General features: G+C 32.3%; 4 protein-coding genes and 2 non-coding genes across 11 annotated transcripts in view; 5 read left to right on the top strand and 1 right to left on the bottom strand.

Moving 5' to 3' along the window:
• LOC132628367 (uncharacterized) overlaps window positions 1-779 on the top strand; it is a 3,367-nt gene extending 2,588 nt beyond the window's left edge. The window contains exon 2 of the mRNA XM_060344152.1: window positions 1-779. This exon is cut by the window's left edge and continues 439 nt beyond it. Coding sequence (XP_060200135.1) covers window positions 1-779 — 779 coding nt within the window.
• A 12,083-nt stretch (window positions 780-12,862) lies between these two features.
• Window positions 12,863-47,043, top strand: LOC132626207 (photosynthetic NDH subunit of lumenal location 5, chloroplastic-like). Of its 4 annotated transcripts, none has more exons than XM_060340992.1 (7): window positions 12,863-13,041; window positions 13,996-14,184; window positions 44,508-44,658; window positions 44,869-44,957; window positions 45,711-45,765; window positions 45,884-45,969; window positions 46,613-47,043. In XM_060340992.1, exons 1-7 carry the CDS (start codon window positions 13,018-13,020, stop codon window positions 46,763-46,765), a joined length of 747 nt encoding a protein of 248 aa, XP_060196975.1. In that variant the 5' UTR covers window positions 12,863-13,017; the 3' UTR covers window positions 46,766-47,043. The 4 variants fall into 4 exon arrangements, with proteins under 4 accessions (XP_060196975.1, XP_060196974.1, XP_060196973.1 ...); XM_060340991.1 differs by lacking the exons at window positions 44,508-44,658; window positions 44,869-44,957; window positions 45,711-45,765; window positions 45,884-45,969; window positions 46,613-47,043 and adding exons at window positions 15,069-15,219; window positions 15,430-15,518; window positions 16,269-16,323; window positions 16,442-16,527; window positions 17,171-17,587 and having other exon boundaries at window positions 12,881-13,041; XM_060340990.1 differs by lacking the exons at window positions 44,508-44,658; window positions 44,869-44,957; window positions 45,711-45,765; window positions 45,884-45,969; window positions 46,613-47,043 and adding exons at window positions 15,057-15,219; window positions 15,430-15,518; window positions 16,269-16,323; window positions 16,442-16,527; window positions 17,171-17,587 and having other exon boundaries at window positions 12,881-13,041.
• On the top strand, window positions 37,403-37,476 carry TRNAV-AAC (transfer RNA valine (anticodon AAC)). The gene has a single exon. It is a non-coding gene; the product is annotated as a tRNA-Val (tRNA).
• Window positions 47,044-48,359: 1,316 nt separating the features above from the next.
• LOC132626205 (uncharacterized) lies at window positions 48,360-57,701 on the bottom strand. Of its 3 annotated transcripts, none has more exons than XM_060340988.1 (3): window positions 57,408-57,701; window positions 56,819-56,897; window positions 48,360-48,584 (listed from the first exon to the last, which is right to left on the bottom strand). In XM_060340988.1, exons 1-3 carry the CDS (start codon window positions 57,627-57,629, stop codon window positions 48,535-48,537), a joined length of 351 nt encoding a protein of 116 aa, XP_060196971.1. In that variant the 5' UTR covers window positions 57,630-57,701; the 3' UTR covers window positions 48,360-48,534. The 3 variants fall into 3 exon arrangements, with proteins under 3 accessions (XP_060196971.1, XP_060196972.1, XP_060196970.1); XM_060340989.1 differs by lacking the exon at window positions 48,360-48,584 and adding an exon at window positions 51,368-51,623 and having other exon boundaries at window positions 56,826-56,897; window positions 57,408-57,695; XM_060340987.1 differs by lacking the exon at window positions 48,360-48,584 and adding an exon at window positions 51,368-51,623 and having other exon boundaries at window positions 57,408-57,692.
• Window positions 57,702-57,736: 35 nt separating this feature from the next.
• Window positions 57,737-57,810, top strand: TRNAV-AAC (transfer RNA valine (anticodon AAC)). Its single transcript has one exon. It is a non-coding gene; the product is annotated as a tRNA-Val (tRNA).
• Window positions 57,811-60,606: 2,796 nt separating this feature from the next.
• LOC132626204 (photosynthetic NDH subunit of lumenal location 5, chloroplastic-like) lies at window positions 60,607-64,804 on the top strand. Its single transcript, XM_060340986.1, has 6 exons — window positions 60,607-60,756; window positions 62,281-62,431; window positions 62,642-62,730; window positions 63,484-63,538; window positions 63,657-63,742; window positions 64,375-64,804. The coding sequence occupies exons 1-6, from the start codon at window positions 60,733-60,735 to the stop codon at window positions 64,525-64,527; spliced, it is 558 nt and encodes a 185-aa protein (XP_060196969.1). The 5' UTR covers window positions 60,607-60,732; the 3' UTR covers window positions 64,528-64,804.
• Window positions 64,805-72,089: the final 7,285 nt, after the last annotated feature.

The raw sequence follows: 72,089 nt of genomic DNA, 5'->3' as shown, positions 1-72,089 counted from the left end.
ATTATTTCACAAAGTGGGTGGAAGCATCTTCACATAAGTCGGTAACAAAGAAGGTGGTAGCGGATTTCGTTCGGAGCAACATTATTTGCCGATTCGGAGTCCCGGAGTCAATCATAACGGATAACGGCGCTAACCTTAACAGTGGTCTAATGCAGGAGATTTGCGATACCTTCAAGATTACTCATCGCAATTCCACTCCTTATCGCCCTCAGATGAATGGGGCAGTTGAAGCAGCCAATAAAAACATCAAGAGAATACTGAGGAAGATGATCGATAATTACAAGCATTGGCACGAGAAACTGCCGTTAGCTCTTCTCGGGTATCGCACTACCGTGAGAACTTCAACAGGGGCAACACCCTATCTTTTGGTCTACGGGACAGAAGCGGTGTTACCTGCTGAGGTAGAAATACCCTCTTTGAGAATCATCCAAGAAGCTGAGTTAAGTGACGCTAAGTGGACGCAGAATCGATACGAACAATTGATGCTCATTGATGGAAAGAGATTGAATGCCGTTTGTCATGGACAACTTTATCAGAATAGAATGGCCAGAGCTTTCAACAAGAAAGTAAGACCGAGGCAATTCAAAACGGGGCAATTGGTACTGAAACGCATATTCCCATGTCAAGATGAAGCTAAAGGCAAATTTGCACCTAACTGGCAGGGACCTTATATGGTTCATCGAGTATTGACTGGAGGAGCGTTAATCCTAGCAGAAATGGATGGCGAAATTTGGCCGAAAGCTATCAACGCAGATGCCGTCAAGAGATATTATATTTAGAAGCCTTCTTTATTTGTATGTAATATCCCGCAACACTTATTCATGTAATGACACTACTCCCCGTGGCGGGATGCATGACAAACCTATATCAGTTTAGGTCTTTTGGGAATAATTCCAATCAATATCCTTTCGTTTGTAATATGAACTACGCCTGACCTGATTCCCATGGGGGATACGTAGGCGGCCCGCATAGGCCTCGGTCACATCACTTCAAAATTCCAATTTTATTTTGCTTGTAATATGAACTACGCCTGACCTGATTCCCATGGGGGATACGTAGGCGGCCCGCATAGGCCTCGGTCACATCACTTCAAAATTCCAATTTTATTTCCGCTTGTAATATGAACTACGCCTGACCTGATTCCCATGGGGGATACGTAGGCGGCCCGCATAGGCCTCGGTCACATCACTTCAAAATTCCAATTTTATTTCCGCTTGTAATATGAACTACGCCTGACCTGATTCCCATGGGGGATACGTAGGCGGCCCGCATAGGCCTCGGTCACATCACTTCAAAATTCCAATTTTATTTCCGCTTGTAATATGAACTACGCTTGGCCTGATTCCCATGGGGGATACGTAGGCGGCCCGCATAGGCCTCGGTCACATCACTTCAAAATTCTCTCAATTTTATTTCTGCTTGTAATTATGAACTACGCTTGGCCTGATTCCCATGGGGGATACGTAGGCGGCCCGCATAGGCCTCGGTCACATCACTTCAAAATTCTCTCAATTTTATTTCCGCTTGTAATTATGAACTACGCTTGACCTGATTCCGCTAGTGGGATACGTAGGCAGCCTACGTAGGCTCGGTCTCGCCATTTTAAAAGCTCAACATCCCTTGCACCAGAAACTGGGACAATTTTTTTTTAAAGGGATCGCCGCAAGATAGCATCGACAAACTCGGGAGAATATTGTTCAACAGAGTCGTCGGGCAGAAGAAACTCCGGAAAAAGGGCATTCGCTTTGTTTCGCAATGTGTCACAGTTCCGAGTTCAGCAAAAATTATTTATCACCATACATATCTTTTACTATGCCTATTTTTCAAAATAATGTGATTGTAATCAGACTGTTTACTAGTTTGCCAAGACTTAAAATGAGCGGAGGTTACAAGTTCAGACGAAGTTTGAAGGCATGAAGCGCCAAGAGCCGGATTCCCCAAGTCAACGCGAATCAACCCCCTCCCCAAACTTACAAAATTTTCTTTGGATGCAGGTTTCCAAGTTGCAGAAGCTAAAACATGTACAACCTTGTAAGGATGGCGCGTCAAACGGTTTGAGCATTCTTCTATCAATTATGCCTTCAAGTATCAATAACTTTCGACAATCACAATAAGCTAATCTTGCAAATTATTTTTTTCAAATGTATATCAAACGCACAAATATTTTCTATTGCTTTCGAATACATTGCTTTTATTTACTTTCAAATGCCCCTGCATATGCTCGCGGCCGCATTGCACTGCACCTGCATTACTCACCGTTTTCATATGATGCATGGGCTGCGCACCGCCCGTTGCATCGCTTTTATACATTACATGGGCCATGCACCGCCCTTTTAAATTTCTGCATGGGCTGCGCACCGCCCTTCGCATCGCTTTCATATATTACATGGGCCATGCACCGCCCTTTTAAATTTCTGCATAAGGCCATGCACCGCCTTTCATATGATGCATGGGCTGCGCACCGCCCTTTGCATCGTTTTCATATATTGCTTGGGCCATGCACCGCCCTTTTAAATTTTTGCATAAGGCCATGCACCGCCTTTCATATGATGCATCGGCTGCGCACCGCCCTTTGCATCGTTTTCATATATTGCTTGGGCCATGCACCGCCCTTTTAAATTTCTGCATAAAGCCATGCACCGCTTTTCATATGATGCATGGGCTGCGCACCGCCTTTTGCATCGTTTTCATATATTTACTGGGCCATGCACCGCCCTTTTAAATTTCTGCATAAGGCCATGCACCGCCTTTCATATGATGTATGGGCTGCGCACCGCCCTTTGCATCGTTTTCATATATTTACTGGGCCATGCACCGCCCTTTTAAATTTCTGCATAAGGCCATGCACCGCCTTTTCATATGATGCATGGGTTGCGCACCGCCCTTTGCATCGTTTTCATATATTGCTTGGGCCATGCACCGCCCTTTTAAATTTCTGCATAAAGCCATACACCGCTTTTCATATGATGCATGGGCTGCGCACCGCCCTTTGCATCGTTTTCATATATTTACTGGGCCATGCACCGCCCTTTTAAATTTCTGCATAAGGCCATGCACCGCCTTTTCATATGATGTATGGGCTGCGCACCGCCCTTTGCATCGTTTTCATATATTGCTTGGGCCATGCACCGCCCTTTTTAAAATTTCTGCATAAGGCCATGCACCGCCTTTCATATGATGCATGGGCTGCGTACCGCCCTTCGCAGCACTTTCATATATTGCCTGGGCCATGCACCGCCCTTTTAAATTTCTGCATAAGGCCATGCACCGCCTTTCATATGATGCATCGGCTGCGCACTGCCCTTTGCATCGTTTTCATATATTGCCTGGGCCATGCACCGCCCTTTTAAATTTCTGCAGAAGGCCATGCACCGCCTTTCATATGATGCATCGGCTGCGCACTGCCCTTTGCATCGTTTTCATATATTTCCTGGGCCATGCACCGCCCTTTTAAATTTCTGCATAAGGCCATGCACCGCCTTTCATATGATACATAGGCTGCGCACCGCCCTTTGCATCGTTTTCACATATTGCTTGGGCCATGCACCGCCCTTTTAAATTTCTGCATAAGGCTGTGCACCGCCTTTCATATGATGTATGGGCTGCGCACAGCCCTTTGCATCGCTTTCATATATTACACGGGCCATGCACCGCCCTTTTTAAATTTTCGCATAAAGACATTGCACCGCACTTGCCTTGTTTTATTATTATTTTATTAATACGCTGCATATGCTCGCAGCCACATTGCACCACACTTGCATCGCTGTATTTCAATATTTATTCGAACTGACTATTTTCATCTAGTTTTTAGTTTCGCAGGAGCTTTAGCGCAACGTGGAACTATTTCTTCGGCAGCGAACTGGGGCAATGCGTCGGGAAGGACAAGCAGACTTCTCGACAAGGGCAAAGATCTACCTCGAACACTCGACTCCAAATTCAAATTTCCCGTTCACATTCCAGCACAATCAATTTTCAGGTTTCTAGCACAATATCCAGTGTCATCATAATTCGACACTGGGACAATATTTTTTTTGCGAAGATTCACATCAAATCGTGAGTTGCCGGTCACAGGTGTCGTAGTCTTCCTAGAACTACACACGGCCTGATTCTCGTGCAACCCGAGATATGTAGGCGATTCAGAGACCAGAGTTCGGCCGTAATTTTCTTTACCCTTAGTCCTCCACAATCCTTTAGCCGGGACAAAATAGGCTACTAAGTCAACGTCTTTGCCCGAAAATTCTTTCATCATTGTCAGGCAAAGAGGGACAAGTTGTTGACACCCAATTTTGTCCCGCCTCTCCCCCGAAATACCTATTAATACTTCTGGTATTTTGAGAAATTAAAAAATACGCATTTTAATTTTACTATAATTATTAGTCTTTTATTAACACCCACATTTTATTATTCCACTGCAGTTATTATTATTATTATTATTATTATCTTTATTATTATTCTTAAATTATCATTTTCATTACTAATTGTCATTAATTATTATTTCTTGTTATTTCCATTATAATCATTATCATTATTATTATTAATTACTAATCATTATTATCAGCGTTATTTGTTATCAATTATTAATCATCATTATCATCGTTATTTTTTATTATTAATTATTATCATTATTTTATCAATCATCGTTATTTATTATTATTATTATTATCATCATTATTATTTATTATTATTATTATCATTATTATTATTACCCCTATTATTGTTATTATTATTAATTTATTATCATTTTTTTTATTATCAATAATTGTTATTTATTGTTATTACTTTTATTATTAATTTACTATCATCTTTATTATTATTATTAATTACTATCATTTTTAATTATCAATATTTGTTATTTACTATTATTATTATATCTATTATTATTTTTATCACCATTATCATCAACCTTATCATTATTACCATTATCATTATTGTTATTAGCAGTATTATTACCGCTATTTATTTGCTGCTATCATTTAGTATTATTGAAACTTGCATTTCTCGACGTTTCTACCAACTTCCGCACACACATCGCATTTATTTCGCACATTTAAATGATAGCGTTTGTTATTAAATATTATTGCACGGTCATTTGCGACATCATATAATTTTACCCGGGTCTTTTACAATTACACATTTTTTCGTACCAGGTGATATTCTGGCACCCTTGGTACATCGTAAATCAAAATAGGACTTTTATTCAAATTTAGAAGCCAAACTATTTCTTGCACTCAGTCCGTATTTTTGACTTACCGGACCCCAAATCAAAGTCCGATTAACTCTTAATATTTTTTTGGACTAGACCATGTTTTTATCTCAATTTTTAGACCAGTACATGTTTTAATTCACTAGTCCATCCTTTTAAAAACCCAGTCTAAAATTGACCCGGTCCACAAATGGACCGGGTCCGATATATTTTTATCAAAATAAGGAAACCCTAAAAAGGGTTCCCTCATTTTTTCCGCCTTCCGCCTCCTCTTCCTCCTTTCTCTCCATCTCTTTCTCTCCCTTTCCCTAATTCTCGCCTCCTCCATCCCTCGCCGCCGCTCCCACTTCCCCCTTTTCCTCCTTCTTCTCCGCTCCCCACTCACCCTTGTCCCCCACTCTTCTCTCTCTCCCGCTCCTCCTTCCCTTTTTCAGTTCAAAAAACAACAAAAAAACAAACCTATAAAGGAGGAGAACAAAAACGGAAAAAAAAAAAAAGGGGAAAGGGAGTTACACACAAGAACATAGATCAGAAAAACCCAAAAATCCCCTAGAAAATATTAAGTTCGTAGCAGTTGAATATTCTTGATATCGATTTAACATACTAAATCAGTTTTGTTTTAATTTTATTTCGCTCCCCTGGTATTGCATTGAATCTGAGATACGCAAGCTCAGATTCGGTAAGTTCGAGTGTAGATCGGAGACCCGAACCCCACTTCGCTGCACTTGAAGAAGGTCAGTAATCCTCCTTCTCTTTTTGCTTCAGTTCTGTTCTATGTAAATTTACGTGGTTAGATTAGTTTAGTTTAGTTTGGTTCTAACTTGGCACGTTTAGATTGCTGGTTTGTGTTCCTTCAATGTAACGTTCCTTCTTGTCTCAGTATTCTTATTTTTCTTTAGTTCTGTGTTTCAAGTAAATTAGTTTAAGTTCCATTTTCGTTTTAGGTGTTTAGATTCCTCTTAAATGTTTATTTCATATGGTGCAGATGTTTAGGTTCCCTTTCAATCCTATTTTCCAGTTCTGTTGTTTTTTTTTTAACTCACATAGGTTAGCTTAGTTTGTTTTCATTTGATTTAGACTGTAATTCTCTTCCTCATTTTAGTTGCCTTTTCAGTTCTGTGTGTTTTAAATCCAATAGTTAGATTAGTTTAAATCTGTCTATTAGGCTACTGGTTGTGTAGTATAATTTTCCCCTCTTAGTTCTTTCATTATTTCCTCTTGATTTTGGTATTTAGCTTAAATCTCAGTTTTTGTTCGTTGCTGGCTAAAAACACGATATGAACTTGGCGTGATTAGATTTCGTGAATAAGTATATTTATTGTCTTTAATCCATGATAAAAAGCAGGTCCTAGTATGGAGATTTCTTACTTTTTTTTTTTTTTTTTTTTTTACCTGTTGAGTTGCAATAAAGGTATGGAAAAATATGAATTTAGTTTCAGTGGTTTGTTTGCATTTCCCTTAATTCTTGCATTTCATTTAGACTAACTGGTTTGTTTGCATTTCACTGTTTCTCATATCTTCCCTGTGAGACTTGTATGAGTGTGGTTTGTTTTAATCCCCCCATTTATTTTTTGTTTCTATTGCTTTAATGTTTCATTATAGTTATAGTTTTTTTTTTTTTTTTCTTTCCAGATTAATTTGTCTCATAAGCTTGTTTTTTTTTAAGTTTCACACACACACACACACACACACACATATACATATATATATATATATATATATATATATATATATATTTATAAAGGGGTCTGATTCAGCTTAGTTAAAGTGTTCTGCCCAAAATGTAAATGCTCATGTTTTGTTGTTATCTTCCTGGAAGTATTTCCTTCTTTCTGTTTTTTTTCCTTTTAGATTCCTTTTTTCTAAACAAGCTTGTGTTCAAACAAACTTTCAAACTTGCATGACTGTGTGTACCTTGGGTCTCTTCAATAATGAGATATTTAACTTTTTCGGGTTGGTTCATGAAAACAAGGCATTTATGCACTTTGTCTGTTTACCTAAAAATTTTCTTTTTTTAATCCAACTGATGGTTCCTGAAGAGTTTAGATTGAACAAGAATTTTAGATGAGTTTCGAAGTTGGTTAGATGGGATCTTTGTATGCTAAATGAACCTGCTGGCCTTCGCTAGTTTTTCCTCGTTTCATTTAGGAATCAGTCTATCTTATTTGGTGTTTAGAGTAATTAATGGATTTTATTGGGTTATAATATGTGCTTAAGATTGATTGCTTAGTTTGTGTATGTGCTATTACAGTGCTTTGTTTTATTTGCTTTGACCAGTATACTTAGAGCCCAAGGTTTAATTGGTGTTGCTGAGCTGATAATATTATGTTGATTTGAATTTTGAATAGACAGTTTTGCGTAGCCTATCATGTTGCTTCACTGCCATCCGTGTATATTCCTCTGGATTTAGAGCTTGTTAATGTGATATCACCCTTTCGAGTAGCATCCAAGTAGGTTTCACCTGAATTCAGTAGGTGTTAGTATATCTCCAATCCGCCATGTTTAGGCTCGGTATGTGTTGTGTTGTTGATGTTAAATGTGAGCATAAAGCTGCTATGCTTACCACTACTTTTCTTATGTTCTTATGCTTTGGCCTCGAGTTTTTGGATAAAACGTGACAAATCTCTAATTAACCGAATCAACGACTGTTTTACGTGTTATGTTAAGCCCTTTCTTTCTCTCATATTACACTGCTAAAGAATGTTGCGTTTCTGCACTCGTTTAAAATTTTATATGTTTTTTTTTTATTGCAAGTATACCGTGTTTGATTCCATACATCCTTATGAATGCAGTATGCTGCAGATTTGTTTTTGAGTTTACATTTCATATGTTTAGCGCTATTCATTGATCGTATACTAATCATTTTCTTTCGTTTTTATGCATGACTATCGCACACGAGTCTCTCGGACTCATCTTCTTCCGCATCTAGGTTGGGCTAAAAGCCCAACATGACTCCTCTCGTGTCCAGCTCTGTCCGCAATAAAGAAAAAACAATAGAAAAGATTCCGGGCCACAGCCCAATGGCAGAAGTAGAACACAGCAGCAGTCCAACTGGGCTGAGCTCATTAATTCATTTCATGCCTTTATTTTTCTTGTGCAGTTAACTTGTATTATTTATCTAACCTTTTACTTTGTTTGTTTTTCTTAGCTTAGTTGAATTATAGAGAATTAGTAGATTTAGTTTTAGTGATGGGTAGCTAAGAAGACTAACAATTAATTCTCCAATTTTATTATCGTTAAAACTGTCTATAATATCTAGGATATTTTATCTATATTAGAATAATTAGGCATGACTATAGTTTGAGCTAAAGGGAATCATGAGTCATTTTGATACTTTATAAATTCAGAACGCGCAAATATAAGTTATAATATATCTTATATATACTTTCTTTTAAGATTCATCAAATTACATATTTTAGCAGCATATAGTCAAATAAAAGTAATAAGAGGAAAAGAAACTTATGCCCTTTACACCATGTTTTAAGGAAATAGGTCTAGGAGTTTCTACATCACCATATTGATATAAATTTTGCATAAAACTCACGTTTGCTAAAAGCTACTAATTATAAGCAAGTTATTATATTTTACGAACCTTGTCTTCAATAGTATTATTATATTTAAAAAAAAAAAAAAAGAAAAATCTTAGCAATGTTTATGAGTTTTTTTTTTTTTTTTTTTTTATTTTATTTTAACACCTTTTCGTATAAATTATGGTATTTCCTAGAAGTCTTTATTTTAGATAGTGTTATTATCATTACTATTTTCATCCTAAGTTTTAACTGCATTTATAAATCCCATTTAAAAAAAAAAAAGCGTCTCCTTTAGGCGAATTATTATATTTTTTTTTCTACGATTAGTTTAGACGGCATTATTATATTTCCTTTAAACCTTAATAACAGGAACAAGCTACCTTTTTGAAATATAAGCACTATATTTAACCTCAATTAATTAACCTAAGTTTGACCGGATAACCGTATTCAACGGATTCTAAAGGATGCCTAACCCCTTCCCTTTAGGATGATATAGAACCCTTACCTAGAATCACATTGGTTAAGCAGACTATTAATGGAGGTTTAGGTTTAACTTTACCTCAGTTAATATCTAGGTGTCCTAATTCACCGTTAAATTAATTAGGTGGCGACTCCTTAAAACAAAGTAATTTAGGAATCTCCAATATGTTGTACTCCGCTCTAACCCGGTTAAAAAGGGGTATAACACCCCACTTCCCAAGTTCCGTAATGATAAGAAGCAGAATTTCAGGCCATCAAGTTCTTACTCTCAGGCTAGTGTGGGTCAGTCGACTTATACTCATCCGATATGCAGCAAATGTAACAGGAGACACTCAGGTGAGTGTAGTGCGGGTACTGATGCCTGCTTTAGATGTGGTCAGAAGGGCCATTTTCAGAAAGACTGTCCATCAGCCAGACAGTGTACTGGAGGTAATGTGACGCAGTCCCTAAATTCAGCAGCTCCTCGTCACAATCAGGCCCAGCATGGGCGTGGAACGGCAAGGTCCGACAATACAGGCGGTGGTCAGAACCGTTTGTATGCATTGACAGGGCGTCAGGATCTAGAGGCTAGAGTAGATGTTGTCACAGGTACACTCACAGTTTTCACTTTTGAAGTATATACCCTTATTGACCCAGGATCCACCTTATCTTATGTAACCCCTTTTCTTGCTAAGAAATTTGGTATTGAACCTGAAAAATGGTATTAACCCTTTGAGGTGTCCACCCCAGTTGGGGAATCAGTCATAACTAGACGTATTTATAGGGGTTGCCCAGTTTTAGTCTATCACTGCAGAGCCATAGCTGATTTAGCGGAATTAGAAATGGTAGACTTTGATATGATCATGGGTATGGACTGGTTAGCTTCATGTTATGCCACAGTATGTTGTAGAACTAAAGTTGTAAGATTCGAGTTTCCTAATGAGCCAGTCATAGAATGGGAGGGTAATTCAGTAGTACCTAGGGGTAGATTTATTTCTTACCTAAAAGCTAGAAAAATGATTCCAAAGGTTATATCTACCACCTAGTTCGAGTCAAGGATTCAAATGCCCAGGCTCCAACTCTCCAGTCTATAATTGTATTATAAAAATTTATGGTATTCTATAATTGTTAAATTCAATTTAAATCACTTTACTTAAATTGTGATGGAAATTTCGTAAGCATTGCTTGAAAAAAACATGAAATTTATGATTTATTTTTTAGAATTTATAGTTTATCTAATTCTACATTTACTTATGGGGTGTAATTACCTATTGAAGAATTTTTCTATTTTTTTTTTTATTATTTTGATTGGTGTAATTCCCCTATTGAGGATAATATTTTACTTGTGCAAGTTCATTTTTTAATATACATAAAAAATGCAAGTTCTTTGATGAAAATGTTGATTTTACCTTCTTGTTAATGGGTGTGATTTCTTGTCTAAGATGTTAATTATGTTCGTTTCTTGATTTTTGAGATGTAATTTTCATATTTGCAAATAAAAAAAGGCCTATTAAGTTGACCCGAATAAACTAAAAAGAGATGGACCTGACCCAAATACAAGTTCCTAACAAGATGTATATTGAAGAAAATTATAGCACCTGCCACCTTTAAATCCTAGATCCGCCTATGGGTGAAACGATTAATTATTTTAAAAATTTATGAATATTCATAGGCAAAAAGGGATCCAAAGTGCATTGTAAGTAATTGAAGGTTATATGTGTTTAAATAAATATCGGGTAAATACATAAAAAAAACCCCAACGTATAGTCAGATTAATTATGACGCACCCAACCTTTGCGGGCGACCTATTACCCCCCAGTCTTAATTTTTCAGTATTTTAGTACCATTTTCGACTGTCGTGGCAAAAAAAAAATATGGCGAGTGACGTGGCGGTGACGTGTCAGTGACGTCAGTCAGAAAATGGTACTAAAATACTGAAAAATTAAGACTGGGGGATAATAGGTCGCCCGCAAAGGTTGGGTGCGTCATAATTAATCTGGCTATACGTTGGGGAGGTTTTTATGTATTAACCCATAAATATCAGAAGGGCTAAAAGTAGAATTTATCAATAATTAAGAAACCAAAAGCACTATTAACTCAGTTTTATTATACGACAAAATTGTAAATTTATTGCCTATAAGATGACCTAAAACAAACTATACGTAATTTTCATAAATCAATAATAGGTAATTTTCACAAATCAGTTTACTTATTAGAACAAATTATAGGAGGTAATCTTTACTCTTTAGTTACAGTGAAATGATATAGCGTAGAAACATTACTAATAAGATTTATATATGCGGTTAGAACTAGTGAATATAATGATAGTCTGCACAAGAATGTAAATAATCTGCTTTAGGTTTTCCACAAATTTTACTCAAATTAATTACAAAAAGCTTGATGGTAATCCCAAATTGATAAAAGAAAGAGTATACAAGGAATTGTTTATAATAATAGGTTATAATGCAGGATATTGAAGTAATAAAAGTAATTTCTACTATCAACTTACCTAAAATACTGCAAGTAATTAATTTGCCGTCCCCTTTTATTTATCATGTATATTAAAAATAATTATCCATTTTTACTTGTTTAATTTAGAAAATCAAAAGATAATTTATCATTTCATACATATTTTATCCTTATTATTAATTATTGAGTTGAAAATACCAAAACATTATTAGTGCTTGCACAACTTTTAAAGTATGTTTATTGATTTTCAATCATTAGATGACTTAGTAATAATTGAGGGTGATATAATAAAATTTTCATTATATTTTTGGATCCTTAAGGGTGTGTGCCAAATCAATACAAAATAAATAAAAATGGACGGAGGGAGTATTTGATGCTAGTAGTAATAAATATTTACATATTTATAGCGTGTTTGACCAAGCTTATTTTTCTTCAAAAGTGCTTATTTTTTTCAACAAGTGTTAATTTTTTTTTTTAAAATAAGGCGTTTGACAAGCTTTTAGGAGAAAATAAGTGCTTTTGGAGAGTAGCAAAAGCTAAAATAAATAACTTTTGCCCAAAAACACTTTTAAGAAAAATATACTTACAAACACTTTTTAAAAGCTTGGTCAAACATTAATTGTTGCTTATAAGTGTTTTTTAATTTAATTGCCCAAATACAGATTGCTTTTCGCCAAATGTATTTTTTTTTTGATGACATGGGAACCTACAACCGCTACCCTTCGGGTGCGCACAGGGTAAACCCAGACGCCAAATGTATTTTTTCGAAAAACGCTTTTCAAAATAAGCTGATTTTAGATGTTTTGCCAAATAGGCTATTAGTCCATCAAAGTATAATAACAATGTAAAATGTAAAATATTGTGTATTTTTTTTTTTTTTGGAATATGTTGTACTACTCTCTCCAGTCCAAAATAATTACGGATTTAGCATTTAAAAGTTGATCCAAAATAATTAAGGTTTTTAGTTCTCTTTTTTCAAATTTACTCTTGACACATTATTAATTCAATGAACAAATTTAATACCTATTATAGTTTCAAAATCCATCTTAATTAAGGATATGTTAGTGAATATATCTCTTAATTTTTAGGAGTAATTGAATTTCTTAATCTATATGCTCAAGTCTAAAACTTCAATTATATCGTAGAAGCTAGTAAAAGATAGTATGTTGTAAAATGTAAATATTGTGTAATTTGTGACCATCGAAAAAAATCTTACCTAATTAAATCGGTGTATACAAAGAGGATTGAGGCTCGTCATTTCCGTCACTCCCTCTATCTATCTATTGGCCCCTCATTTCCACCAACCACTCACCACTCTCTCTCTCTCTATTGCCGTTAACTCTCAAAACGGCAAATATGGCAGCTACATTTGCTACAATCGTGAGTTTCTTTACTACTGTAGTTCAACTAATTTGCAGCTCTTTTTTCAACTTTTGAAATCCGTTATTCAGTTTATTCTCTATTTTTGTCTTAGTAACACTAATTTTGTTGAGTATTATAGTGAAAGGAGGAGCCCTAGCAGAGCTGATTGGATATAAATGTTTCATATACCTGACCATAACTAGTTTCAGATAAAGACATAGTAATTGTTATTGTTGTTGTAGTCATTGTCGTCTTTTTAGCTGACTTAGATTTTCTCATTTTTAATATTTACCCGGTTTAGCCCGTATTTTCTTTTAATTACCCGCTATAGCCACTTTTTCACCCTTGTGTTTTTTCCTTCCTCCTTCATCTTCAACGAGCTACCAGCTCCTCCACCACAAGCCACCACTGTACAACCTATAAACACCCCTTATACATTATGTATAAACCCCTCTCATGTATAAACACCTCTTGTATAAGTTTGTATACTAGTTTTATAAATTATTATACAAGGTTTATACATTGTATAAATTATTATACTAGGTGTATAAAGTTGTATATTATTGTATAATGTTGTATACTGTCAAAAAGTGTCAATATTGGTGTAATTTAAAAATATGGCTACACAAATGTAATTTTGTATGCTGGATTGTACATTACTAAAATTTTCCCTTCATTTTTTGTGCTTCATCGTTCAGTTTACCCTAGTTTATCTTAACAGAAATAGAGCGGATTATGTATTATAATAGAGACGTTGTTGTTGTTGTTGTTGTCATCTTTTAGCCACTTAAATTTCTCCTTTTTACCGCTGATTTCAACTTTTGAGGTTCGTTTTTGAGCTCGTCTTTAATAACACAAATTCTTGAGTGTCCCAACGAAAGGAGCCTAAATAGTATATGAAAATAGAGACATTGTTGTTGTTGTTGTTGTTGTTGTTGTCTTTTGAGCTGACGTAAATTTCTCTTTTTACAGTCGAATTTAGGCTCACTCTCAGTTCCGCGAGTTGCAAACCCTAAATATGCTGCTTCTCGAAAGTTGGTGAAATCTTCATTCTCATCATCAAGCTTATATTCTGGCTCGTTGCGTCTGGCTACTTCATCGAACAGTTCGGTTCACAAGAAAACCGGTGGTTTATCAGGCTCCATTCAAGCCTCAGTGCAGGTCTGTGCTTGCTTGCTGAGCTAATTTATTAGTCGTTGCTTTATTGTTTATGCATTTCTATTTGTTTTCCTCAAAATTTGAAGAATCAGTCAATATGCCAAATTTAAGAAATATGCTTTCTAGGGTTTCTGTGAGGAATAGCCTGTCTGGTTAAGTTCTATAAATAGCTTAACATCTGTAAAACGAACTAATTAGTAGTCGTAGATAAATACATAGGCTGTAAAAGGCATGTGGTGCTGAGTGTTGATCCTTCATCTGATTTTATATGACAATAATAGACTGGATACTGATTTTAAGATGTTAAATTAGATTTTCTATATGTTTTATTAGTGATACTATAGAAGAAAATATGAGCAATTTTTTGGAAAAGGAAGTTGTTAAAGGTTCTGAAAAAAGGAATTGTAATTTTTATGAATATTTGTGAGTGCAACAAGGATTTTTCTTTGAAAAGTACCAGAAAACAACTTCTTCATGAAGAAGCTTTTTGAATTTTTTTTATATAAAGATCTTGAAAAAACTCAAGGAACGCCTTCTAATGAAATGGTTAGTTTGATAAAGAAAATATCACATGAAATTTTAAGTAGTTAGTGAATTTTAATACTTGAAACTTGTGAAAATAGCATAAAATGAAATGATGTCAGACGTGTACCAAATGAAAAGTGTCACATAATACAATGTTTTCTTTTGTTAAGTAGCAAAGTGAATTCCAACAGTGGATTAAGCCTGGAACATGTGTTAACTTGTTTGTGGTCCAGTTTTCAGCAAACATGGTGTTATGTTGCCTTTTGCATGGGACGTGTTCCATAATTTTGTTCATTACTTAGTTGATGTTGATAATCAGTCTGAATTACAATCCAAAATCTGATAATCAGTCTGATATTCAGGTGGCCGAATTACAATCCAAAGTGACGCACAAAGTTTACTTTGATATTAGCATTGGGAATCCTGTTGGAAAGCTTGCTGGGCGAATTGTAATTGGATTATATGGTGATGATGTGCCGCAGACAGCAGAAAATTTCCGTGCCCTCTGCACAGGTTCTGTAGTAAATTTTATGTTATTATTATTATCGTTGATGTTGTTATATTAGTGCTACTTTCGCTACCGCCTTTTATCATAGTTTTTTTCTCATTATCATTTTTGATATAAGTGCTATCATCTTCTGCCTTATTGCTTGAGCTTCTTGCTTAAGTTAATCTCTATCATATACGGTTTGCTTATAGTTTGGATTGATTTCTTACAATCAGGTGAAAAGGGCTTTGGCTTCAAGGATTCTGCATTTCATCGTGTTATTAAAGATTTCATGATTCAAGGGGGTGATTTCGATAAGGGAAATGTAGGTGTCTCAATACTTGGTTTGCTCTTTTTCTATTTGTCCTCTAATTGCGTTCTTCTTGACACACACACACACACATCCTTCATCCAGTTCATTTTATTTTCCGTAGTACATTGGATGAAGTATGGTTTTGGAATGCTTATTCTTTAGCTTTTCATTTACCTTGCTTCTCTTTGAAAAGGATTTTAAATGGAAGAAATGCAAAATTTTGAATTGGTTTCTTTACCTAGTGGTTTCTCTTTTTCTGTTTGGTGGTTTATCGTTTTGTCTTTTGGATCTGCAATTGCTCCAATTTCTGCCATGGAAAATCAGAGACGAAAAGGTTATTTTTTCAATTTGTTTCAGTTCTGTATTTGTGAGATTTCCCTGTTACTAGCAACATAAGATCTTTGTATTCTGAAATGATCAACTTTCATGATATAAACTTATTCTTCTTGATAAGTAATGAACTTTCATGATATATACTTTGCTTGTTCTATGTTTTCTGAATAGGATGTCTTCTATGATCACTAGTTAAATGCGTGAAAGATTCTGGTAGACAAGATGCTCAGTGAAATATGTTCTTCTGGCATATTTGATTGTTCCGTTCAAGTGGAATGTGTTATTCCACTCAACTTGACTGTTCTAATTTTTAATATGCATAGATTGATTGAAGAGTTCTAGCGTTTGCAGTTCATAATTTAGAAAATTTTACTTGCCATGTCTGCACATTGTAATCTTTCACCCATGCATCGGTTGTTTTATTTGTAGGGAACCGGTGGTAAAAGCATATATGGTCGTACCTTTAAGGATGAAAACTTCAACTGTAAGTTGAATTTTCTTCTGAAAAATTTGCGTCAAGCTCCCTGTTGTAGGCAATGGCTTCCCTTGGTTCAGATTGTGTACAATGTTGTTTTGTGATGAAAGTCCTTGTTTAATTGCAGTGGTTCATACTGGACCTGGAATTGTTAGCATGGCTAATGCAGGCCCTAATACCAATGGAAGCCAATTCTTCATTTGCACTGTAAAGGTATGTGGAGTGGGAATCTCAATCAGCTGAATAGTGGATGCAAAGTCGTGATTAAGATAGTACTCCTATCATATTGCAATGGGTATATGATATGAAGGAGAACTATAAATACTCATGTTTGGTATTTCGACCATCGAGAAATCATTTTAGCTGGTCTTAATTCCTAGAAACAAATAACCACTTGTTTACTTCTTTGTTATTTGCTCTTTCTTTCTCAGCTACCAGCAAACCCATGTTTTTGAGCTTGTGAATATTTACTTTTGAGCAACACTATTTGCTTATACTTTGAATGTTAAAAACTAAAAACGAAGAAGGAAAGTGGATTAGCAAATTTCATCTGCTTTTGTCAGAAAAATGTATTTTTCTCATTCTTACCTGTGCAAGGAAGGATATACATGGAAGTATATGAATTTGGGTATTTTCGGGATAACTCGGTTAGCCAATCATATTTAAACTATTATAGTTGGTCACTTCAGGTGCTTATTGTCTGACAACAAATTATCCTTCTTTATAGCAAGGCCCACTTGATTCCTAGTATGTTCTATATGCCATATTGTAGAAAAAGGAACTACTTTTAGTCAATTTTTGACTTTACATGATATTTACATGATATTGGAAGCATTTATATTTTGGTGCATTGCAGACCCCATGGCTGGATCAGAAGCATGTTGTGTTCGGGCAAGTTTTAGAAGGCATGGACATTGTGAAATTGATCGAGTCCCAGGAGACTGATAGGGGTGACCGTCCAAGGAAGAGGGTTGTCATCAGTGACTGCGGTGAGCTACCTGTAGCATAAGGCGAGAATACAAATATTAGCTCTTGATCTTTGCATACGATGCATATGTAATGGCCCGTCGCGAGATATATAGAGGATTCTCAGTAGTGAGTTTTCATCCAAACCCAAGGCTTTTTTCCTGTTCCTTTTTTGGGTCTCTGTAGGATTTCGAATGACAGGGTGAAAAATTCTTGCTAGCAGTGAGTATGCTGTTTTCCTGTAACCTGGCAGTATGCGATTTAGTTGACATTGAATATCAATAGAAGGTAACAGACTATTGTTGCTTCTTTATGACCACTAATTTGGATTACATTTGTCTTGATTAATGCTGAAGTAAGAATGGGGATCTCAGTTTATTTTTGAGTAGGTAAGGTTAGATTAGATTTGACAAAACATGAAAACAATGGAAGTGCATGGTTATATTTTCTGAGAGTTGAGCCAACGATGAGCGGATAACATTGAAAATAACAGTAGTAAGAATTTTGGTCCTTGTTACGCAGCGTAGTTGTGCCTGTGTATGACAATCAGAACTTATACAACAGGCTGCAGTGGGCACATACCAGATAGTTCCATTTTGTTAAAGAAATGTGGCAAATCCAATTGCATGCTTGCTTCGAGGTAAGGGTTTTTTCAGACAGAGGGAAAGTAGTTTGAGACCTAGTTTCATTACTTACCCAACACCAAAACTTTTATTGCATGTGACAGATAAAATTCTGCTACTCGGACAATTAGAAAACTTGTTATGTTTATATGTTCGGTAAGTTTGCAAACTTGATAAGCACAGCATAGAGTATTTCTATATTCAATTACCAAAAGAGAAGAGTTGTTTCCAAATCATACTGCTCCTAGGGCTTTGGTCTAGCGATGACAGTGCAACTTAGGTCTAGTGGTGAGAGCACAACTTGTGATGCATGCATTAGGCGCATGCCGTAGTTCAAATCTTGCCCGATAAAAGTTTGATATTTAAGTGAAAAAGGATAGAGGGATGGACTCATTATCCATTGAGTTTTCAATCGTGCGTGCGTACTCTCAAAAAAGTTACTATCATTCCACAAATGAGTAGAATCCAATCGTCTATCGGCAGAGTTCAAAATCAAACTCATTTTTTCCTATTGCATGTAAACTTTTGTATGCCAAGTTAGCTGCTAGAAGCACCAAGTATTCTTTGCATTTCAAATTGTACGTTAATTTTTGTACCGGTCAACCGATAAAAATTCCAGCTAACAAGCCCAGGTGCATTTTATAGAAGGTTCCTAGAGGAGTGAACTTACCCAAAGAACTTCAAAGAATAATGGGACTTTTAAACTAAGTACATTTGCAGCTAAATTTTATTACCCGACCATGCCCATTTACTTTGTTTACACCGAAATGTGTGGGCGTTAAAAATCTTAGGACCGTTTGGCCATGAATTTTTTTCACTTTATTTGAAAATCAACATTTGGCCATGAAAATTCCAAATATAGTTTGAAGTTGTATTTGGAATTTAAAAAACCCCTAAAACCATGTTTTCACTTTTTTCACTTTCAATACATTCAAACAACAAATATTCTTTGCAAAAACTATAACCAGGGGCGGATGGAGCATAATAATTTTGGGTTCAATTGAATCTCAATCTTTCGATCCGGTGTACAAATTTATATGTAAAAATTTACTAAATTTACAATAAGTAGTAGATATGAACCCATAACTCTAGAAATATAATGGTTCAATGCTAAAAAATTTAAAAGGTTGAACTCTAAGAGTTTAAATCCTAGATCCGCCTCTGACTATAACCATACACAGCTCCATCTTCAACTCACTGGCGGAGCCACATGCATCCAAGGGATGTCAACCAACACCCCTTCGCTGAAAAATTACACTGTGTAAATACGTAAAAAGAATTATTTTTTTATGTATATATACTATGTATTGAACCCCCTTAATAGTCATATGTTTAATTTTTTATATTTTGACACCCATTAGTAAAAATCCTAATTCCATCGTTGCTTTAACTCCAACTCCAAAATTTCAAATGAAGTGAATAATATTTGGTTTTCATGGCCAAACGCCTACTTAGTTCCAGAAAGGAGAACTCAACTTAATTGCTGTTCACTTCGGTCCTAGGGTGATGAGGTAATTATACTAGGAGAATTACTTGTAATTATTTGCTAATCAGTAAAGCTAATCTGAAGTACATTGCAAAATAATGAATAGTTCAAAAGAAGCATTTGGTTTTGGTTTACTATTTATGTCTTCTATGGGGTCCTAGGAAAGTTTCGTGTCAAGTGTTGTCATGGTTTAAGTTAGTGTATTGTGTCCCGCAGGTTAATCTATCGGACAATTTATACTATTATTGAAGAACATAACTTCAAGGCTTTGAGTCAAGGAAATTCAAATTGAGAGTAGGGGTGTACAAAGCAAATCGATAAATCGAGTTAAACTGAGAAAAAAACTCGACTAGTGGTTTAGTTTGGTTTGATTTGACTTGGTTTGGTGTTGAAAAAAAAAACCCGACTATAATTGGTTTGATTTGGTTTGGTTTTAGCTAAACAAAGTCAAACCGAACCAAACCGACCCGATATTACGTGTATTCAATTTTTAAAATATTTTATACATAAAAATATTTATTTGTATGTAATTTGTAAATATTTCCTAAATTTTTTCATAGTATTTTGTCTTTATCATATAATTTTAAGCTTGAACTTGGAATTTTGAATGCTAATAAGCTTTATATCCCATGGATGTTAGTAAATCAAATAAAGTCCAAATCAAAACCAACTCAACACTAATGCTAACAAAAGAAATTCAATTCGAACACTAGGAATGATAGTAACGTTGGATATCTATTTTTTAGTTTTGCATAATTGGTTTAGAGTGTAAAAATACAAAGCTTAATTTTTTTCTTTGTCATGTAATTAATACTTATTAGCCGTACGTATTTTAGCATAACTTAGTATTTAGATTAAAGTCATTTTCTTTATGGCTTATTTATTAGCAATACTTATTTTAACCGATTTTATTATCTTTTTTGTTGAATATTTTAATACGACGTCATCACCCATCTCACATTGTGTGTTATTTTCTTAAGAAACACCTTAGTTGTATAGCTGTATCTTACTAGGACTAAAGAAATATTTGAAGTAAAAGCCATATGTTTTGTATGAAGACTTTTTCGAGAAAAAATCCGAAAAAACTGAATAACCCGAGAAAACCAGAAGTTGAAAAGCCCGAATTTTAGTGGTTTGATTTATAAATTTAAAAACCCGACGCATTTTGTTTGGTTTGGTATTTGAAAAATCCGAACCAACCCGGTCCATATACACCCCTAATTGAGAGTAATTCGAAAAAAGTGTAGCAAATATTATGAGAAGGCAACAAATTTGGAAAAGAAATCATTGAAAATTTGATTATTCCACTATTAATGAATATAGCTTCACTGAAATTATAATATGCCCTTAAAGTTTACTGTTGCAGTATATTGTATACTATAATAATATACTGTTGCATTATTGTTGTATACCATATTGATATACAAAATTTGAAATGTGTGACCCGACGTTATATGTATACAGCATATAACGTATATACCTGGTGTGTATTTTGTAAATGTTGTTTCTAAATAGGTATACAGTGTAATAGTTTCAAAATGTGTATTTTTCAGGTAATTTTTTTTTATCCTCGTGAGCATAAAAGGGAAATCCCCTTATTATTAATTTAATTCAATTTAACCTGCCTAAATTTAGCCCAACTTGTCCGTTTGTTTGATACCACTGCCTGAGACGACCTCTTTTAGCTCAAATATTATGGATAATTATTTAATTAATTTAAACCTACTAAATTTTTAAAGTTGCTCCAGATAAATTATATGTGGAGGAGGAATACATCATTTTGGCTGTTATCTGGATTTGGATTTGGAATGGCCAAGTGTTAAAATATACTCTCTTTGTCCCAATTTATGTGATATAATTCGGATTTCGAGAGTCAAATAAGAAATTCTTTGACTGCGATTTATTCCTATGCCCTTTAAATATTTTAAATTCCTAATGGTTGTGACGTATACTACTTTTTATATAATTTCTAAATATCTAAATCATTTTTTAAAAAAACTTAAAGATTGTATGTCCGAAGTCATAATTAAAATAAAAAAAAATTAATTCTCAAAATTCGAACTATATTACATAAATTGAGAATTGAGATAGAGGGATTACTCCATTGTGTGTGTATAACAGAAAGGCTTATTGGAGGTGGTCCATGAGTTCACACAACTTGATGATTATGATGGATGAATAAGAGGATCTAATTGAGGCCAAGACTTATATCCTTTCAAATGAAATTGATTGAACAGCAAAATGATAAGGCTCTTTTTAAGGTTTTGGTCAGAGTTTTTCTGCCACATCCTTGCTCTTGTTTCTATGTGGATTTGCCAAAATCTTGGACATGTGACTCTGCGGTGGGGACTAAGTGCCCCATTTCAACTTGGTCCCATCCCAAAGGCAAATAAATAGGTGGCATATTGGACACTTGCACCCCAAAAGATAAGTAGGAATTTTTGAAGTTGGATTTGAAAATGAAGCTATGTTAGTTAAGTTTTTGTAAAGAATATATGGTTTTTTAATTGTATTAAAAGTGAAAACGTGATTTTAGGTTTTTTTTTTGTCAAATTCCAAATAGAATGTCAAGTGTATTTGAAATTTCATGGCCAAACACCGATTTTCAAATAAAGTGAAAAGAATTTCCGTAAAAAAATGAATAATTCTAATGGCCAAACATTTTGTTCTTATTCCGGACACAATAAACAATTTCACATTTTGTTTCTTATTCCCTCAATCACAATTTATGTATATACTTTTTGAATTTCGAGATTCAAATGAGTTTTTCTTTAACCTCAATTTTGTCATATATCTTTTAAATACTTTTTAAATATTTTTAGTTATCAATCAATGTGACTTATAGAATGTTTTACATAGATTTCAAATATATAAATTTAATTTCAAAAAACTTAAAAATTTCACATCCGAATTCATGTTCAAAATTTAAAATGTTTGATTCTCGAAATTCAAATTATGCCAACATAAATTGAGATAGAAGGAATATAAACTAATTTATATTTAATTTACTTTTTTAGTGTAAAATATTTTGTCACTTTTTCGGCTCTCGACACTTGGACGGGCAAAGATAAGACTGTTAGTACTGTTGGGTCTGAGTTATTTCACTTTCAATCAAATTCTCCATTGAGTCTAATGCTCGCTGTGATTGTTTTAATTAACTAGTACTCATACCCGCGTGATGCGTGGAAAATTTAAAGAATATATTTATGACAAATTTTAATCTGACTTGTTTAAGTACATTGAATCATATAATATTACTTTAACAAAATTCAATTGTCATCTTATCTTCTAATGCAATGTATTTAATAACAAAGCCTTTATGAAGTTAAAAAGACGGATGATAAGTGCTAGGATATCTTGTTAGTTCCTTAAATAGGTATGGAGTTTCTTTTACTCCCTTAATAATATTTTTATTTAACTTTGATCAAAATTATATCATGATTTTCATGGGTGACAACCATTTTTTCCTCTAATTTTGCTTTAAAAGTTAAACACCTCCCCCCGACTTTAAACAACGACATTCCCCCCTCCCTCCCCACCACCACTCTCGCCTGCCCCCACCATCTCAATTGAACTTTGAAGTACCCTTTTACCCTCTATTATTGACCTTTTTCTTGTTTTAGTTTTTTAATATTATGATATAACTTTTTCTACCCTCCACGCCCATCTCAATTGAACTTTTAAGTACCTTTTTACCCTTTATTATTGACCTTTTCTTGTTTTAGTTTTTTAATATTATGATATATATATTTTTCTCTTGTTGACAGCCCCCCCCCCCCCCCCCCCCCCGACCCTTTTCATTTCTTAACCATTAGTAAGGACTATTTTCAGTTGCATGTGATAAAAGAACAACTATAAGTAATTTCTAAGCAACTTAATTAATGAGGAAAAAGATTATTTATTCTCCCATATCTCTTGGCAATTATATATTGGAATCGTGAATCCAACGATATCTCATGTCTGCGGTCCGTCTCTCATATCCATTTTCTTAAAATTCTAAATTCTTCACTGATTAATTAGATGTATATTAGATCTATTCTCTAAAATTAAATATAGCGTCTGAAAGTACCAACCATATATTATGGACTTAATTGCACTTATAGAATAAATGAAGTAAAAATATGAAAAATAACTTTTGAACATGTATAATTTTAATAATTGAGCATAATAACATTTTAATTAGAAATTATTTGTATAAGTAATTTTGATGTATGTAACATAAAAAAATAATTATTAAAAATAGTTATATAGATTATAAAAATTCCGTAATGAATTTCAAAAAATGATATAGTTAGAAAATATTACATTAATGGTAACCAAAGCTCTAATAATTTAATATATCGCCCTATTGTTTATCAATTAAGTCTTATAGTATTTTAGTTAAATTATCCTATCTTTAAAGTTAATTCAAAGTATACACACCCTTATAATATTCATTATTAAATGTTTTAAGAATGCAAAAATAATCAAAATGCACACAAATTTAAATTAACTATATTCAGTTTAAATTCTAATTCAAACATTAATCGCAACTGTGTAATTCTTTTTATTTATTATGTTAAGCTAGCCATTAATTCAATTCAATTTCAAATATTTTATCTTTTAATTTAAATAAATTTTTTATGCAATTCAAACAATATTAGATTTCAAGTCAAATTCAAATTCCTTTATCTCAATCAAATATTATTACTGTAATGCTTATTAACTTGTTTCAATACTGGTACATACATGGTTTTCTCTTGATGTGACACTCGACTTCATGTCCTATGACTATTATCCTTCTTCTGTATAGGTTTTATGTATTAAGATCTCCAGAATTATTTTCATTATTTGATATTTTTAGTTTTTAGCTGGATTAGCTTGCCAAAAAAAAAATCTAACATATATTTTCAATGTTTTATTTGAAAAGTCAAACATACATTTCTTGAAAAGTCAAACATACATTTTCATGACTAAGTTAATCTTGTTAGATATATGTCATATTGAAATTCAGCATGCATTTCATATTTGTTAGCTAACAACAATTTCATATTTTTTAATTGTGTGTGTTTTTTTTTTTTAACTTGATCTTTTTGTTCAAATACCTGACACTTTGAATTTATTATGGTCATACTATTATTTTATTACGTGCTTCTTTTAATATGTTGTGGAATTATTTCTTAGTTTTAAGACTTACTAACCAATCAAACTGTCAAACAAAAAATGAACTTTCATCTTTTGATTAATCGAATATTAATATTACAAATTCTCTTTAGACCATCTTGTTGAAGACGTTCATGCAGCTATATTAGTTGATAAAAATATTATTTTAGGTAAATGCTACTAATAGTCTGTTTAATAGAATCTTTGTGCTTACTATTGATCGCAAAATCTTGTTCAAAGAAATTAAAGATGAATGCACATAGCTTAAACTCTGAGAATAAGAGTAAGAATTTTTTTTCTTCCGGAGTGATATATATATATATATATATATATATATATATACACACACACACATATATATATTAAGAAAAAAATCAGATGTTCAAGTAATATGTGCTTCTTTATACACGAAACTTTGTGCATGACTCTCTCTAAGCACGAACCGCCTATTAAGTTTCATCATGCTACCTTATCCATCCATGACTTCTCGTGGTAACAACTCCACTCTAATATCTTGAGTCCTGTCAGTTGTCAGTCAAAATTAATCTTTTAAAGTAATAAATTTGAGACATTGAGAAACAAACTCAATTAATCCTCATTGGCGATAGGAATTTATCTTGAGACTTTCTACTGCACATAAATCCGATAAAAATGTTGTAGAAAAGTTGAAATGCACCAACAAAAACAACAATAATCAATTTACATAAGTAGTGTGATTAGAAACGTGAATAATGAGGATTGTAATGCGTTAAAACAAAAATAAAAACTACCCCTTTAAAGAATCTAGAAAGTAAAAAAGCGCAGTCTGGTGCCCTAAGCTCCCGCTATGCGTGGAGTTCGGGAAAGGGCCGGACCACAAGTTTATATTCTACACAGCCTTACCTTGCATTTTTGCAAGAGGTTGTTTTCACGGCTTGAACTGTGACCTCCTAAAGAATCTAGAAAATATCACAAAAGAAAGAAGAATGATCAGGAGCGAACCAAATAATTTCAATAAACTAATGAAAACAATATGAGAATAAGAATTATAATTTTCATATTATTGCAAATGAAAAAACTGTTGAGCTTTGAATGTTGGCTCCCACATTAAGGGATTAAATAGGAAAACGAAAAGGAGATATGGATAAGGATAATAGATTCAAATTTCAAAAAGATTATATTTCTATTAAAAAAAATTACATTTAATTTCAAACACGTTATCTTTCAATAAATATTATTATATAGCATAAACATTGCACTTATCTATTTATACTAAAATTCCGAACATTTAATTTCAAATACGTTATCTTTCAGTAAATATTATTATATAACATAAACATTGTACTTATCTATTTATACTAAAATTCAAAATGTTTGCTTTGGTCTCCTTTTTTAAACTCGATTTGCCTTATCTCCAAATAGGAGATAAACTCAAATTTTAACAGATCATTTCAATTTCAAATAAGAATATATATATATATATATATATATATATATATATATATATATATATATATTTGTAGTCTTGTGTTTAAATTTTAAATTATCAAAGCTATCACATTTTTTTTTACTTTAAAAGACAAATAAATATGCATGTCATAGGCAATACAATTGTTATCCACACCCCAACCCCCATCAATTTGTTTCCACGCCTAATGCCCCCATCCCTGCTGCTCTTATTTTTGTTTTTCTTCATCATGTTAAAATATACTTCTTTAAGATGATAAATAACCACATAAAAGATTTAAAAAAATTGAATAAAAATGCTACGAAATCTGAGGACTAAATTTTTGATGTATCCAAATTCGAATTTCTTATCCAATTCAAAATTTTACATTTTTATTGGATTTAATTTGTATTATCGGAAATTGGCAGGAATACTAAATTATTTGTTAGAGAGTAATTGATGTAACTTAATATCCAACTCATTCTTGTTATTTTCAACTCACTTCTTTTAAAGAATCAATTTAATATCGAATAATCCATTTAATATAATACTGCATTTTAGTTTTGATGAATGGATTTGTTACGATAAGTTTAGATAAGTTTCATATATTTAGGCTTAGATAAGCTTGATGTATTTAAGCTTAGATAAGCTTTATTGTTGAAATTTTCAGATTTATCTTTTTATTCAATTTCAATTTATTTTTATTTTTTCATTCTAAATTCAAAAATGTTATTATAATTCTCATTAATTTTGTCTTAAAATTGCCAAGTGGCTTGTTTTTAGCTTGCCACTTGACTTAACCACATTGCTTGTACCTCTCCTTTTTTATATACTAGTATTCGTACCCGCGCGATGCGCGGCGAGTATCAAATGAAACTAATCATAAAAAAATAATTATCTTATTTATTTGATATAACTAAAAAATCATTATTTATCATTGACATATTTAAATAAATTTGTAAAATATTAAATTATTAATTTTACTTATTTTAACACATCAGATTACATTAATTTAACAAAAATTCAAATCTTATTAGGTTTAACTTTGTTCATCATACAATCCTGATTAATTTTTAAGTCTATGACATATAAAAGTCATATCATTACAAAAGAAAAGATTTATTTGACACAACTATAATTAGTAACTCACTCTAAATGTGATTCTGAAAGCAAAAGAACTTATGAATGCTATGTTTTAGAGTTATCCATATGAGAAATTAGTTTATATATTCAATTTTTTAATGTGGTATCGGGTTTATTTATATCCGATATTTTTAATTCTGGTTATATTTATTAAGTCTTTTGTTATAAGATCTTATTTATAATGTAATTTTCTTATAATAATAATAATAATACTCCGTAGTTTAAAATATTTTTTTATTTCAAATGCTAATAAACTTTATACTCTGAGAAGTTACTTGTTAAAAGTGCCAAGGCAAACATTTTGAGTGAAGTATAAAAAATAACTCATCCCCTCCCCCCCTCCCTTTTTTTTTTTTTTTTTTTACCATTTTCTTAATAAATAACATTACATACCCCCCCCCCCACCCCACCATCCAATATGCATGATCTCTCAACGCTCCAATACTATTTCACTTATTCTCTTACAACAATGAACCAAGTAGTGGATTCTAACTTGTATCACTTCCCTGAATAAAGGAAGTACATTCTTCACATGTTTAATTTAGCATCCTTCTTTTTTTTTTTTTTTTTTTTGCAATTTTAATAGAGTGATGAGATATGGAAACAAAATTACACATTGACTTTGATTGCGAATCCACACAACATTCATATGTGCAAGATATATTTTTTTAATCAAAAAATACCACCATTACAAAAAAAATCATACATACTTGTGTGCGTTAAAAAACATATAGGTTTCAATTGCATCAAGTTTTGTCTTTGTTTAATTTCTTTATTAAATCATGTCATATTAATCAAAACAAATACGACCCTTTTAAAAAGAAAAGCTTATATAAAATAGTAATAAAGAAAAAAGATATACATGCACTTATAATAGCCATACAATTAATTAGTAGAGAAAACAAATACACCGAAACAAAAAATAAAATTTTATTTGAGCAGTGCTTCTAGAGTAATGAGTAGAGTCAAATAAAATAACCCTTCTTCTACCACAAATAGAAATAACTCATCCAATATGGAAAACTTTAAAGTATGAATCAAGCTAATGGTCCTACTATTTTCTTAAATAATTACCACCATACTTGTTAATCTAAATATTATAGAAGTTAATGATAATCTTTATATATGAGCAAACATATAGCATCTATAGCAATTTCACACGTCGAAAGATATAATGATTTTTTTAGCGTTCTTTAAATGTTTAACTTACCATCTATATATTGAATAATTTCTGTCAATAATAACAGTTATTTTCTACTATTGGTGTTAATTCGGTAAATTTGAGAAAAAAATCATGGAGAATTGATAATATCAACAAAATATCACAATATCATATAGATAAAAGATATGCAACTTTGAATCAAACTTGTACGCTAACAAACCTAAAATGTGGTCCAAGGGTATATTAATCTTTTAACCATTTAATTTCCATACAAAAACTTATCAACGCACTTATACGCTAACAAACCTAAAAATGCATTGATGCATTCAAAAACTTTATTAATTAACGTTATAAATATTCCTTTCAAATTACCAAAAGTTTACTTCACTGATAACAAATAAGTTTTAAATGTATTACTTTGTTGATGCACAATAAATTTTAATACTTATCTTTAGAAAATTGTAAAAAGTACCCAACAGGAACTTAAAGAATTTATATGATTCTTTTAAAATCAATTCTCTAACTAATACATAATATTGTATAAAATAATATTTCTACTAAATAATAAATATGCTAGGGAACCCAACTACTTTAAAAAGTTGATAATCCATTTAATATTTATTTATTTAATTATTTTACTAAGCCACATAACTAATAACTTATTTCAAAAGAAGCCTCATCTCCATCGCATAGTTGATAATCATTCAAACCAATTTAAATTAAAAAAAAAAAAACTTATCTAGTTAATTTTGAATTTAGATGATTATCTATTCAACTAATTATGTGTTGCAATTCAAATTCCAAAACAGAATATATTTTGATAAGAACGTCGGATTAACTTTGAAAGATTTAACTAAAAGTCAAATTTAGCAATTCAAAAATTCTAAATCATAATATCAAAAGTATAATGAATTCAGTATTAAGAACCTTAAAAGTCATACATAGGATCAACTTCTTCTCCTTTCTAATTTAGCCCTGCAAAATCATGTTAATCAAGATATAAGTTTATAAAATTAGGATGCACGCAGTAAAAAGATGAATCTTCAATTAAGAGTTCACCATAATAAAACTAATACATGTCATATAATAAATAAACTATCAATGCAATGTAAAACAGAGGGATGGGAAGAACTACACGTCTTCATTCCTTTCCATTGTAGTATTTATATAAGTGTATTGCTATGCATTTAAAATTTGAATGACCTGTTGTGCTAATCTAATGAGTTAGGATAAGATTTGATAAGTTCTATGGTTAAATAAGATATATCCTATCTAATCTCATTTGTGGATTAAAATTTAAATTTGAATTCTTTTATCTCAATTCAGATTTTCTTATCTTTCTTTAAAATTTCTTTTATCTCAATTCAAGTATTTTTATCTTATAATTTAATTAAACTTACTTTTTCTAATCTGAATTCAAATATTTTAAATTTTAAATATAAATTCAAATTTTGAAAGAAAAAAACATTAGATATTAGTCCTACAAAATCGTTAAAAAGAGTCTATTTGTTTCTGCTAGTTAAGTATGCTCAGAGGAAAAAGAAAAACGAAAAAGAAGTATAGCCTAGACGTGAAAAATTTTGGCATACAAAAATTGATTTGAAGTGCTTCATGATTTTTTTCTTTTTGGAAATTTGACTGCTTCTTAATTTATGAAGGACAATTATTTGATTTGTTTTTAAAAGATAACTATCTTTGACTTCAAACTATGTAGATTTCTTCAGTTCAAATTCAAAAGAAATCTTATCCTCCGCTTCAAATTTTGAAAACATACACCAAATTTAAAATATAGGATACAATTTTAATTCAAATTTAACCACTTTACTATATAAAAAATATAAATTCAAAAAACTTATCTTTTAATTCAAATTAATTTTTATTACATAGTAGTAGACATTGTCTTAAAATTGTCAAGTGACTTGTTTCTAGCTTGCCACTTGGCTTAACCACATTGCTTGTACCTCTCATTTTTTATACATATAGATATAGATATTAATATACGTACCCTCGCAATGCGCGGAAGATATTAAAAGACCAATCATAAAAAATTTAAATGTCAATCTTGTTTCTCAATACAATGTACCCACAAACAAATGCTTTTAAAACCAAAGAAAACAATTCATACAAATAGAATCATTGGATAACATTTTTGAGAAACTCAATATCAAAATTATATAACTTGACTTTTGGTAATTAATGAAAGTTGATAGTTACCACAAAATAAAAAAACGTTAGTGAGTTTTTCAAGAATATTTACTTTTCAATTCAAATTCATTTTTTTTAGTACATCCAAAACCTAATTAATCACACTATTTAAAGTTTTATCTATTAATTTGAATTCGAAACTAACATCGTTATTATATTATCTGTTTATATTGTCTTAAAGTAACTTTTTCTTAAAGCGTCACCATGCTTATTCCACAGTTGATCTTTAAATTTACACTGTTATTTATTTCCCCCCCCCCCCCCCCCCCTCCGTCCCCCTTTATTGCTTATCGTTGTAATGTTCATTACTGAGTATCTTATATTACCATGTGACTTTTTATTAAATTCTTTCTTTGTTACTATTTTTTACAACTATTTAGTTCCTGTTCTAATTTATTGAATTCATTTTGAAGTATAAACAACCTCACGTTATCTCTATTCTTCTCTTAATACATTCTTTTTTCATACAACAATGTTATTTTTTTTTCTAGTTTTAATTATTGAAATTTACCTCTATGACAAAGTTAATTGTATTTTCATTTTTATTTTATTGCTTGAATCTTTGCTTGATTAATTTATATACCATCGCTTTTTCTAAATAACAGTTTAGAAAACTTTCTCACCTTAAATTTCAAATAAATCCTATCCTTCTATATTTCTATGACATTCTTTTTATTTGTATGCTTTTTTTTTTTCTCTTTTTGTTCTTCTCTATCATTATTATATTAGCTATTACTTGATATATTTTTAAAATTAATTTGAACTAACTTTTTGAAAGGAAGATGCCACAGCCAATATTTTAGATTACAATTTATATGTATCCATCAAGGTATAATGTTTGAAAAATTTCAAGGTATAATAGTTCTATAACTACTCACGTGAAATATGTTGACAATTTCAATTTGGTGGTGGTAAAAAAGGATTAAGGTTCCATATAACATTTGAAATACTTGTCTTAAACATTCTCCTAAAAATGTCATTGAACACCGAGAATCCAATTTAAAAATTGGTAATTTAGTATCAATCGGGTACACAGTCTTTCTAACTTCCTTAAAGGTAGAGATACTCTGAATAATTCTAAAATGCAAAAACATAAACTTTAGGCCTCATCATTATATTCATATCCACACAATAAGATATCCAACAAACTCTTTTAAAATAATAAACAATGAAAACTTACCATCATAAATTTCTTCTTTATAAGAGAATAAATTGTAACTACATTTATATTGATACAGAATTAAAAGGACATCTTGATTCTTCCAAGTAGATGAGGCTGTCAGGGCACTAACATATATAGTCATACATAAGATACATTAAAATTTAAATCTATATCCGAACACTAAAACATTAACACAGGATCAGTTTCTCCAAAATCATGTATAATGATCCCTTGAAAACACCAAATCAAGAAAAAAGGAGCAGGGATCATGTTAATAATAGAGATGTCAAAACATCATAAATTTCACAATTAGTAGAATAAGACCTTTAATATTTGATGCTAGCTAGTGAGACAATTCTCAAAAAAGAAGAAAAAAAAGCTAGTGAGACAATTTCCCAGTCACCGAATTTGATATAATTACTACAGTTTTATGCTTTCACCAATTTGTGTAGCATGAATCTCTTGAAATTACAAACTTGAAAAAAGTTCAAAGAAAAATGACATTACTAATAAACTCAAAGTATCGGGTATCTTGCAACCGAAAAGTTGATAAAAAAAACTATTATTAATAGTCTATTAAATTTAGAAATTAAACAAAAAATATTAAATTTAGAAAAGCATCAAAAAGTGAAATATAATTAAGTTCGGGTCGTTGCCTTATCATAACCTTGTGAATCTGCAAAAGATGAAGATATAGTGAGGATTGATAGTCTCGTGGACTATAAGCAGAAAAATTAGTACCTGAAACACAATGAAATTATCGATCAATGCATAAATAAAAAATTGATAGCATATTCATCATGTTTAAAACTCATTGTAAAATTGTAAATCAAGCAAACAACTGATTGCTACAATTAATCGAGCAAGAAAATGCACAATTTACCGATAAACTTATAAAAATCTAACAATAAAAAAAATTACATTGTAACAATGTAAAAAAGCATTAAAATAGGGACAACTTTAAGCTAAAATCAGATGGGAGAAATAAAATTTCTCACTGTTAGAACTTCTTCTAAAAATATTAAATTGAGAATTTTATAACCTTCAGAAATATATTGTAATTCTTAAGCAAAAAAGGACTAATTTTTTCATCAATATCACTTTTGTCATTCCACCGTCCTCTTTATATAGCACTCGTTTGGAGTTATGTTTTCTCAATTTAAAAGTTTTAACCACGGTTAAAACTTAATTTTTTTTCCAAGTCAGAAGTTTGGATAAGATTTGATTTGATTTATTTTCAATTCAAAAGCTTCAACCTGTAAGTATTTTCGGATATTATATTCATATTCATAAAGCTCATAATTATCTTTAAATAATTAGTTAGAAGTAGGAGTAGTATATATCTTTCTTTTTAGTTAGAAGTAGGAGTAGGAGTAGTATTCATATTATAGGTATCTTAAATGTTGTGCTGGCATTTGTATCCAATTTGCTTTGTTTAACTAATATAACTTTTTTTTTTTTTAAAAAAATAATATAGCTTTTTAAATCATACCTATGTTCTAAATTTTAAATTTACACTTTAGAATATATCCGACTTTACAAAAGAAAGAAAAAAAAATAAGAAGAAAACGAATTAGAGAAATTCATTGGTTAATAAATAATTATTTTCTAGAAGGATAAATCTGAATTTGAAAAGTCCTATAATTACGATTCTAAGATAAAGATGAGAAGTTGTTTTAGATAAATATGCTAGTGTTATATTCAAAATTTTAAACCTTATTTTTTCAGTTAAAAATTTAATTAATCAAATTGATAGCAATTACAAAAAAAACTTTTTTCTAATTCTCATTAAGTTTGCCTTAAAATTATCAAGTGACTTGTTATTAACTTGTCACTTGGCTTAACCACACCACTTGCATGATATTTTAAAACACAATGCATATTTTAATAAGATTTTAAGATATTCTTATCTTATAATCTATATATTTGAGTTGAGTGAAATATTTGCAACTGATTAGATCAATTTAAATTTTAATATACTAAGGGAAGACCAAACAGAAGATGATCAATTAACATTCCGTATCCTTGTTTTTAACCTCTGGCCTACGTTTTATTTTTCTCTTTTTAAAATTTGTTAATCTTCTTTTCTTTGTTACAAAAAAAAAACAAATTCACAAATATCTACCATTTATTTTCAACATAAAAGGAAGGGTTTTAGTTACATTTATTGAAATTGCCCATGTGATAAAGTTATTTTTATTTTTTTTTAAAAAAAAAATTTGCTTAAATTTTTTTGTTATTTCTTTTTTACTTGTAGCTTTTATTATTTATGATTTCAATAACATGATCTTCTCCACGTGATGTTTTATCTTTTATTTTTGATATATTCAAGATCATTATGAGAGAGAGAGATATTATTTACTACTTTATTTTATTTGTTAAATGGATCAATGCATAAATAGCCATAGTTATCTCAATTCACGGTTTTTTTTTCTCTTTCTATTATAATATACAAATTTTGTAATTGATAAGGATAAAGATGAGATGTTGTAACCACCTTTAGAAAAATTAGGATGACTTTGAATTCAAAAGTTCAATTAAAATTTATTTTTTAGTTTTAAAAATTAAAATATCAATTATTATGGGATATTTTTTTATTATTAAAAACCTTTGTCCTAATTCTCATTAACTTTGTCTTAAAATTGCCAAGTGACTTGTTATTAGCTTGCCACTTGGCTTAACCACATTGCTTGTACCTCTCCTTTTTTATATATATAGATATAGATTAGTCGCAATTTTATTTAAATTATTATATTAGTCACTATAATTGTTACTCCTTGCTTTTCAATTTGTTTAACATAGTTTGATTAATATGAAATTTAACAAAGAACAGGCTATAAAAATTTCTCATTAAGAAAATATAATATATATCATTCTTCTTCGAATAGATTAGCAAAGAAATAATGCTAAATAAAGTAGAATGAAGATTAATAAAGAAATAATGTATACAGCTACTAATTATTTTTGTAAAATTAATCCTTTGCCACCACCTCTTGGAGACATTGATACGTATTTCTATTCTGCATGGAGACAATCTAATCATTTGTCAAAATAACACCTTTTGAAATTACCTTGCTTTGTTCCTTTCAATATTGGTCACACCTTACTTAGGCCTGATTTGTTTACGTTAAAATTTAAAAAATTAAATCTGAATATATATTTAAATACTAAAATGTGTATTAAAACTTAGATATTTGAATTTGAATATACACCTGAAGATTAAAATTTTATTTTACAATATGAATATTAGATAATTAAGACTATTTATATTTTCCAATGTATAAAGCTTGTCTTTATCCAAAATTAAAGAGATTAAATTTTGATTAAATACTAAATTAATATAATAGAATAACAATAACAAACAACAAGATACCCAGTGTAGTCTCACAAGTGGGGTCGGGGGAGGGTAGGATGTACACAAACCTTACCCCTACCTTTGTGGGGGTAGAGAGGTTGTTTCCGATAGACCCTCGGCTCAAAAGAATGTGATCGATGCAGGATGACAAAAAATAACAAATGAGCTATGCCATACACGTTAAAAAATAATGAGCTATGCCATACCGAAATAATACTACGAAAAAGGAGAAGAGGAGAGCATGAGGAGGCTAGCCCCTACGTCTCCTACACAGAGTGTGGAACTCCTCAACTACCCACTAATCTTTTACCCTAATCCTCGACCTCCAAATATTTCTATCTAAGTTCAAGTCCTCAGTCATCTGAAGTTGTGTCATGTCCTGTCTAAATTCTAATCACCTCCCCTCAATTCTTCTTCGGCCTGCCTCTACCTCTTCTAACTCCTACTACCGCCGACCTATACACCTCCTGACTGGCGCATCCTCGCATCCTCTTCACATACCCGAATCATCTCAATCTCATTTCCCTCATTTTGTCCGCCACGGAGGCCACTCCGACCTTGTCACATATAACTTATGTTCTAATTATATACTACTTATTACTAAATATTTTTTAAAATATTATAAGACGATCAGAGTTGGTAGTTGTGGGTGCTAATTGGGGATAGTGTTGGATAATGGTGATGACTGATAATTGTGGTTGATTGTGATAGTTGAGTATTAAATTGACACTAACTTCTAAGTGTTCACGAAAGAAACTGATAGGAAATAAACATTAGATATTTGATAAAGGAAACATTTGGAAGTAAAAAATAATCCAAAACGGAATCTGGAATGAGAGGAAACAATCTAAACCAGAATTTGAAAATTCGAGTTCACTGAAGTCACAGTGTTTCCTTCAGGAAATTATTCCCATCAACCCGAGGTTATGGAATATATCCTACCAGGATAGAACTAATTAACTCACCAGCGTAGCGGTACCTCAAATCTCAGTGAACGAGAAATGCAAAAGACGCCAGAAATCACACACAAAAATTATTTGAAGTGCATAAAAGAAGGAAGAAGAAGATCAGAATTTTTGTTTCATCAGGAGGGAAATGAAGTATTTAGTAAAGGAATGAAAAGGTACAAAAGACCATTTCCCATTCACACATATTCATAAAATCATAACATATTCTCCTTAAAGAATCAAGTTAACAATTCAATATAACCAACAACAACAACATCAACAACATACCCGGTGAAAAATGATATTATCAAGGAAATCATTTTTAAAGAAATGTTTTTCACCACACTAAACCAAGTACTGATCTTCCCTTTGGTAAAACATTTTCAACAAGTTAAAATAATCAAACACCAGAACATGTTTAATCATGAACAATTATTAAGTTTAAGAACAATTTCAGTTCATACCAAACATAAACAAAAGAAGAAGAGCACTAAAGTAGCATCTACTAACATCATCACTTGATCATTAAACATCTTTAAATATGAAAAAGGTGAAGCATTTACGGTGTACCTCCAGCAAGTAATCGACATGACCAGGCAAACTAGGTTCTTGACCAGGAAAATAGGGGTACTTCTCTGCAGCCTAACAAATTTCAACCATTAATTCCTCATACTTCAACATAATCTTGCCACATCCCCACGAAAAAGAAAGTACCAAATCTTGTGAGCTTTTAGATTTCGAGATTCAAACAAATCTTTTTTTATAATAATTTTTTCATATATCTTTTAAATATTTTAAATTATTAATAATTGTGACTTATAGTTCTTTTTATGTAATTTTTAAATATGTAAATTTTATTTTAGAATTTAAAGATTTCATGCCCGAATTCAAGGTCAAAATTAAATTGTTTGACTCTCGAAATTCGAACTGTGCCACATAAATTGGGACAAACGGAGTACTAAAAAATAAGAATTAGTGGCGGACAAATTTTGTAGTTAAACAACAAAATCCGTCGTTAATCATATTTATAGACAGATTATCAAAAAATTATGTTAGCTACGAGGTATATAACTAATATAGCAACAGATATAACTAATTTCAGATTTTTGTAGTGAAATATGGAATAAGTGGTATGTATCTACCTCTTGTGGGGATGCCCAAACATGTAAATGTGAGTCTATAACTTTGGTCATTATTTGTGGCTCTGCCTCACTAGTTGCCATTTAACTAAATAAGGGTGTTGATTTTGAATGTTTTCTTGGAATAGATATAAAAGAACAAGGCCAATTGAAGCTATTTAGAGAAGAAAGAAATGGAGTCCATGTTAATGGCTTTAGTGAGTTTACTCTCACTGTTACTACCATTTCTGTTGTTGCTTTTGGTCCTCAAACCCAACAGAGACCGCATGAAGTTAATCTTGTCAACTGTACAAAGAATATTATAATTATTTACTCCCGAAGCTTGAGCATATGGTTTCGTGGTGTAGTTGGTTATCACGTCAGTCTAACACACTGAAGGTCTCCGGTTCGAGTCCGGGCGAAGCCAATCTCCTCCTTGCTTTTTCCTTTTCTTTTGACAGTCAATTTTTATTGGGAGAATAGTATTTTTGGTCCCTCAGTTATTGGTAACCTTTGGTTTTGGTCGTTGTGATTACCCACAAAAGTAGAGTAACAATATGATAATATTTAGATAATTAACAGTGAAATCAAGGGCGGATCCGCTCTTTAGGGTGGGGTGGCATGACACTCCCTAAATTGACAAAACTTTTATATATCTATGTTGTAATTTACTTAAACTAGGTTAAATATTTGATCCTGCCACCCCTAGTAGCAAATTAGACAAAAGAGTCATGGCTGGTAGACACAAGTTTGAATCTATCTTGAACATTTTCTGACTCTCATTTTTCTTTGTATTTTTTAGTTCCTTTGTACCTGTAATTTCCTTTTCGGCTCTCCCAATTTTCTTATTTTTATTATTTATATTGTCTTTCCTCTATTCTGTTATTTTATTTATGATCTCTAGCGCGAACACATAAATAAAAACTTCAAAATCCCTTCAATTAAGCATTTCTCTTAATTTCAAATCTGTGAGTATTAAATTGAAAATTTTGGGTCTCAATGGGAATTTTGGATTGAGATCAAAATTCAATTTTTTTATTTTATTTTATAATTTCTTTTGTTTGTTACTCCCCCCGTCCATGTTTACTTGTCTATATTTGACTTGAGACACTCTTAGTAAGCAATAAATAAAATGAGAATTGAATTAGAGTACTTAATAATAAAGGTAAAATAGGTGTAAAATGGTAAATTATGTCTTGGTTTTTCAAACTATACAAGTAAAAGTAGACATATATTTTTAGTATAGTGGACAAATAAAAATAGACAGAGGGAGGGTATTATAAAAATTTATGGTATTGTATAATTCTTAAATTCAATTTAAATCACTTTACTTAAATTTTGATGGAAATTTCGTAAGCATTGCTTGAAAAAAACATGAATTTTATGATTTATTTTTTAGAACTTGTAATTTATCTAATTCTACATTTACTTATGGGGTGTAAATACCTATTGAAGAGTTTTACTATTTTTTGTTTTAATTTTGATTGGTGTAATTTCCCTATTGAGGATAATATTTTACTTGTGCAAGTTCATTTTTTTATATACATAAAAAATGCAAGTCCTTTGATGAAAATGTTGATTTTACCTTGTTGTTAATGGGTGTGATTTCTTGTCTAAGATGTTAATTATGTTCGTTTCTTGATTTTTGAGATGTAATTTTCATATTTGCACCAAATAAAAAAAAAAAGCCTATTAAGTTGACCTGAATAAAGTAAAAAGAGATGGACCTGACCGAAATACAAGTTCCTAACAAGATGTATATTGAAGAAAATTATAGCACCCGCCACCTTCAAATCCTAGATCCACCTATAGGTGAAACGATTAATTATTCTAAAAGTTTATGAATATTCATAGGCAAAAAGGGATCCAAAGTGCATTGCAAGTAATTGAAGGTTATATGTGTTTAAATAAATATGAGAAGGGCTAAAAGTAGAATTTATCAATAATTAAGAGACCAAAAGCGCTATTAACTCAGTTTTATTATACGACAAAATTGTAAATTTATTGCCTATAAGATGACCTAAAACAAACTATACGTAATTTTCATAAATCAATAATAGGTAATTTTCACAAATCAGTTTACTTATTAGAACAAATTATAGGAGGTAATCTTTACTCTTTAGTTACAGTGAAATGATATAGCGTAGAAACATTACTAATAAGATTTATATATGCGGTTAGAACTAGTGAATATAATGATAGTCTGCACAAGAATGTAGATAATCTGCTTGAGGTTTTCCACAAATTTTACTCAAATTAATTACAAAAAGCTTGATGGTACTCCCAAATTGATAAAAGAAAGAGTATACAATGAATTGTTTATAATAATAGGTTATAATGCAGGATATTGAAGTAATAAAAGTAATTTCTACTATCAACTTACCTAAAATACTGCAAGTAATTAATTTGCCGTCCCCTTTTATTTATCATGTGTATTAAAAATAATTATCCATTTTTACTTGTTTAATTTAGAAAATCAAAAGATAATTTATCATTTCATACATATATTATCCTTATTATTAATTATTGAGTTGAAAATATCAAAGCATTATTAGTGATTGCACAACTTTTAAAGTATGTTTATTGATTTTTAATCATTAGATGACTTAGTAATAATTGAGGGTGATATAATAAAATTTTCATTATATTTTTGGATCCTTAAGGGTATGTGCCAAATCAATACAAAATAAATAAAAATGGACGGAGGGAGTATTTGATGCTAGTAGTAATAAATATTTACATATTTATAGCGTGTTTGGCCAAGCTTATTTTTCTTCAAAAGTGCTTATTTTTTTCAACAAGTGTTATTTTTTTATTTTTTTTAAAAAGGTGTTTGACAAGCTTTTAGAAGAAAATAAGTGCTTTTGGGGAGTAGCAAAAGCTAAAATAAATAACTTTTGCCCAAAAACACTTTTAAGAAAAATATACTTACAAACACTTTTTAAAAGCTTGGTCAAACATTAATTGTTGCTCATAAGTGTTTTTTAATTTAATTGCCCAAGTACAGATTGCTTTTCACCAAATGTATTTTTTTTTATGACATGGGAACCTACAGCCACTATCCTTCGGGTGCGCACAGGGTAAACCCCGACGCCAAATGTACTTTTTCAAAAAACGCTTTTCAAAATAAGCTGATTTTATATGTTTGGCCAAATAGGCTATTAGTCCATCAAAGTATAATACTAGAGTAAAATGTAAAATATTGTGTATTTTTTTTTTGGAATATGTTGTACTCTCTCCAGTCCAAAATAATTACGGATTTAGCATTTAAAAGTTGGTCCCAAATAATTGAAGTTTTTAGTTCTCTTTTTTCAAATTTACTCTTGACACATTCTTAATTCAATGAACAAATTTAATGCCTGTTATAGTTTCAAAATCCATCTTAATTAAGGATATGTTAGTCCATATATCTCTTAATTTTTAGGAGTAATTGAATTTTTTAATCTATGTGCTCAAGTCTAAAACTTCAATTATATTGTAGAAGCTAGTAAAATATATGTTGTAAAATGTAAATATTGTGTAATTTATGACCGTCGAAAAAAATCTTACATAATTAAATTACTATATAATATAAGAGCAAATGTGAGGACTTTTGTAGTCCTCACAGTAGTTTTCCAATTTTTTTTTTTTAATTAATTACTTTTAGGTTCTAATTTTATTTATTTAAGTCAATTTTTTATTTTTTTTTATTTTTAAAGGTCTACTTTTCAAAAGCTATCGAACCTGGGGACTTTTGTAGTCCTCACAATAATTTTCAAAATTTTTAATTAATTACTTTTAGGTCCTAATCTTATTTATTTAAATCAATTTTTTTATTTTTTGTTTTTAAGGTCTACTTTTTAAAAGCTATCGAACCTCCTACCTCATTTTTCATGTTCTTTGATTTTCTAGTTGGTGCTCGATATTCGCATTGGAGCCCAATTAATCCAGATAATTCGCACTGTATCGCGCCTATTCGGGGAAGCGCTTCCTCGAAAGATTTTTTACATATCCATGTTCGAACCCCTAATCCCTAGTTAAGAGAGGAGCAGCTCCATCCGCTGCACAAGTTAAATTATGTATTTGTCTTAAAAGTTCATTAACTATGTATAGATTATTTATTTAGAACTAAATAACTTCAAAAAATTAGGATACATAAGTTATAAATGTCAAATTCTGGCTCCGCATTTGATTTGAAGTAAATAATTTCATCAAAATGGAAGTTAAAATATTAAAAGAATGGAATGAAAATTTTGCTTTCATATAACTACCCACTTGTGGACTACAATGAGTACATGGTTATTGTTGTTGTTGTTGTACACTTGTACTAACATAAATTATATTTTTTTAATTAAAATATCTATTTTTATATGTTGAATTTGGGCCCGAACTTAGCACGGGCTAGTGAGTGTATACAAGGAGGGTTGAGGCTCGTCATTTCCACCAACCACTCCCCACTCTCTCTCTCTCTATTGCCGTTGACTCTCAAAACGGCAAATATGGCAGCTACATTTGCTACAGTCGTGAGTTTCTTTACTACTAATTTGCGGCTCGTTTTTCAACTTTGGAACTCCGTTATTCTCTATTTTGTCTTAGTAACACTAATTTTGTTGAGTATTATAGTGAAAGGAGGAGCCCTAGCAGAGCTGATTGGATTTAAAAGTTTGAGCAGACTTAGATTTAGACTTAGCAGAGCTGATTGTCGTCTTTTTGAGCCCGTTTGGATTGACTTATAACTTGCTTATAAGCTGTTTTCAATTTTTTTGAGTGTTTGACTGGCCAGCTTAAAGTCATTTTGTGCTTAAAATAAGCTTAAAAAAATAATTGAACTCATTTGACTTAGCTTATCTAAAACAAAAATAGCTTATAATCCAAAAAAAAAAAAAATAAGAGCCCATTTGGATTGGCTTATAAATTGCTTATAAGCTATTTTTCGTTCTTTTGAGTGTTTGGTTGGCCAGCTTAAAGTCATTTGCGAATTTCCTTTCTTTTGGGGTGGTCTTTAAATTTTACCCCTCATATTTGATATCTTTAAATTTTTTTCCTTCGGCTAAAACACATGGGTTTCAAGTTCGAACCCCACTCAGTCAAAAATTTTAAAAAAATTCGCAAGGCAGAGTTTAAATTTCGCTATGCCCCCACCGACATACACTTGTTAAGGAATTATCAAAGTTATGCCGGATCCGGCATACTTATGTCTTATGGGCAGACTTGACATAAGTATGCCGGGTCCGACATAATTTTGACAATTTCTTCACAAGTTTATGCCGGGTCCGGCATACTCATGGGCAAACTTTTAGTTAAGCCTTAACTAAAAGTCTTTTCCTAGTTATGCCTTATGGGGCAGACTTTTAGTTAAGACATAACTAAAAGTATGCCCCATAAGGCATAACTTTAGACTTTGTCTTATAAGGCAAATTTTTAGTTATGCCTTAAGGAAAAATTCCATCTTATGGGCATACTTTTAGTTGTGCTTTATGGGGCATGCTTTTAGTTGTGCCTTAACTAAAAGTCTGCCCCATAAGGCATAACTAGAAAAAGACTTTTAGTTAAGGCTTAACTTAAAGTTTGCAAATTAAAAGTTTGCCCATAAGTATGCCGGACCAAGCATAAACTTGTTAAGGAATTATTAAAGTTATGCTGAACCCAGCATACTTATGCCAAGTCTGCCCATAAGGCATGAGTATGCCGGATCCGGCATAACTTTGGTAATTCCTTAACAAGTGTATGCCGGGTCCGGCATACACGCCACCCAAACCTTACCTTGAATTTTTATTTTTTTGGATTATGCTTGAGCGGGGGTTCGAACCCAGAACCTCATGATTTCTACCTGAACCCTCAGGGTTGCAACACGAAGGGCAAAAATTAAAGACCAGCAATATGAGGGGCATAATTTAAAGACCACAAATATGAGGGGCAAAATTTAAAGACCACCCAAAAGAAGGGCAATCCGCGCAAAAAAATGAAGTCATTTTGTGCTTAAAATAAGCTCAAAAAATTAATTGAGCCCGTTTGGCTTAGCTTATCTAAAACAACTTATAAGCTGCTTTTTTTAAGCCCATCCAAACAGGCTCTTTAGCTGACTTAGATTTCTCCTTTTTTAGCAGCTTTGCTTTCATTTTTGGTGTATGCCAATTATGGCAAAATATTTATCCGGTTTAGCATCTTTTCCTTTTAATTACCCGCTATAGCCACTTTTTCACCCTTCTGTTTTTTTCCAACAAGCTACCAGCTCCTCCACCACAAGCCACCATTGTACAACCTACAAACACCCCTTATACACTATGTATAAACACCTCTCGTATAAGTTTGTATAATATTATATACTAGTTTTATAAATTATTATACAAGGTTTATACATTATATATAGTAGGTGTATAAAGTTGTATATTATTGTATACTGTCAAAAAGTGTCAATATCGGTGTAATTTAAGAATATGGCTACACAAATGTAATTTTATATGCTGGATTGTACATTACTAAAATTTTCCCTTCATTTTTTGTGCTTCATCGTTCAGTTTACCCTAGTTTATCTTAACAGAAATAGAGCGGATTATGTATTATAATAGAGACATTGTTGTTGTTGTTATTGTTGTCATCTTTTAGCCCCATTCAAACCTCTGTGCTAATTTATTAGTCGTTGCTTTATTGTTTATGCATTTCTATTTGTTTTCCTCAAAATTTGAAGAATCAGTCAATATGCCAAAATTTAAGAAATATGCTTTCTAGGGTTTCTGTGAGGAATAGCTTGTCTGGTTAAGTTCTATAAATAGCTTAATGTCTGTAAAACGAACTAATTAGTAGTCGTAGATAAATACATAGGCTGTAAAAGGCATGTGGTGCTGAGTGTTGATCCTTCATCTGATTTTATATGACAATAATAGACTGGATACTGATTTTCTATATATTTTATTAGTGATACTATAGAAGAAAATATGAGCAATTTGAACAATTTTTTGGAAAAGGAAGTTGTTAAAGGTTCTGAAAAAAGGAATTGTAATTTTTATGAATATTTGTGAGTGCAACAAGGATTTTTCTTTGAAAAGTACCAGAAAACAACTCTTCATGAAGAAGCTTTTTGATTTTTTTTTTTATATAAAGTTCTTGAAAAAACTCAAGGAACGCCTTCTAATGAAATGGTTAGTTTGATAAAGAAAATATCACATGAGATTTTAAGTAGTTAGTGAATTGTAATACTTGAAACTTGTGAAAATAGTATAAAATGAAATGATGTCAGACGTGTACCAAATGAAAACTGTCACATAATACAATGTTTTCTTTTGTTAAGTAGCAAAGTGAATTCCAACAGTGGATTAAGCCTGGAGCATGTTTAACTTGTTTGTGGTCCAGTTTTCAGCAAACATGGTGTTATGTTGCCTTTTGCATGGGACGTGTTCCATAATTTTGTTCATTACTTAGTTGATGTTGATAATCAGTCTGAATTACAATCCAAAATCTGATAATCAGTCTGATATTCAGGTGGCCGAATTGCAATCCAAAGTGACGCACAAAGTTTACTTTGATATTAGCATTGGGAATCCTGTTGGAAAGCTTGCTGGGCGAATTGTAATTGGATTATATGGTGATGATGTGCCGCTGACAGCAGAAAATTTCCGTGCCCTCTGCACAGGTTCTGTAGTAAATTTTATGTTATTATTATTATCGTTGATGTTGTTATATTAGTACTACTTTCGCAACCGCATTTTATCATAGTTTTTTTCTCATTATCATTTTTGATATAAGTGCTATCATCTTCTGCCTTATTGCTTGAGCTTCTTGCTTAAGTTAATCTCTATCATATACGGTTTGCTTATAGTTTGGATTGATTTCTTACAATCAGGTGAAAAGGGCTTTGGCTTCAAGGATTCTGCATTTCATCGTGTTATTAGAAATTTCATGATTCAAGGGGGTGATTTCGATAAGGGAAATGTAGGTGTCTCAATGCTTGGTTTGCTCTTTTTCTATTTGTCCTCTAATTGCGTTCTTCTTGACACACACACACACATACATCCTTCATCCAGTTCATTTTATTTTCCGTAGTGCATTGGATGAAGTATGGTTTTGGAATGCTTATTCTTTAGCTTTTCATTTACCTTGTTTCTCTTTGAAAAGGATTTTAAATGGGAAAAATGCAAAATTTTGAATTGGTTTCTTTACCTAGTGGTTTCTCTTTTTCTGTTTGGTGGTTTATCGTTTTGTCTTTTGGATCTGCAATTGCTCCAATTTTCTGCCATGGAAAATCAGAGACGAAAAGGTTATTTTTTCAATTTGTTTCAGTTCTGTATTTGTGAGATTTCCCTGTTACTAGCAACATAAGATCGTTGTATTCTGAAATGATCAACTTTCATGATATAAACTTATTCTTCTTGATAAGTAATGAACTTTCATGATATAAACTTTGCTTGTTCTATGTTTTCTGAATAGGAAGGCTTCTATGATCGCTAGTTAAATGCGTGAAAGATTTTGGTAGACAAGATGCTCAGTGAAATATGTTCTTCTGGCATATTTGATTGTTCCGTTCAAGTGGAATGTGTTATTCCACTCAACTTGACTGTTCTAATTTTTAATATGCATAGATTGATTGAAGAGTTCTAGCGTTTGCAGTTCATAATTTAGAAAATTTTACTTGCCATGTCCGCACATTGTAATCTTTCACCCATGCATCGGTTGTTTTATTTGCAGGGAATCGGTGGTAAAAGCATATATGGTCATACCTTTGAGGATGAAAACTTCAACTGTAAGTTGAATTTTCTTCTGAAAAATTTGCGTCAAGCTCCCTGTTGTAGGCAATGGCTTCCCTTGGTTCAGATTGTGTACAATGTTGTTTTGTGATGAAAGTCCTTGTTTAATTGCAGTGGTTCATACTGGACCTGGCATTGTTAGCATGGCTAATGCAGGCCCTAATACCAATGGAAGCCAATTCTTCATTTGCACTGTAAAGGTATGTGGAGTGGGAATCTCAATCAGCTGAATATTGGATGCAAAGTCGTGATTAAGATAGTACTCCTATCATATTGCAGTGGGTATATGATATGAAGGAGAACTATAAATACTCATGTTTGGTATTTCGACCATCGAGAAATCATTTTAGCTGGTCTTAATTCCTAGGAACAAATAACCACTTGTTTACTTCTTTGTTATTTGCTCTTTCTTTCTCAGCTACCAGCAAAACCATGTTTTTGAGCTTGTGAATATTTACTTTTGAGCAACACTATTTGCTTATACTTTGGATGTTAAAAACTAAAAACGAAGAAGGAAATTGGATTAGCAAATTTCATCTGCTTTAGTCAGAAAAATGTATTTTTCTCATTCTTACCTGTGCAAGGAAAGATATACATGGAAGTATATGAATTTGGGTATTTTCAGGATAACTCGGTTAGCCAATCATATTTAAACTATTATAGTTGGTCACTTCAGGTGCTTATTGTCTGACAACAAATTATCCTTCTTTATAGCAAAGCCTATTTGATTCCTAGTATGTTCTATATGCCATATTGTAGAAAAAGGAACTACTTTTAGTCAATTTTTGACTTTACATGATATTTACATGATATTGGAAGCATTTATATTTTGGTGCATTGCAGACCGCATGGCTGGATGAGAAGCATGTTGTGTTCGGGCAAGTTTTAGAAGGCATGGACATTGTGAAATTGATCGAGTCCCAGGAGACTGGTAGGGGTGACTGTCCAAGTAAGAGGGTTGTCATCAGTGACTGCGGTGAGCTACCTGTAGCATAAGGCGAGAATACAAATATTAGCTCTTTGTCTTTGCATACAATGCATATGTAATGGCCCGCCGCGAGATATATAGAGGATTCTCAGTAGTGAGTTTTCATCCAAACCCAAGGCTTTTTTCCTGTTCCTTTTTTTGGGTCTCTGTAGGATTTCGAATTACATGGGTGAAAAATTCTTGCTAGCAGTGAGTATGCTGTTTTCCTGTAACCTGGCGGTATGCGATTTAGTTGACATTGAATATCAATAGAAGGTAACAGACTATTGTTGCTTCTTTATGACCACTAATTTGGATTACATTTGTCTTGATTAATGCTGAAGTAAAGAATGGGGATCTCAGTTTATTTTTGAGTAGGTAAGGTTAGATTAGATTTGACAAAACATGAAAACAATGGAAGTGCATGGTTATATTTTCTGAGAAGTTGAGCCAACGATGAGCGGATAACATTGAAAATAACAGTAGTAAGAATTTTGGTCCTTGTTACGCAGCGTAGTTGTGCCTGTGTATGACAATCAGAACTTATACAACAGGCTGCAGTGGGCACATACCAGATAGTTCCATTTTGTTAAAGAAATGTGGCAAATCCAATTGCATGCTTGCTTCGAGGTAAGGGTTTTTTCAGACAGAGGGAAAGTAGTTTGAGACCTAGTTTCATTACTTACCCAACACCAAAACTTTTATTGCATGTGACAGATAAAATTCTGCTACTCGGACAATTAGAAAACTTGTTATGTTTATATGTTCGGTAAGTTTGCAAACTTGATAAGCGCAGCATAGAGTATTTCTATATTCAATTACCAAAAGAGAAGAGTTGTTTCCAAGTCATACTGCTCCTAGGGCTTTAGTCTAGCGATGACAGTGCAACTTAGGTCTATTGGTGAGGCACAACTTGTGATGCATGCATTAGGCGCATGCCGTAGTTCAAATCTTGCCCTATAAAAGTTTGATATTTAAGTGAAGAAGGATAGAGGGATGGACTCATTATCCATTGAGTTTCCAATCGTGCGTACTCTCAAAAAAAGTTACTATCATTCCACAAATGAGTAGAATCCAATCGTCTTTCGGCAGAGTTCAAAATCAAACTCATTTTTTCCTATTGCATGTAAACTTTTGTATGCCAAGTTAGCTGCTAGAAGCACCAAGTATTCTTTGCATTTCAAATTGTACGTTAATTTTCGTACCGGTCAACCGATAAAAATTCCAGCTAACAAGCCCAGGTGCACTTTATAGAAGGTTCCTAGAGGAGTGAAATTACCCAAAGAACTTCAAAGAATAATGGGACTCTTAAACTTAAGTACCTTTGCAGCTAAATTTTATTACCCGACCATGCCCATTTACTTTGTTTACACCGAAATGTGCGGGCGTTAAAAATCTTAGGACCCGTTTGGCCATGATTTTTTTTTCACTTTATTTGAAAATCAGCATTTGACCATGAAAATTTCAAATACAGCTTGAAGTTGTATTTGAAATTTGAAAAACCCCTAAAACCATGTTTTCACTTTCAATACATTCAAACAACAAATATTATTTGCAAAAACTATAACCAGGGGCGGATGGAGCATAAATAATTTGGGGTTCAATTGAATCCCAATCTTTCGATCCGGTGTACAAATTTATATGTAAAAATTTACTAAATTTACAATAAGTAGTAGATATGAACCCATAACTTTAGAAATATAATGGTTCAATGCTAAAAAATTTAAAAGGTTGAACCCCAAGAGTTTAAATCCTAGATCCGCCTCTGACTATAACCATACACAACTCCATCTTCAACTCACTGGCGGAGCCACATGCATCCAAGGGGTGTCAACCAACATCCCTTCGCTTAAAAACTACACCGTGTAAATACGTAAAAAGAATTATTTTTCTATGTATATATACTATGTATTGAACCCCCTTAATAGTCGTATGTTTAATTTTTTATATTTTGACACCCATTAGTAAAAATCCTAATTCCGTCACTGCTTTAACTCCAACTCCAAAATTTCAAATAAAGTGAATAGTATTTGGTTTTCATGGCCAAACGCCTACTTAGTTCCAGAAAGGAGAACTCAACTTAATTGCTGTTCACTTCGGTCCTAGGGTGATGAGGTAATTATACTAGGAGAATTACTTGTAATTATTTGCTAATCAGTAAAGCTAATCTGAAATACATTGCAAAATAATGAATAGTTCAAAAGAAGCATTTGGTTTTGGTTTACTATTTATGTCTTCTATGAGGTCCTAGGAAAGTTTCGTGTCAAGTGTTGTCATGGTTTAAGTTAGTGTATTGTGTCCCACAGGTTAATCTATTGGACAATTTATACTATTATTGAAGAACATAACTTCAAGGCTTTGAGTCAAGGAAATTCAAATTGAGAGTAGGGGTGTACAAAGCAAATTGATAAACCGCACCAAATCGATAAATCGAGTCAAATCGAGAAAAAAACCCGACTAGTGGTTTGGTTTGGTGTTGAAAAAAAAAACCCAACTATAACTGATTTGGTTTGGTTTTACCTAAACAAAGTCAAACCGAACCAAACCGACCCGATATTACGTGTATTCAATTTTTAAAATATTTTATACATAAAAATATTTATTTGTAATGTAATTTGTAAATATTTTCTAAATTTTTTCATAGTATTTTGTCTTTTATCATATAATTTTAAGCTTGAACTTAGAATTTTGAATGCTAATAAGTTTTAAATCCCATGGATGTTAGTAACTCAAATAAAGTCCAAATCAAAACCAACTCAACACTAATGCTAACAAAAAAAATTCAATTCTAACACTGGGAATGATAGTAACGTTGGATATCTATTTTTTAGTTTTGCATAATTGGTTTAGAGCGTAAAAATACAAAGTTTAATTTTTTTTCTTTGTCATGTAATTAATACTTATTAGCCGTACGTATTTTAGCATAACTTAGTATTTAGATTAAAGTCATTTTCTTTATGGCTTATTTATTAGCAATACTTATTTTAACCGATTTTATTCTCTTTTTTGTTGAATATTTTAATACGATGTCATCACCCATCTCACATTTTGTGTTATTTTCTTAAGAAACACCTTAGCTATATGTTTTGTATGAAGACTTTTCCGGGAAAAAATTCGAAAAAATTGAATAACCCGCGAAAACCAGAAGTTGAAAAGCCCGAATTTTAGTGGTTTGGTTTATAAATTAAAAAACCCGACGCATTTTATTTGGTTTGGTATTTGAAAAATCCGAACCAACCCGGTCCATGTACACCCCTAATTGAGAGTAATTCGAAAAAGGTGTAGCAAATATTATGAGAAGGCAACAAATTTGGAAAAGAAATCATTGAAAATTTGATTATTCCACTATTAATGAATATAGCTTCACTGAAATTATAATATGCCCTTAAAGTTTACTGTTGCAGTATATTGTATACTATAATAATATACTGTTGCATTATTGTTGTATACCATATTGATATACAAAATGTGAAATGTGTGACCCGACGTTATATGTATACAGCATATAACGTACATACCTGGTGTGTATTTTGTAAATGTTGTTTCTAAATAGGTATACAGTGTAATAGTTTCAAAATGTGTATTTTTCAGGTAATTTTTTTTTAATCCTCGTGAGCATAAAGGGGAAATCCCCTAATTATTAATTTAATTCAATTTAACCTGCCTAAATTTAGCCCAACTTGTCCGTTTGTTTGATACCACTGCCTGAGACGAACTCTTTTAGCTCAAATATTATGGATAATTATGTAATTAATTTAAACCTACTAAATTTTTAAAGTTGCTCCGGATAAATTATATGTGGAGGAGGAATACATCCTTTTGGCTGTTATCTGGATTTGGATTTGGAATGGCCAAGTGTTAAAATATACTCCCTTTGTCTCAATTTATGTGATATAGTTTGAATTTCGAGAGTCAAATAAGAATTTTTTTTACTACGATTTATTCCTATGCCCTTTAAATATTTTAAATTCCTAATGGTTGTGACGTATACTACTTTTTATATAATTTCTAAATATCCAAATCATTTTTTTAAAAACTTAAAGATTGTATGTCTGAAGTCATAATTAAAATATAAAAATTTAACGGCAAAGGCTCAAATATGCCCCTGAACTATACGAAATTGCATATATTTGCCCGTCGTTAAAAGGTTGGTGCAAAGATACCCCTAACGTTTTTTTTTTTTTTTGGCTATATATGCCCTTGAGTTAACGGAAAATATTGGAGGACATATTTGTTCTGTTTCGGATAGTATAGGGGCATATTTGATCCATTGAAATTCGTGAATATTATGGTACAAAATATCATTGCATTCCAAAACATAAAAAAACATTTGTAATTACAATCCATCCACCATTGCATTACATCAAAATTATACAACTAAAAGAGCAGATGCAATTATAACCATCTTTTAAAGACTGTTTTCACAAACAAGAGCACCATTTCCCCTTTTCAAAAGGTTTTTTTACTAATGATAATACCATTTTATTTTTCAATTTGTTGATGATCTGGATAGTTCTTTCTGGATATTTTTCGTCTTCTCAGTCCCAATATCTACACGATAATGGATGCAACAATTGCCGCAATAAAACATAAACATAAAATAGGAGATAACTTACATTACACTTATGACACATGAAAAAATGTCTCCCGCAGTGCTAAAATTTTTGATAATAATAATAGAAAGAGTATCACATTTTAAGCATTTATACGATTTCTTACATAACATTCAATGTGGTTTGGCCCTTTCGCGAATTTCACGCATAATCGAAATTTAGTAGAATTATTTGAAGTCCATAAGTGAGATAGAGTGCAGTAACTCCACGTCCACAAACCCTTCCACAATTCCACATCCACAAACCCTTCCACAACTATTTAAAGAACTCGAAGCTTCCGACATTTCATAAACAAGTGAAAGAATAAGAGAGAAAAGTGAGGGGTTGTACGATAAGTGTGGAGTTTCAAAATGCAGTTGCAATAAATCATTGGCTAGCATAAAGTGCACTACAAAAAAAATCTGAGAACTATTTGTGCCATAATATTCACAAATTTCAATGGATCAAATATGCCCCTATACTATGCGAAACTGAACAAATATGCCCTCCAATATTTTTTGTTAACTCAAGGGCATATATAGCAAAAAAAAAAAAAAAAACGTTAGGGGCATCTTTGCACCAACCTTTTAACGAAGGGCAAATATGTGCAATTTCGTATAGTTCAGGGGCATATTTAAGCCTTTGCCGAAAATTTAATTCTCAAAATTCGAACTGTATTACATAAATTGAGATAGAGGGACTACTCCTTTATGCAGTGTGTGTGTGTGTATAACAGAAGGCTTATTGGAGGTGGTCAATGAGTTCACACAACTTGATGATTATGATGGATGAATGAGAGGATCTAATTGAGGCCAAGACTATATCCTTTCAAATGAAATTGATTGAACAGAAAAATGATAAGGCTCTTTTTAAGGTTTTGGTCAGAGTTTTTCTGCCACATCCTTGCTCTTGTTTCTATGTGGATTTGCCAAAATATTGGACATGTGACTTGTTACGGGCTGCCTTCGTTGTGCCTTGGCGCCCATAACCCCTGGCGCCCCAGGAGGGCCAAGCGAGTGTCAGTCGTGCAGGAGACGTGCACAGATGAGTGTCAGCCGCGCGCAGGCAGTGTCAGTCGTGCGCGCAGGCAGGGTCGGCCTCGTAGGCAGTGTCAGCCGTGCATTGACAAGGGGCTCCGACGGGCGAGAGTCAATAAGCATCTAGAGATGCTCTATGGCATATTATAAGAGTGCCAAGGAAGTTTAGCAAGGATCTGGGATGAGCCCATGGGCCGTCGGCGGACGAGGTCATGCGCGAGCCTGAGTGTCAGTCCCGTGCGTTTCCGAGCTATGGATGGAATCTTGAGATTTAGGGTGAGAGGACCCTTCCTAGGATGTTATGGAATGTGCTTACCAAGTTTGGCGTCATTTGAAGATCGTTCACCTAAGGGCTTGACTTAGCCAAGGAGCAGTGTCAGTGAGAAAGCTCCCAAAGGCTATATCTCGTTCCACGAGTATGGGGATGAGACGAAACTTCATGGAGGAGTGAAGGAAGTCAAGAGAAAGAGTTAGGAACAGACGGCGCCTCATTTGGAGTTCGGAAGAGTGAGAAAGGCCCATTGTAATTCTCTGGCAAAATGATGTCCAGTGCTAGAACTTGGGTTTTTCTTTTTAAAGCATATATAAGGGGGGCAGAGGTGTCTACAGCTCAGCCAGCCTCCCCCGTGCGTGCTGTCGGCCAGTCGCACTAAGTGAGCAACCTTGAGGGAGGACCTCAAGGGCCTGCCTAGGCAACTCATAGGAGTGTCCTAGGTATCCATACGAGTGAGGGGACTCTATGGACGGCGTCGTGCCTGCTGGCCGCGTTGGGCGCACAACAAGTGCCGGAGGCTTGACGTAGGAACTGATTATGCCCCGCGGGCTATCTTTATGGATGTTAAAGACCTTCGTGCCGATTGAGTACTCGAGGCACCACTCAAAAGCCTCGTGTATTGACTTGTGAGCTTGGCTTGGGTTCAGCCTTGCAAGCAAGGGTCCGTTGGCCTAGACGTGCAGTCGTGGGGTGACGCTGCACCACGAGGGATGGAAGTAAGTTGCGAGGGCTATGTTTGCCAATGCCATGGGACAACCATAGGCACATGAAAGAGGACCGCACCTGACAAAGGCCAAGGATTGAAAGTAGCCCTACTCGGGCACGACACAAGGCAAGCGTCAACCTTGAGGATAGGATTGTGCGCGCAGGAGCGACGCTCAGTGCCAGGCAAGGGACATGCATGTCCGTAGCCAACCCAAGGGGTGCGCATAGACGAGACCCCGCATATGAAATGCGCCACTAGAGTATGATAGCAAGACAAGGCTGAAGCCTTGACATCAAACGGGCGGCACAAGGAAAGCTAAGCCTCTGAGGCAAGCTTCACCATAGGCATGGGGTCGTGCCAAGAAAACCTGGGATAAGGAAAGGCTGGCTTGTAGTCAGGTGGGACTACGAGCGCCGCACGGGCTATTTGTGTGCCGCTGCAGCTTAGGAGGAGTCAGCCCGTGACAGACTCTGTGGTGGGGACTAAGTGCCCCATTTCAACTTGGTCCCATTCCAAAGGAAAATAAATAGGTGGCATATTGGACACTTGCACCCCAAAAGATAAGTAGGAATTTTTGAAGTTGGATTTGAAAATGAAGCTATGTTAGTTAAGTTTTTGTAAAGAATATATGGTTGTTTAATTGTATTAAAAGTGAAAACGTGATTTTAGGTTTTTTTTTTTTTTTCAAATTCCAAATACAACGTCAAGTAGTATTTGAAATTTCATGGCCAAACACCGATTTTCAAATAAAGTGAAAAGAATTCCCGTAAAAAAGTGAATAATTCTAATGGCCAAACATTTTGTTTCTTATTCCGGAAGAAGACTACCCACACAATAAACAATTTCACATTTTGTTTCTTATTCCCTCAATCACAATTTATGTATATATTTTTTGAATTTCGAGATTCAAATGAGTTTTTCTTTAACCTCAATTTTGTCATATATCTTTTAAATACTTTTTAAATATTTTCAGTTATCAATCAATGTGACTTATAGAATGTTTTACATAGATTTCAAATATATAAATTTAATTTCAAAAAACTTAAAAACTCCACATCTGAATTCATGTTCAAAATTTAAAATGTTTGATTCTCGAAATTCAAATTGTGCCAACATAAATTGAGATAGAAGGAATATAAACTAATTTATATTTAATTTACCTTTTTAGTGTAAAATATTTTGTCACTTTTTCGGCTCTCGACACATGGACGGGCAAAGATAAGACTGTTAGTACTGTTGGGTCTGAGTTATTTCACTTTCAATCAAATTCTCCATTGCTCTAATGCTCGCTGTGATTGTTTTAATTAATTAGAAGCAATTTTATTTAAATTATTATATTAGTCACTATAATTGTTACTCCTTGCTTTTCAATTTGTTTAACATAATTTGATTCAATATGAAATTTAACAAAGAACAAATATATGGCTATAAAAATTTCTCATTAAGAAAATATAATATATATCATTCTTCTTCGAATAGATTAGCAAAGAAATAATGCTAAATAAAGTAGAATGAAGATTAATAAAGAAATAATGTATACAGCTACTAATTATTTTTGTAAAATTAATCCTTTGCCACCACCTCTTGGAGACATTGATACGTATTTCTATTCTGCATGGAGACAATCTAATCATTTGTCAAAATACCACCTTTTGAAATTACCTTTCTTTGTTCCTTTCAATATTGGTCACACCTTACTTAGGCCTGATTTGTTTACATTAAATTTTAAAAAATTAAATCTGAATATATATTTAAATACTAAAATGTGTATTAAAACTTAAATATTTGAATTTGAATATACACCTGAAGATTAAAATTTTGTATTACAATATGAATATTAGTTAATTAAGACTATTTATATTTTCCAATGTATAAAGCTTGTCTTTATCCAAAATTAAAGATATTAAATTTTGATTAAATACTAAATTAATATAATAGAATAACAATAACAAACAACAAGATACCCAGTGTAGTCTCACAAGGGGGGTCGGGGGAGGGTAGGATGTACACAAACCTTACCCCTACCTTTGTGGGGGTAGAGAGGTTGTTTCCGATAGACCCTCGGCTCAAAAGAATGTGATCGATGCAGGATGACAAAAAATAACAAATGAGCTATGCCATACACGTTAAAAAATAATGAGCTATGCCATACCGAAATAATACTACCGAAAAGGAGAAGAGGAGAGCATGAGGAGGCTAGCCCCTACGTCTCCTACACAGAGTATGGAACTCCTCAACTACCCACTAATCTTTTACCCTAATCCTCGACCTCCGAATATTTCTATCTAAGTTCAAGTCCTCAGTCATCTGAAGTTGTGTCATGTCCTGTCTAATCACCTCCCCTCAATTCTTCTTCGGCCTGCCTCTATCTCTTTTAACTCCTAGTACTGCCGACCTATACACCTCCTGACTGGCGCATCCTCGCATCCTCTTCACATACCCGAACCATCTCAATCTCATTTCCTTCATTTTGTCCGCCACGGAGGCCACTCCGACCTTGTCACATATAACTTATGTTCTAATTATATACTACTTATTACTAAATATTTTTTAAAATATTATAAGACGATTAGAGTTGGTAGTTGTGGGTGTTGATTGGGGATAGTGTTGGATGATGGTGATGACTGATAATTGTGGTTGATTGTGGTAGTTGAGTATTAAATTGACACTAACTTCTAAGTGTTCACGAAAGAAACTGATAGAAAGTAAACATTAGATATTTGATAAAGGAAACATTTGGAAGTAAAAAATAATCCAAAACGGAATCTGGAATGAGAGGAAACAATCTAAACCAGAATCTGAAAATTCGAGTCCACTGAATTCACAGTGTTTTCTTAAGGAAATTATTCTCATCAACCCGAGGTTATGGAATATATCCTCCCAGGATAGAACTAATTAACTCACTAGCGTAGCGGTACCTCAAATCCCGATGAACGAGAAATGCAAAAGACGCCAGAAATCACACACAAAAATTATTTGAAGTGCAGAAAAGAAGGAAGAAGAAGATCAGAATTTTTGTTTCATCAGGAAGGAAATGAAGTATTTAGTAAAGGAATGAAAAGGTGTGAAGCCTTTTCGATGAAAAGGTGCAAAAGACCATTTTCCATTCACACATATTCATAAAATCATAACATATTCTCCTTAAAGAATCAAGTTAACAATTCAATATAACCAACAACAACAACATCAACAACATACCCGATGAAAAATGATATTATCAAGGAAATCATTTTTAAAGAAATGTTTTTCACCACACTAAACCAAGTACTGATCTTCCCTTTGGTAAAACATTTTCAACAAGTTAAAATAATCAAACACCAGAACATGTTTAATCATGAACAATTATTAAGTTTAAGACCAATTTCAGTTCATACCAAACATAAACAAAAGAAGAAGAGCACTAAAGTAGCATCTACTAACATCATCACTTGATCATTAAACATCTTAAAATATGAAAAAGGTGAAGCATTTACCATGTACCTCCAGCAAGTAATCGACATGACCAGGCAAACTAGGTTCTTGACCAGGAAAATAGGGGTACTTCTCTGCAGCCTAACAAATTTCAACCATTAATTCCTCATACTTCAACATAATCTTGTCACATCCCCACAAAAAAGAAAGTATCAAATCTTGCTTTTGGATTTTGAGATTCAAACAAATCTTTTTTTACCGTAACTTTTTCATATATCTTTTAAATATTTTAAATTGTCAATAATTGTGACTTATAGTTCTTTTTATGTGATTTTCAAATATGTAAATTTTATTTTAGAATTTAAAGATTTCATGCCCGAATTCAAGGTCAAAATTAAATTATTTAACTCTCGAAATTCAAACTGTGTCACATAAATTGGGACAAACGGAGTACTAAAAAATAAGAATTAGCGACGGACAAATTTTGTAGTTAAACAACAAAATCCGTCATTAATCATATTTATAGACAGATTATCAAAAAATTATGTTAGCTACGAGGTATATAACTAATATAGCAACAGATTAGCAACGAAGTTCATAACTAATTTCAGATTTTTGTAGTGAAATAGGGAATAAGTGGTATGTATCTACCTCTTGTGGGGATGCCCAAACATGTAAATGTGAGTCAATAACTTTGGTCATTATTTGTGGCTCTGCCTCACTAGTTGCCATTTGACTAAATAAGGGTGTTGATTTTGAATGTTTTCTTGGAATAGATATAAAAGAACAAGGCCAATTGAAGCTATTTAAAGAAGAAAGAAATGGAGTCCATGTTAATGGCTTTAGTGAGTTTACTCTCACTGCTACTACCATTTCTGTTGTTGCTTTTGGTCCTCAAACCCAACAGAGACCGCATGAAGTTAATCTCGTCAACTGTACACAGAATATTATAATTATGCACTCCCAAAGCTTGGTCATACGGTTTCGTGGTGTAGTTGGTTATCACGTCAGTCTAACACACTGAAGGTCTCCGGTTCGAGTCCGGGCGAAGCCAATTTCCCCCTTGCGTTTTCCTTTTCTTTTGACAGTCAATTTTTATTGGGAGAATAGTATTTTTGGTCCCTCAGTTATTGGTAACCTTTGGTTTTGGTCCTTGTGATTTATGGCTCAACACATCTTACCTTCAATTAATTAAAATACGTGCATTTGGTCTCTTTATGCAGAAAATATGTTATATTTGAATTACTTTTAGATGTGTTTGTAACAATACGATAATATTTAGATAGTTAACGGTGAAACCAAGGGAGGATGCGCTCTTTAGGGTGGGGGTGGCATGACACTCCCTAAATTGATAAAGCTTTTATATACCTATGTTGTAATTTACTTAAACTAGGTTAAATATTTGATCCTGTCACCCCTAGTAGCAAATTAGACAAAAGTGTCATGACTAGTAGACACAAGTTTGAATCTATCTTGAACATTTTCTGACTCTCATTTTTCTTTGTGCTTTTTAGTTCTTTTGTACCTGTAATTCTCTTTTCGGCTCTCCCAATTTTCTTCTTTTTATCATTTATATTGCCTTTCCTCTATTCTGTTATTTTATCTATGATCTCTGGCGAGAACACACAAACAGAAACTTCAAAATCCCTTAAATTAAGCATTTTTCTTAATTTCAAATCTTTGAGTATTAAATCGAAAAATTTGGGTCTCAATGGGAATTTTGGATTGAGATCAAAATTCAATTTTGTTATTTTATTTTATAATTTCTTTTGTTTATTACTCCCTCCGTCCATGTTTACTTGTCTATATTTGATATGAGACACTCTTAATAAGCAATAAATAAAATGAGAATTGAATTAGAGTACTTAATAATAAAGGTAAAATAGGTATAAAATGGTAAATTATGTCTTGATTTTTCAAACTATACAAGTAAAAGTAGATATATATTTTTAGTATAGTGGACAAATAAAAATAGACAGAGGGAGGGTATTATAAAAATTTATGGTAGTCTATAATTATTAAATTCAATTTAAATTACTTTACTTAAATTGTGATGGAAATTTCGTAAGCATTGCTTAAAAAAACATGAAATTTATGATTTATTTTTTAGAACTTGTAGTTTATCTAATTCTACATTTACTTATGGGGTGTAATTACCTATTGAAGAGTTTTTCTATTATATTTTTTATTTTGATTGGTGTAATTCCCCTATTGAGGATAATATTTTACTTGTGCAAGTTCATTTTTTAATATACATAAAAAATGCAAGTCCTTTGATGAAAATGTTGATTTTACCTTGTTGTTAATGAGTGTGATTTCTTGTCTAAGATGTTAATTATGTTCGTTTCTTGATTTTTGAGATGTAATTTTCATATTTGCACCAAATAAAAAAAGGCCTATTAAGTTGACCCGAATAAAGAAAAAAGATATGGACCTGACTCAAATACAAGTTCCTAGCAAGATATATATTGAAGAAAATTATATCATCTGCCACCTTCAAATCCTAGATCCACCTATAGGTGAAACGATTAATTATTCTAAAAGTTTATGAATATTCATAGGCAAAAAGGGATCCAAAGTGCATTGCAAGTAATTGAAGGTTATATGTGTTTAAATAAATATCAGAAGGGCTAAAAGTAGAATTTATCTATAATTAAGAGACCAAAAGCACTATTAACTCAGTTTTATTATACGATAAAATTGTAAATTTATTGCCTATAAGATGACCTAAAACAAACTATACGTAATTTTCATAAATCAATAATAGGTAATTTTCACAAATCAGTTTACTTATTAGAACAAATTATAGGAGGTAATCTTTACTCTTTAGTTACAGGGAAATGATATAGCGTAGAAACATTACTAATAAGAATGTAGATAATCTGCTTGAGGTTTTCCACAAATTTTACTCAAATTAATTACAAAAAGCTTGATGGTAATCCCAAAGTGATAAAAGAAAGAGTATACAATGAATTGTTTATAATAATAGGTTATAATGCAGGATATTGAAGTAATAAAAGTAATTTCTACTATCAACTTACCTAAAATACTGCAAGTAATTAATTTGCCGTCCCCTTTTATTTATCATGTGTATTAAAAATAATTATCCATTTTTACTTGTTTAATTTAGAAAATTAAAAGATAATTTATCATTTCATACATATTTTATCCTTATTATTAATTATTGAGTTGAAAATATCAAAGCATTATTAGTGCTTGCACAACTTTTAAAGTATGTTTATTAATTTTTAATCATTAGATGACTTAGTAATAATTGGGGGTGATATAATAAAATTTTTATTATATTTTTGGATCCTTAAGGGTATGTGCCAAATCAATACAAAATAAATAAAAATGGACGGAGGGAGTATTTGATGCTAGTAGTAATAAATATTTACATATTTATAGCGTGTTTGGCCAAGCTTATTTTTCTTCAAAAGTGCTTATTTTTTTCAACAAGTGTTAATTTTTTTTTATTTTTTTTAAAAAAAAGGTGTTTGACAAGCTTTTAGGAGAAAATAAGTGCTTTTAGGGAGTAGCAAAAGCTAAAATATTGTGTATTTTTTTTTTTTGGAATATGTTGTACTCTCTCCAGTCCAAAATAATTACGGATTTAGCATTTAAAAGTTGGTCCAAAATAATTGAAGTTTTTAGTTCTCTTTTTTCAAATTTACTCTTGACACATTCTTAATTCAATGAACAAATTTAATGCCTATTATAATTTCAAAATCCATCTTAATTAAGGATATGTTAGTCAATATATCCCTTAATTTTTAGGAGTAATTGAATTTTTTAATCTATGTGCTCAAGTCTAAAACTTCAATTATATTGTAGAAGCTAGTAAAATATATGTTGTAAAATGTAAATATTGTGTAATTTGTGACAATCGAAAAAAATCTTACCTAATTAAATGGGTGTATACAAAGAGGGTTGAGGCTCTCTCTCTCTATTGCCGTTAACTCTCAAAACGGCAAATATGGCAGCTACATTTGCTACAGTCGTGAGTTTCTTTACTACTAATTTGCGGCTATTTTTTCAACTTTGGAACTCCGTTATTCTCTATTTTGTCTTAGTAACACTAATTTTGTTGAGCAGACTTAGATTTTGTCGTCTTTTTAGCTGACTTAGATTTCTCCTTTTTTAGCAGCTCGGCTTTCATTTTTGGTGTATGCCAATTATGGCAAAATATTTACCCGGTTTAGCCCATCTTTTCCTTTTAATTACCCGCTATAGCCACTTTTTCACCCTTGTGTTTTTTTCCAACGAGCTACCAGCTCCTCCACCACAAGCCACCACTGTACAACCTATAAACACCCCTTATACACTATGTATAAACACCTCTCGTATAAGTTTGTATACTAGTTTTATAAATTATTATACAAGGTTTATACATTGTATACAGTAGGTGTATAAAATTGTATATTATTGTATAATGTTGTATACTGTCAAAAAGTGTCAATATCGGTGTAATTTAAAAATATGGCTACACAAATGTAATTTTATATGCTGGATTGTACATTACTAAAATTTTCCCTTCATTTTTTGTGCTTCATCGTTCAGTATACCCTAGTTTATCTTAACAGAAATAGAGCGGATTATGTATTATAATAGAGACATTGTTGTTGTTGTTGTTATTGTTGTCATCTTTTAGCCCCATTCAAGCCTCTGTGCTAATTTATTAGTCGTTGCTTTATTGTTTATGCATTTCTATTTGTTTTCCTCAAAATTTGAAGAATCAGTCAATATGCCAAAATTTAAGAAATATGCTTTCTAGGGTTTCTGTGAGGAATAGCTTGTCTGGTTAAGTTCTATAAATAGCTTAATGTCTGTAAAACGAACTAATTAGTAGTCGTAGATAAATACATAGGCTGTAAAAGGCATGTGGTGCTGAGTGTTGATCCTTCATCTGATTTTATATGACAATAATAGACTGGATACTGATTTTCTATATATTTTATTAGTGATACTATAGAAGAAAATATGAGCAATTTGAACAATTTTTTGGAAAAGGAAGTTGTTAAAGGTTCTGAAAAAAGGAATTGTAATTTTTATGAATATTTGTGAGTGCAACAAGGATTTTTCTTTGAAAAGTACCAGAAAACAACTCTTCATGAAGAAGCTTTTTGATTTTTTTTTTTATATAAAGTTCTTGAAAAAACTCAAGGAACGCCTTCTAATGAAATGGTTAGTTTGATAAAGAAAATATCACATGAGATTTTAAGTAGTTAGTGAATTGTAATACTTGAAACTTGTGAAAATAGTATAAAATGAAATGATGTCAGACGTGTACCAAATGAAAAGTGTCACATAATACAATGTTTTCTTTTGTTAAGTAGCAAAGTGAATTCCAACAGTGGATTAAGCCTGGAGCATGTTTAACTTGTTTGTGGTCCAGTTTTCAGCAAACATGGTGTTATGTTGCCTTTTGCATGGGACGTGTTCCATAATTTTGTTCATTACTTAGTTGATGTTGATAATCAGTCTGAATTACAATCCAAAATCTGATAATCAGTCTGATATTCAGGTGGCCGAATTGCAATCCAAAGTGACGCACAAAGTTTACTTTGATATTAGCATTGGGAATCCTGTTGGAAAGCTTGCTGGGCGAATTGTAATTGGATTATATGGTGATGATGTGCCGCTGACAGCAGAAAATTTCCGTGCCCTCTGCACAGGTTCTGTAGTAAATTTTATGTTATTATTATTATCGTTGATGTTGTTATATTAGTACTACTTACGCAACCGCATTTTATCATAGTTTTTTTCTCATTATCATTTTTGATATAAGTGCTATCATCTTCTGCCTTATTGCTTGAGCTTCTTGCTTAAGTTAATCTCTAACATATACGGTTTGCTTATAGTTTGGATTGATTTCTTACAATCAGGTGAAAAGGGCTTTGGCTTCAAGGATTCTGCATTTCATCGTGTTATTAGAAATTTCATGATTCAAGGGGGTGATTTCGATAAGGGAAATGTAGGTGTCTCAATGCTTGGTTTGCTCTTTTTCTATTTGTCCTCTAATTGCGTTCTTCTTGACACACACACACACATACATCCTTCATCCAGTTCATTTTATTTTCCGTAGTGCATTGGATGAAGTATGGTTTTGGAATGCTTATTCTTTAGCTTTTCATTTACCTTGTTTCTCTTTGAAAAGGATTTTAAATGGGAAAAATGCAAAATTTTGAATTGGTTTCTTTACCTAGTGGTTTCTCTTTTTCTGTTTGGTGGTTTATCGTTTTGTCTTTTGGATCTGCAATTGCTCCAATTTTCTGCCATGGAAAATCAGAGACGAAAAGGTTATTTTTTCAATTTGTTTCAGTTCTGTATTTGTGAGATTTCCCTGTTACTAGCAACATAAGATCGTTGTATTCTGAAATGATCAACTTTCATGATATAAACTTATTCTTCTTGATAAGTAATGAACTTTCATGATATAAACTTTGCTTGTTCTATGTTTTCTGAATAGGATGGCTTCTATGATCGCTAGTTAAATCCGTGAAAGATTCTGGTAGACAAGATGCTCAGTGAAATATGTTCTTCTGGCATATTTGATTGTTCCGTTCAAGTGGAATGTGTTATTCCACTCAACTTGACTGTTCTAATTTTTAATATGCATAGATTGATTGAAGAGTTCTAGCGTTTGCAGTTCATAATTTAGAAAATTTTACTTGCCATGTCCGCACATTGTAATCTTTCACCCATGCATCGGTTGTTTTATTTGCAGGGAATCGGTGGTAAAAGCATATATGGTCATACCTTTGAGGATGAAAACTTCAACTGTAAGTTGAATTTTCTTCTGAAAAATTTGCGTCAAGCTCCCTGTTGTAGGCAATGGCTTCCCTTGGTTCAGATTGTGTACAATGTTGTTTTGTGATGAAAGTCCTTGTTTAATTGCAGTGGTTCATACTGGACCTGGCATTGTTAGCATGGCTAATGCAGGCCCTAATACCAATGGAAGCCAATTCTTCATTTGCACTGTAAAGGTATGTGGAGTGGGAATCTCAATCAGCTGAATATTGGATGCAAAGTCGTGATTAAGATAGTACTCCTATCATATTGCAGTGGGTATATGATATGAAGGAGAACTATAAATACTCATGTTTGGTATTTCGACCATCGAGAAATCATTTTAGCTGGTCTTAATTCCTAGAAACAAATAACCACTTGTTTACTTCTTTGTTATTTGCTCTTTCTTTCTCAGCTACCAGCAAAACCATGTTTTTGAGCTTGTGAATATTTACTTTTGAGCAACACTATTTGCTTATACTTTGGATGTTAAAAACTAAAAACGAAGAAGGAAATTGGATTAGCAAATTTCATCTGCTTTAGTCAGAAAAATGTATTTTTCTCATTCTTACCTGTGCAAGGAAAGATATACATGGAAGTATATGAATTTGGGTATTTTCAGGATAACTCGGTTAGCCAATCATATTTAAACTATTATAGTTGGTCACTTCAGGTGCTTATTGTCTGACAACAAATTATCCTTCTTTATAACAAAGCCTATTTGATTCCTAGTATGTTCTATATGCCATATTGTAGAAAAAGGAACTACTTTTAGTCAATTTTTGACTTTACATGATATTGGAAGCATTTATATTTTGGTGCATTGCAGACCGCATGGCTGGATGAGAAGCATGTTGTGTTCGGGCAAGTTTTAGAAGGCATGGACATTGTGAAATTGATCGAGTCCCAGGAGACTGGTAGGGGTGACTGTCCAAGTAAGAGGGTTGTCATCAGTGACTGCGGTGAGCTACCTGTAGCATAAGGCGAGAATACAAATATTAGCTCTTTGTCTTTGCATACAATGTATATGTAATGGCCCGCCGCGAGATATATAGAGGATTCTCAGTTGTGAGTTTTCATCCAAACCCAAGGCTTTTTTCCTGTTCCTTTTTTGGGTCTCTGTAGGATTTCGAATTACATGGGTGAAAAATTCTTGCTAGCAGTGAGTATGCTGTTTTCCTGTAACCTGGCGGTATGCGATTTAGTTGACATTGAATATCAATAGAAGGTAACAGACTATTGTTGCTTCTTTATGACCACTAATTTGGATTACATTTGTCTTGATTAATGCTGAAGTAAGAATGGGGATCTCAGTTTATTTTTGAGTAGGTAAGGTTAGATTAGATTTGACAAAACATGAAAACAATGGAAGTGCATGGTTATATTTTCTGAGAAGTTGAGCCAACGATGAGCGGATAACATTGAAAATAACAGTAGTAAGAATTTTGGTCCTTGTTACGCAGCGTAGTTGTGCCTGTGTATGACAATCAGAACTTATACAACAGGCTGCAGTGGGCACATACCAGATAGTTCCATTTTGTTAAAGAAATGTGGCAAATCCAATTGCATGCTTGCTTCGAGGTAAGGGTTTTTTCAGACAGAGGGAAAGTAGTTTGAGACCTAGTTTCATTACTTACCCAACACCAAAACTTTTATTGCATGTGACGGATTTTAAAATTCTGCTACTCGGACAATTAGAAAACTTGTTATGTTTATATGTTCGGTAAGTTTGCAAACTTGATAAGCGCAGCATAGAGTATTTCTATATTCAATTACCAAAAGAGAAGAGTTGTTTCCAAGTCATACTGCTCCTAGGGCTTTAGTCTAGCGATGACAGTGCAACTTAGGTCTATTGGTGAGGCACAACTTGTGATGCATGCATTAGGCGCATGCCGTAGTTCAAATCTTGCCCTATAAAAGTTTGATATTTAAGTGAAGAAGGATAGAGGGATGGACTCATTATCCATTGAGTTTCCAATCGTGCGTACTCTCAAAAAAAGTTACTATCATTCCACAAATGAGTAGAATCCAATCGTCTTTCGGCAGAGTTCAAAATCAAACTCATTTTTTCCTATTGCATGTAAACTTTTGTATGCCAAGTTAGCTGCTAGAAGCACCAAGTATTCTTTGCATTTCAAATTGTACGTTAATTTTCGTACCGGTCAACCGATAAAAATTCCAGCTAACAAGCCCAGGTGCACTTTATAGAAGGTTCCTAGAGGAGTGAAATTACCCAAAGAACTTCAAAGAATAATGGGACTCTTAAACTTAAGCACCTTTGCAGCTAAATTTTATTACCCGACCATGCCCATTTACTTTGTTTACACCGAAATGTGTGGGCGTTAAAAATCTTAGGACCCGTTTGGCCATGAATTGTTTTTCACTTTATTTGAAAATCATCATTTGACCATGAAAATTTCAAATACAGCTTGAAGTTGTATTTGGAATTTGAAAAACCCCTAAAACCATGTTTTCACTTTCAATACATTCAAACAACAAATATTCTTTGCAAAAACTATAACCAGGGGCGGATGGAGCATAAATAATTTGGGGTTCAATTGAATCCCAATCTTTCGATCCGGTGTACAAATTTATATGTAAAAATTTACTAAATTTACAATAAGTAGTAGATATGAACCCATAACTTTAGAAATATAATGGTTCAATGCTAAAAAATTTAAAAGGTTGAACCCCAAGAGTTTAAATCCTAGATCCGCCTCTGATTATAACCATACACAACTCCATCTTCAACTCACTGGCGGAGCCACATGCATCCAAGGGGTGTCAACCAACATCCCTTCGCTTAAAAACTACACCGTGTAAATACGTAAAAAGAATTATTTTTCTATGTATATATACTATGTATTAAACCCCCTTAATAGTCGTATGTTTAATTTTTTATATTTTGACATCCATTAGTAAAAATCCTAATTCCGTCACTGCTTTAACTCCAACTCCAAAATTTCAAATAAAGTGAATAGTATTTGGTTTTCATGGCCAAACGCCTACTTAGTTCCAGAAAGGAGAACTCAACTTAATTGCTGTTCACTTCGGTCCTAGGGTGATGAGGTAATTATACTAGGAGAATTACTTGTAATTATTTGCTAATCAGTAAAGCTAATCTGAAATACATTGCAAAATAATGAATAGTTCAAAAGAAGCATTTGGTTTTGGTTTACTATTTATGTCTTCTATGAGGTCCTAGGAAAGTTTCGTGTCAAATGTTGTCATGGTTTAAGTTAGTGTATTGTGTCCCACAGGTTAATCTATTGGACAATTTATACTATTATTGAAGAACATAACTTCAAGGCTTTGAGTCAAGGAAATTTAAATTGAGAGTAGGGGTGTACAAAGCAAATCGATAAATCGCATCAAATCGATAAATCGAATCAAACCGAGAAAAAAAAACCCGACTAGTGGTTTGGTTTGGTTTGACTTAGTTTGGTGTTGAAAAAAAAAAACCCGACTATAATTGATTTGGTTTGGTTTTACCTAAGCAAAGTCAAACCGAACCAAACCGATCCGATATTACGTGTATTCAATTTTTAAAATATTTTATACATAAAAATATTTATTTGTAATGTAATTTGTAAATATTTTCTAAAAAATTTCATAGTATTTTGTCTTTTATCATATAATTTTAAGCTTGTACTTAAAATTTTGAATACTAATAAGTTTTATATCCCATGAATGTTAGTAACTCAAATAAAGTTCAAATCAAAACCAACTCAACACTAATGCTAACAAAAGAAATTCAATTCGAACACTAGGAATGATAGTAACGTTGGCATAATTGGTTTAGAGCGTAAAAATACAAAGCTTAATTTTTTTCTTTGTCATGTAATTAATACTTATTAGCTGTACGTATTTTAGCATAACTTAGTATTTAGATTAAAGTCATTTTCTTTATGGCTTATTTATTAGCAATACTTATTTTAACCGATTTTATTATCTTTTTTGTTGAATATTTTAATACGATGTCATCACCCATCTCACATTTTGTGTTATTTTCTTAAGAAACACCTTAGTAATATAGTTCTATCTTACTAGGACTAACGAAATATTTGAAGTAAAAGCCATATGTTTTGTATGAAGACTTTTCCGGGAAAAAATTCGAAAAAATTGAATAACCCGAGAAAACCAGAAGTTGAAAAGCCCGAATTTTAGTGGTTTGGTTTATAAATTTAAAAACCCGACACATTTTGTTTGGTTTCGTATTTGAAAAATCCGAACCAACTCAGTCCATGTACACCCCTAATTGAGAGTAATTCGAAAAAGGTGTAGCAAATATTATGAGAAGGCAACAAATTTGGAAAAGAAATCATTGAAAATTTGATTATTCCACTATTAATGAATATAGCTTCACTGAAATTATAATATGCCCTTAAAGTTTACTGTTGCAGTATATTGTATACTATAATAATATACTGTTGCATTATTGTTGTATACCATATTGATATACAAAATGTGAAATGGGTGACCCGACGTTATATGTATACAGCATATAACGTACATACCTGATACCTGGTGTGTATTTTGTAAATGTTGTTTCTAAATAGGTATACAGTGTAATAGTTTCAAAATGTGTATTTTTCAGGTAATTTTTTTTTAATCCTCGTGAGCATAAAGGGGAAATCCCCTAATTATTAATTTAATTCAATTTAACCTGCCTAAATTTAGCCCAACTTGTCCGTTTGTTTGATACCACTGCCTGAGACGAACTCTTTTAGCTCAAATATTATGGATAATTATGTAATTAATTTAAACCTACTAAATTTTTAAAGTTGCTCCAGATAAATTATATGTGGAGGAGGAATACATCCTTTTGGCTGTTATCTGGATTTGGATTTGGAATGGCCAAGTGTTAAAATATACTCCCTTTGTCCCAATTTATGTGATATAGTTCGGATTTCAAGAGTCAAATAAGAAATTCTTTGACTGCGATTTATTTCTATGCCCTTTAAATATTTTAAATTCCTAATGATTGTGACGTATACTACTTTTTATATAATTTCTAAATATCTAAATCTTTTTTTAAAAAACTTAAAGATTATATGTCCAAAGTCATAATTAAAATATAAAAATTTAATTCTCAAAATTTGAACTATATTACATAAATTGAGACTGAGGGACTACTCCATTATGCAGTGTGTGTATAACAGAAGGCTTATTGGAGGTGGTCCATGAGTTCACACAACTTGATGATTATGATGGATGAATGAGAGGATCAAATTGAGGCCAAGTATATATCCTTTCAAATGAAATTGATTGAACAGCAAAATGATAAGGCTCTTTTTAAGGTTTTGGTCAGAGTTTTTCTGCCACATCCTTGCTCTTGTTTCTATGTGGATTTGCCAAAATCTTGGACATGTGACTCTGAGGTGGGAACTAAGTGCCCCATTTCAACTTGGTCCCATTCCAAAGGCAAATAAATAGGTGGCATATTGGACACTTGCACCCCAAAAGATAAGTAGGAATTTTTGAAGTTGGATTTGAAAATGAAGCTATGTTAGTTAAGTTTTTGTAAAGAATATATGGTTGTTTAATTGTATTAAAAGTGAAAACGTGATTTTAGGTTTTTTTTTTTTCAAATTCCAAATACAACGTCAAGTTGTATTTGAAATTTCATGGCCAAACACCGATTTTCAAATAAAGTGAAAATAATTTCCGTAAAAAAGTGAATAATTCTAATGGCCAAACATTTTGTTTCTTATTCCTGAAGAAGACTACCCACACAATAAACAATTTCACATTTTGTTTCTTATTCCCTCAATCACAATTTATGTATATACTTTTTGAATTTCGAGATTCAAATGAGTTTTTCTTTAACCTCAATTTTGTCATATATCTTTTAAATACTTTTTAAATATTTTCAGTTATCAATCAATGTGACTTATAGAATGTTTTACATAGATTTCAAATATATAAATTTAATTTCAAAAAACTTAAAAATTCCACATCTGAATTCATGTTCAAAATTTAAAATGTTTGATTCTCGAAATTCAAATCGTGCCAATATAAATTGAGACAGAAGGAATATAAACTAATTTATATTTAATTTACTTTTTTAGTGTAAAATATTTTGTCACTTTTTCGGCTCTCGACACTTGGACGGGCAAAGATAAGACTGTTAGGTCTGAGTTATTTCACTTTCAATCAAATTCTCCATTGCTCTGATGCTCGCTGTGATTGTTTTAATTAATTAGTCGCAATTTTATTTAAATTATTTTATTAGTCACTATAATTGTTACTCCTTGCTTTTCAATTTGTTTAACATAGTTTGATTCAATATGAAATTTAACAAAGGATAAATATATGGCTATAAAAATTTCTCATTAAGAAAATATAATATATATCATTCTTCTTCGAATAGATTAGCAAAGAAATAATGCTAAATAAAGTAGAATGAAGGTTAATAAAGAAATAATGTATACAGCTACTAAATATTTTTGTAAAATTAATCCTTTGCCACCACCTCTTGGAGACATTGATACGTATTTCTATTCTGCATGGAGACAATCTAATCATTTGTCAAAATAACACCTTTTGAAATTACCTTTCTTTGTTCCTTTCAATATTGGTCACACCTTACTTAGGCCTGATTTGTTTAAGTTAAAATTTAAAAAATTAAATCTGAATATATATTTGAATATTAAAATGTGTATTAAAATTTAGGTATTTGAATTTGAATATACACCTGAAGATTAAAGTTTTGTATTACAATATGAATATTAGATAATTAAGACTGTTTATGTTTTCCAATGTATAAAGCTTGTCTTTATCCAAAATTAAAGATATTAAATTTTGATTAAATACTAAATTAATATAATAGAATAACAATAACAAACAACAAGATACCCAGTGTAGTCTCACAAGTGGGGTCGGGGGAGGGTAGGATGTACACAAACCTTACCCCTACCTTTGTGGGGGTAGAGAGGTTGTTTCCGATAGACCCTCGGCTCAAAAGAATGTGATCGATGCAGGATGACAAAAAATAACAAATGAGCTATGCCATACACGTTAAAAAATAATGAGCTATGCCATACCGAAATAATACTACCGAAAAGGAGAAGAGGAGAGCATGAGGAGGCTAGCCCCTACGTCTCCTACACAGGGTGTGGAACTCCTCAACTACCCACTAATCTTCTACCCTAATCCTCGACCTCCAAATATTTCTATCTAAGTTCAAGTCCTCAGTCAGCTGAAGTTGTGTCATGTCCTGTCTAATCACCTCCCCTCAATTCTTCTTCGGCCTGCCTCTACCTCTTCTAACTCCTACTATCGCCGACCTACACGCCTCCTGACTGGCGCATCCTCGCACCTCCTCTTCACATGTCCGAACCATCTCAATCTCATTTCCCTCATTTTGTCCGCCACGGAGGCCACTCCGACCTTGTCACATATAACTTATGTTCTAATTATATAATACTTATTACTAAAATATTTTTAAAAATATTATAAGACGCTTAGAGTTGGTAGTTGTGGGTGCTGATTGGGGATAGTGTTGGATGATGGTGATGACTGATAATTGTGGTTGATTGTGGTAGTTGGTGATTGCGAGATAATAGTGATGGTAAATGATGACGATCCTATATAGTGATGACCGAGGGTAGTTGTCCTATTGATTGGTGATTGGTAGTGATGATTGCAAAGGTGGCTAGTGATGATAATAGCTGATTATAGTGATTAACAGATGTAGTGGTTGTTGATGATGGCGAACAGCGACGACGATAGTTGATAACCGTAAGATGGCAATTAGCGGCGAATAGATAGAATTAATGAACTTTCATTTTTGTAGAATTCCTTAAATATACATTTTAATAATATTAAGACTTTGTTACAGATCTTAATAATTTAACTTTATTTTGAGAAACGCATTTAATAATTTAAATGTGAATGATTAAGATTCTGACCTAAAAAGCGAGCTGACTTAATGATTGAGATTAAAACAATTAAGATTGAAATCTTCATTAACTACGAACAAATGAAATGCAGTCGTTTTACACAAATGGCTAGTGATCACTATCACCGAGAGATCATTTCTCATATATATATATTACTATTATATATAAGAGCAAATGTGGGGACTTTTGTAGTCCTCACAATAATTTTCTAATTTTTTTAAAACTTTTTAATTAATTATTTTTAGGTCCTAATCTTATTTATTTAAGTTAATTTTTTTATTTTTTATTTTTAAGGTCTACTTTTCAAAAGCTATCGAACCTGGGGACTTTTGTAATCCTCACAATAATTTTCAATTTTTTTTAAAACTTTTTAATTAATTACTTTTAGGTCCTCATCTTATTTATTTAAGTCAATTTTTTTTGTTTTTTATTTTTAAGGTCTACTTTTGAAAAGCTATCTAACCTCCTACCTCATTTTTCATGTTCTTTAGTTTTCTGGTTGGTGCTCGATATCAGCATTTGAGCCCAATTAATCTAGATAATTCGCACTGTATCGCGCCTATTCGGGGGGAGCGCTTCCTCCAAAGATTTTTTCCATATCCACGTTCGAACCCCTAATCCCTAATTAAGAGAGGAGCAG

The sequence above is a fragment of the Lycium barbarum genome, chromosome 2, assembly GCF_019175385.1.
Source record: "Lycium barbarum isolate Lr01 chromosome 2, ASM1917538v2, whole genome shotgun sequence".
In the NCBI taxonomy this organism is placed as follows: Eukaryota; Viridiplantae; Streptophyta; class Magnoliopsida; order Solanales; family Solanaceae; genus Lycium; species Lycium barbarum.
The sequence above is the reverse complement of the archived record's forward strand: the minus strand, read 5'-3'. Positions and strand labels throughout refer to the sequence as shown.

What these genes read in the sequence shown, in the direction of transcription:
- LOC132626207 (XM_060340990.1), top strand. Translation starts at nt 13,018, where the DNA reads ATGGCAGCTACATTTGCTACAATC. An exon ending in CCATTCAAGCCTCAGTGCAG is followed by an intron (nt 14,185 to 15,056) that starts GTCTGTGCTTGC and finishes TCTGATAATCAG; the next exon opens with TCTGATATTCAGGTGGCCGA. An exon ending in GTGATTTCGATAAGGGAAAT is followed by an intron (nt 15,519 to 16,268) that starts GTAGGTGTCTCA and finishes TTTTATTTGTAG; the next exon opens with GGAACCGGTGGTAAAAGCAT.
- LOC132626205 (XM_060340987.1), bottom strand. Translation starts at nt 57,629, where the DNA reads ATGGTAGTAGCAGTGAGAGTAAACTCACTAAAGCCATTAACATGGACT. An exon ending in TTTGGGCATCCCCACAAGAG is followed by an intron (nt 56,898 to 57,407) that starts GTAGATACATAC and finishes GAAATTTGTTAG; the next exon opens with GCTGCAGAGAAGTACCCCTA. An exon ending in TTACTTGCTGGAGGTACATG is followed by an intron (nt 51,624 to 56,818) that starts GTAAATGCTTCA and finishes AAATGTCGGAAG; the next exon opens with CTTCGAGTTCTTTAAATAGT.
- LOC132626204 (XM_060340986.1), top strand. Translation starts at nt 60,733, where the DNA reads ATGGCAGCTACATTTGCTACAGTC. An exon ending in TTTCCGTGCCCTCTGCACAG is followed by an intron (nt 62,432 to 62,641) that starts GTTCTGTAGTAA and finishes TCTTACAATCAG; the next exon opens with GTGAAAAGGGCTTTGGCTTC. An exon ending in GTGATTTCGATAAGGGAAAT is followed by an intron (nt 62,731 to 63,483) that starts GTAGGTGTCTCA and finishes TTTTATTTGCAG; the next exon opens with GGAATCGGTGGTAAAAGCAT.